This window comes from Uloborus diversus, chromosome 1 (genome assembly GCF_026930045.1).
Source record: "Uloborus diversus isolate 005 chromosome 1, Udiv.v.3.1, whole genome shotgun sequence".
Lineage (NCBI taxonomy): Eukaryota > Metazoa > Arthropoda > Arachnida > Araneae > Uloboridae > Uloborus > Uloborus diversus.
The window spans coordinates 157,247,411-157,319,499 of record NC_072731.1 but is presented as its reverse complement, the minus strand read 5'-3'; the positions used below and the strand labels follow the sequence as shown (position 1 = coordinate 157,319,499).

The following is a 72,089-nucleotide window of genomic DNA, read 5'->3' as shown; positions in this document are numbered from 1 at the left end:
ATAAGGATTTCTTTTGGGATGCCAAAATTTTATGAGGTTTAGCATATACCCTTGTCTCCACGATGGATCAAACAGAATAATCCATTGGATTCAAATCTGAGGAATACGGTGGCCCTTCTTGAGCTCCAATGAAGTCCGGAAAATGTGTCTTGGACCAATCTGGAGTGCTTTTAGCTCTTTGTGTAGGTGTGGAATCCTGTTGGAAGGTCCATATTTTGTTTCCAGAGAACTTTTGCGACCAAAGTAAGGCAAGATCTTTCAAAATGCGTTTGCGATATGTTTCTTGACTAGTTTTATCCCCTGATCAGCAAAAACAAGTGATATTTTCCTAATAGCACATACCCCACCCCAAATCATTGCAGATGGGGGTCGTTGACGCCGTTGAACAATGCAAGAAGGTCATTGAGACAAGAGTGTGTTCTAAACCTCTTAAAACTTGTTGCGGCCCATAGCCGGAAATTTTGTGACACGTTTAAAGCTCTGTATTAAGACTAAAGGTAGCCACTTTAAAAATTTATTATTATACTAGATGACATATTGTATATTCATATTTATTTTGAAGTTTCATCGTAATATTTTCATTAGCACTAAAGTTATAATGTATTTTGTGTGTCCGAGTTATTTCTTGTCACACTGAAATCGTGAATACATATTTTATTGTTACAAAGTTTCCATCTGTTTTTCAGAATTTAATTTGTGGCAATATTGTGTCACATTTACAACCATTTTTCATCGGTCGACGATGACAGACTGTTTTAGAAAGTTCCAGAACATAGTTTGTGATTTGCAACTTTGAACAACCCAACTGGTCAAATGTGGGTCATAGGTTTCGCACCTCTGCTTTTCTATTCATTCAGTTTTTTTAAAAAGGTAGCTACTTTTTATAAATATTTATAAATTTTTTATTTCATACATTTATAACATTTATAACTAGTTGACCCGTGCCGAACTCCGCACTATGCTTCAAATCGTTTCAAAGAAAGTCACTTTGAAAATTTGTAAGTATATTAGACAAAATAATGTATTCATATTTATTTTGAATTTTGGTCGTAATATTTTCATTAGCATTAAAGTTATGGTGTGTTATGGGTGTCTAAGTTATTTCTTGTCACCCTGTAAGTTCATTTATGTTGATGTTTTTCCTGAAAAACGTAACTTTACACTCCTGCCCTCTTTTTAAAATGAAAATAACGATTTGTAACCATGGCGCCAAAATTTGTCATCTTAATAAGCAGTTTATTCTCGTCGTCATGGCAGTCTGAAAAATCAGAGCAACATCAACTTTGTTAATCAATTCGTGATTGCTTAATGAACAGCCTAAAGGAAAAAAAAGAAAACAAGTTATTACGAAACATGATAATTTCTCTTAAAATATAAAAATGAAATATAAGAAGCAAAACGGACAGCAGCTATTTCATCAATGTTTTTTTTTTTTTTTTTTTTTTTTGCTAATTTGGCATATTTTCCGTCACAAAAATTATCCCAAATTGGTCAAAAAATAGCCCAAATTAAGAAATGAAACTGATACACATCATGCTCTGCTACAGTTATCATCAGGGAATGCCCATCCGCTCCAAGTTCAATGGCGCGTATACCCCCTACCCCGCCCCCCGTTTTTCTCATCCCTTTTGCCTTTTTTTATTTTTAGCCCTTTATTATTTTTTAAAAATATACATATTTTTTAATTATTTATGTATTTCAAATTCTTATTATCATTATTGCTTTGTTAGAAAAGTTCCGTGCGACACCAATAACATACACATACACACACATACACACAAAATAATTAAATAAATCAAATTAAAATAAAATAAAATAAAATAAATAGTTTGTACTAAAATAAATCAACAAATAAAATAAAATAAAATAATTAAAATATCCCTCTCCCAAAATCTTGATGGCGCAACTTGCGCCATAATCCTACCCCCCCCCCCCTGTGGGCACTCCTGTTGATCATTCGAATTTGTGAATGATGTTGTTCACGGATTCATTACTAATGAATCCGTGAACAACAGTGCATTTGATATTGATAGAAAATAAAAACTTCTGTTATGCTTATTATACTAATACAACTCATCTTTCATGCAACAGCAAACTCAAACACAGCGTCTCGTTTATTTCCTCTAAGTTTGAAATTCAATTGTTCGAATGTTGCACAGAAATTTTACATTTCGCAACCCGCATGAAATACTCTTATTCAAATGTTTACATTTTGGTGTTTTAAATTAAATTCAAACTACATCCGAGACTTTTCCCATCTGGAATCGATACCATGATTAAAATAATGAATTCTTAAAAGTGCTTGCGGACTGGATTCTTGGAAAGGAAATTGAAATTCCGTTTGCGAACTGCAACTGAAAATAAATGTTTCTATGAAAATGATCAATTAAAAACATGTTTCTCTTTATAGCTTTTTAATTTCTTCAAAAATAAAAGATTCGCTTTCTTTTGTTTAAGAACGTAAAACAAAAGTTCTTTAAGGTTTTTTTTTTTTTCCTTTTTTGAATAAAAGATTAAATTTGCTTTATTAAAAACGAAACCCTTTATGATAGTTTTCAGATGAATTACTCATGAAATTATTATTTTGTAGATTCTTTTGAATGTAATGTCTGCTAAACAATATGTATTCGTTTTCAGTGCGAAATTAAACTTATTGTAAAACCTTTACTTTATATTTTTCTTTTTTTTTTCTTTTCCTTTTTTTAAGATGCATTGATTTTATTTTTAACAAAAACATCTGCTTAAATACGTACTTATCCTAAAGCATGTTACATTTAAAAGGACTTTCCATTTCACTTTATTTGAAAATTCTGAGGCATTAGGGAAACGTCACTAGTAACAGATATGTTTCAGACATCGCTCTCATGTTAACTCAATTTTCTGCGAATTTTAACGTATTTAGAATGTTTAAACTATTTTTACTTCCTTTTACAAAAAAGGAAGTATTGTATTCGCGAAAAAATTTTCACTCAAAAATCGCCCTGAATTTCCATTTTGCTCACCCCCAAATGAATGTTGAGTTTTTTTTTCGATTCGACCACATGCGGAAAAGTGCCTAAGAATGTATAGACACGCGAAATATCCATTTTGACCATCACCGAGGTAATTACAACGACTTTTCTCGTGACGTCTGTATGTATGTGCGTATGTGTGTATGTGCGTATGTGCGTATGTGCGTATGTGCGTATGTATCTCGCATAACTCAAAAATGGTATGTCCTAGAAAGTTGAAATTTGGTACATAGACTCGTAGTGGGGTCTAGTTGTGCACCTCCCCTTTTGGTTGCTTTCGGATGTTCCTAAGGGGGTCTTTTGCACCTTTTTGGGGGGAAATCATTGTTAATATCAATGCAAACTTAAGTGGTGTTATAATTTGGTAAACACTTGGTGACGTATCGCCAAGCTTTTGGTCGCCAAGTTTTTTCGCCAACTTGGCGACGATTTTTTTTTCTTCTAAGAGCGAACATCCGGATCTGATTAGCTATTTGGTCTATAAAACCCTCCTTAGGGCCCTCTAGTTTCTGGGGCCCTCGAAAATATTAGACTATGTAGAGAATTATACCAAAATATGACTTCGTTTTTTTTTACTTCCTTTTACAAAAAAGGAAGTATTGTATTCGCGACAAAATTTTTACTCAAAAATCGACCTTAATTTCCATTTTACTCACTCTTGAATTAATATTGAGATTTTAGTTAAAACGAGTTTTCTCGTGACGTCTGTATGTACGTTAGTATGTATGTGCGTATTTATGTCGCATAACTCAAGAACGGTATGTCCTAGAAAGTTGAAATTTGGTACGGAGACTCCTAGTGGAGTCTAGTTGTGCACCTCCCTTTTTGGTAGCATTCGGGTGTTTCTAAAGGGATCTTTTGACCCTTTTGGGGGGGGGGGGGAATCATTGCTAATTTCGGTGTAAACTCATGCGGTGTTATAATTTGGTGGACATTTGGCGATATATCGCCTGTCTTCTTCGCCAAAAAACTTGGCGATTTTTTTTTTAATTTTTCTATTTGGCCACTGTTGGTGAAAGAGAGGGTAAACTATTGAATCACATTAAAATTGCCAGTAATGGGGAAATGACATTAAATTGGAGTAAAAGGAAGTCATGTGATTCACACATCAGCTCGTTTTCTTATGCCACCACATCTCATCTAACATTTGGCTGCTTCTGGATCCTCTGAATCAGTTAATTCTACTTTTATTTGCTCAATTTCGAAAAAAGGTTCGACCCCCAGTAACAGACACCGACAATTCTGATGATACCCAGTAACAGATAGGATGAGGAAAGAATGTGTAATGGACCAAGTTCCCCTTTTCTCTTCGAAATATACAAAAGTTATTTATTTTTAGATCTAAAACTTTATTAAATTCAAATGAACATGAAACACCGGCAGACCTCGTGGTAGCCGTTCATAACCTTCCACCACTGCATTGTAAATGGCTCATAAAATTCACTCTGATAACACTAAATGGTTGCACCGTATTCTTGGGTCGCAGCAACATCATTTTTACCCGGCTAAAGTTCTCATTGTTTAAATCCAAACTTACGAATGTCTGTTGCTGAACCCTCGTCTGTTACTGGTGCCGTTACCCTAAGCATAGAAACTATTATTCAATTGAAATGCAGTAGAACTCCAACTATCCGAATCAGCCCCATTTGGATAAACAAAAACCACGATAATTGGATTTTTCTGAAAAATCAATCTTTTTTTCTTCCTTTTACAAAAAAGGAAGTATTGTATTCGCGAAAAAGTTTTCACTCAAAAATCGGCCTTAATTTCCATTTTGCTCGCCCCCAAACGAATATTGATTTTTTTTTTCAACCCGGCCACACGTGGATACATGCCTAAGAACGTATAGACACCTAAAGAATCCATTTTAACGATCCCCGAGTTAATTACAACGAGTTTTCTCGTGACGTCAATATGTACGTGTGTATGTGTGTATGTATCTCGTATAACTCAACATCGGTATGTCCTAGAAAGTTGAAATTTGGAACATAGACTCCAAGTGGGTTCTAGTTGTGCACCTTCTCTTTTGGTTGCATTCGGATGTTCTAAAGGGGTCTTTTACACCTTTTTGGGGTAAAACCATTGTTAATTTCAATGTAAACTCAAGCGGTGCTATGATTTGGCAAACACTTGGCAATATATCGCTAAACTTTTGATCGCCAAGTTTTGTCGTCAACTTGGCGACGAATTTGGCGGGGTTTTTTTTGAGCAATCACGATTGCTTATTGTTCTCATTTGACCGTTTTTGATGTCCGTGCCTTTTTCAGCTTGGACCAAATTCCTCTACAGCACCACCGCTCACCGTCCTCTGCACGCGGGGCTCCGAGCACTGCCTCCTGGAATCAGTTTCTCCTCTTCGATAGCGTCCATGTCCTACACACACGCTCATACACGCACAGACACACGCACACGCGCTCGCTCATACACAAGCCTTTACACATACACACACGCCTATGTGCATACACACACGCCTACGTGAATACACACACGCCTACGTGAATACACACACACGCCTATGTGCATACACACAGGTCTACGCACGCACACAAACCTACACATGCACGCACGCGCGCCTGCACACACACAACTATACACACGTAACCGCCCAGGAGGAGGGGCAGGCTTGGGGGTACAGGAGCTGTTTTTAGAAACAAAAGCTCCCAATTAGCAGGGTCCTGTCACAACTCGTGATTGCGAAAAACAGAATTTGAATTCAAATTTTCAGAATTCAAGTTATTTTTTTTTTTTGGAGCAATCATATTTGCTTATTGTGTTCTTTGACGTCCGTACCTTTTTCAGCTTGGACCAGGGGCTTCTGCAGCACCACCAACCACCGTCCTCTGCAGGCGCAGCTCCGAGCACTGCCTTTTGGTATCCGTTTCTCCTGGTCGGTGGCGTCCATGTCCTACACACACGCGCGCTCATACACACACAAACACACGCTCATACACACACAAACACACGCTCATACACACACAAACACACGCTCATACACACACACAAGCTTATACACAAGCCTTTACACACATACATATACGCCTACGTGCATACACACAAGCCTACACACACACACACACAACTCGGCAATATACACACGTAACCGCCCAGGAGGCGGCTTAGGCTTGGGGGGACAGGAGCCGTTTCTAGAAACAATAGCCCCCAATGAGCAGGACCCTGTCGCAACTCGTGATTGCGAAAAACATAATTTGAATTCAAAATTTCAGAAATCAAGTTTTTTTTTTAATCTGGTTTCAATTTGGCCATATTTAGAGAGTTAACCATTGAATCACATTAAAACTGCCAATATTGGGAAACTTGACCTGTATAATACGTTTTGTTTGCTTCGGTTCGCAACAGGCTTGGAATGAAAGTATTTAAAGTGTTTTTTTGCTCACTCAGAGGCACTATTATCTTTAAATTGGAGTAAAAGGAAGTCATGTGATGCACACACATCAGCTGGTTTTAATCAAACAAAATAAGTATGTTGAGAGGAAAAAAGTATTTTTAAGGAAAAAGACATTTTTAATATCTATTAACGGTCAGAATAGGCAAAAAATAGGAACGGTCAGAGAAGCAAATACAAAGGTGACACCTTTCGTGCTACAAGTGCTGCACATTTAGAACAGTATGTACTTTACTGTAAATGAATCATTGCTTCCTCGATCAGAGTAAGCTGTTTGACTAAATTCGTGGAGGAGAGAAGGATAATATCACGTGTAGATAAAATCATTATTTTGTGAACTGTAATACGTTTTCGTCTTAACGTTTTCCTTAAATTCTAAAAGTGATTCGGATAGATGGAATTCGGATATTTAGAGTTCTACTGTAGCTTTAAAGGTTCAAACTTACAATCTGAGTCTTCGGCAAGGATTATTTTAAAAACTGAAAATACTCCTTAATATTTTTTAGATGAGTGAAATTATTTTTGTCGGAATTAAATATACGGAAACAGTGAAGTAACGAGTTCATAAAAAATAATCATAGTAACTTTCTAAGGATGGAATGGAAAATGCCAAGGAAAAGATACCGCCAAATTGGATGTATCAGTAAGTCTAATCGTTTTTCTACATTTTTCACGATTTTAAATTCTTAGATAAATACAAATCGTGAAAATGTAATTTGACTCAATTTTAAGGCGTATTTCCAGAGCTCAATGCGTGAAATACGCTTTGTAAGGGCTTTAAAAAAAAAGAAAGCAAGTATGAATGCTACAAGCAATTAAGTACCAGTGGTGTATATATGTTTTTATTTTGGAGGGGGCCCATATGCAACCAAGAACAGATCCCCCTCCCTCCTCTTTTTTTTTTTTTTTTTGTAATTTCAATTTTTTGAGGGGAGGAGCAACAGTGCCCTGGTCTTCTCTTTATTTTCGAGGTGGGGCAAGGACTTCATATTGTCATACAGTGACTCAACCAAAAAATAGTGTTAGGAAGGCACTCTTAAAAAATTCTCGCTTCTGGTGAGTAGGGGTGGGCGGTGGTCCGGGGGTTCTCCACCGGAAATTGTTTGAATTGTGGTCTTAAGAACAGAGTTTTAGATGGTTTTTGGTCATGCTACGGGGAAAGAAAAATGGGGGGGGGGGACCTTCTGCGGAAATTTTTGGAAATTGAAATCTTAAAAACGCCATTTTAGGCTATGTTTGTTGACGTTAGTGCAATGAAAGGAATGGGACTTTTAAAGTTACTAACGATTGATTTAAAAAAAGAAAAGAAATAGGGTGATATCCAGCACCCCTACGCCCAACTTTTCGAAATTGAAGTTCTAAAACGCAGTATCAAATTAACTTCATTGATGTTACGGGCAGGGCGGTTCTAGGACTCTCCCCAAAAGCTATTTGGAAAGAAAATCCTAAAAAACGAAGTTTTAAAGAGATATTCAGTGATACTAGGTGGAGGGATCTAAACGCTCTCCATCTTAAATTTTTCGAAACTGTAGATTTTTCATTTTCAGATTACATACGGGAGCAGTCAGACCCTCATCCGAAATGTTTTCGTAGTTGAAGTCTTAAAAGCGCGACTTTGGACCATGTTGGTAACGTTAGGGTTCGGCCATTTTTCAAAACTGAAGCTCCATAAAAGCAATTTTAAACAATTCTCGATGCTTTCAGAAGGCAAGGCGTTTGGTTTTGTCCCCTGAAAAAATTTCGACTGAAGCCCTGAAAACGAGGTTTGAGAAAATCTTTAATGGTTTAAGTGGGTGCAGGGGCTTGCAAAGAGTGGCATTTTAAAGACTTTCTAATTTTTAGACTGACTAGGAAAAATAAATAATTTTAAGAAATGGAGGGGGAGGGTGAAAGAAATAGGAGGTGATGGACGAAATAACCTGATCAATAGTAAGTAACTTTTAAATTTTTTTATTTTAAGGTTATTTTCAAAAGCAATTCAGATTTTTTCCCAACATTAGGCAATCTTTGGAAAGGAAGAGTTCGAGAACTCTCCTCTGAAAGGTAAAACGTAATTTCAGGTCATCTTTGGAGACGTTTAGAGGTGAGGAGAGGTTTTAGGGATCTTCCTCCAAAACTTTCCAAAACTGAAATCTTAAAAACACAATTTCAGACTATTTTTGGTAGTAACTTTAGTGAAGGGGTGTTGGTTTGGGGACCTTCCTTCAGAAATGTTTTGAAATTGATGTCTGGAAAACGCCTAAATAAATGCGTCTTTAAGACATCAATTTCCATCATTACTCCAACCGAACAACTAAAACTTATTTTAAATTTCTTGCTGGGGACGAAAGTTAAGGAGAGGAACATTTTGAAGACCCTTTTTTCAGATAGGCTAGGAAGGAAAAAAAGGGTGGGGGGGGGGGGGGTGAAAGAAAGATAGAGGAACTTAATTTGCTTAGCTACAAGCTGCATCTGTTAAAAAATATGTTTAAAGATTTCTTTTTGAAAGATTTGAGATTCCCCCCCCCCAACACTATTTGCTTTTCATTTTGTTGTAATAACTTCGCTTTCCCAAAAGACGTTCTTTTCTTGAGTAACGAGTTGAGAGCACCTGACACCTTCTAAACACCATTGCCTAGTACCATCTAACGCAGGGATCCCAAACTTCAATGATTCGTGGCACTCTTTGAAGAATTGGAATTTTCTCACAGCATCCTAGTCTTGTTTTATATATATTGTTGTTACTTTAATCACTTCGCAGTACCTCACACTTCTTCCTGCGGCACCCAGTTCGAGAATCTCTGATCTAACGTATTACAATTATTATTATCACTATCATATTTATTTGTTCTCTCTTTTTTTGTAGCTAAAAGTTTTTAAATTATTTGTGAGCAACTGAAACCAAAAATAACTATATTTAATAAATAAAGTTTCCAGATGTTGGAGGGGGCCCGGACCCCCTCAACTCCTCCCTTATATACGTCCTTGTTAAGTACATATGATCAATAGCAGACATTACATTACCACTAAGAGAATACCTAGCAAAACTGGCTAACCCTAACGCTTTTCATAGAAGTTAAGTCCGAGAATAATATTTTGGATTATTCTGCCATTTTCAACAACCAGTTTCCCTCTTTTTGCAGAACGTGAAAAAATGTGTGTCTAATAGTATCTTTGGTTCCTATATGTGCTGCTTTGAAATATAAACTGTATGAGTTACAGGGGTTCCCAAACTTTTCGACTCGCGGCACATTTTGAAGATTTAGAATTTTCTCACGGTACCCTAATCCATCCCTATTATGTAAACAACTAATAAGTCGTTATTTTCTAGGGGGTTTCCCCCACCTGAGCACAGTTCGTGCACATATGTGCAGCATATGCAGTACAGGATCATATCCTCCTGCCTCCTCCCAAATACTCCGGTGTTATGTCATTAGGACAAGTGCTAATAAGGCGAACACTGTTCCCAGGGTCAGACTGGCTGTGCGGGCATTTGAGCAAATTCCCGGTGCGCCACACCAAAAGACGTCGGTCGACTGTCGTCTTTTTTCTTATGGAAAATTTTATTGTATTAATTTTTGTCAGTTGAAAAATGAAGGATTTTTTACTTGAAATAAAAAATATTGGAAAGGAAAAAAAGCTATATTCAGACTTTCCGTAATTAATTTCCTTCTCCTCACACCCCATATAGGGGTCTTTGTCACTTCCTATCCTAATAACCATTGTAGGAAAAGGCGGGACGGAGTACTAGAGAAGAGATGACACTGGGGCAGAGGATCTCACTTCCCTTCACAATCACTCACATTACAACGTAGATCTTATAAGATTTGAACATTGAGCCACATCTGTTTTTTTGTTCATCAGCAGGACTGAAAATTACCCCGCTTTAGCTGATAACGATGTTGTAAGATGTACGGTACCCACCTCACATGGAACATCTTACCGTTTTTGTTTTCAAAAGTGCTTCAAGGCCCTGCCCTGTCTATATCAGAAGATTTCCAAGAGAGTTTTATGGAACTTATTGCTAAGGGCCCTTCGCAGTTGGGGAGCGCTGGATTGTAATTGGACGCCGTGCTTTGAGATTTCCAGTATTCGCACAAAATAATGTTTCATGGTCTCTTTGATACAAATGACCATGTCCGTGTGCGTGTATTTGCTTTTGTAAAATTTTTCCCAAATGTGTTTTTAAGAAGTGTATTTAAAGTTATTATACAATTGTTTGGAAGTACTTTGAAATGTAAGTAAAATGAAAGGTATATATAAATATATTAACTCACGTATTGTAATTATTTATTTTGTACTATCTTGTTAACAGAATGCTATGTTAAGATTTACATGAACAACACCACCAGCTCAGTCAATTCCAGTCGAGGACTGCAGTTTCGTGCTCATTAGCACTCATCAGCCCGACATAGAAGTGACTGAACTGGAGGTGGAAAACCTCTTAAGGAAGCCAAGAGTGCCAAACAAACTGGTAGCTAATACAGAATTAGCACTGACCAGACGAGTGACCGGTCTTTTCTGGATGCCCGAGCCGAATTTTACTCCCAGTCAAACCCTGACTGATCTTGTCGTAGCATTCCACTTTTCTAGGTTATTAAATCTCGGGGGAAATGACGGCACATAACGACGTTTTTCTCTTTGAATTCGTCAATTACATAATTTAAGCTTCAAAAACCAGTATGCAGCTTTTTTCATTCTAGTTTAAACTTCAGGGAACAATGAAGAAAACAAATTTACCATAAATTAAGATCAGTTGGCTTTGACATCACTCTTCTACCACAACTTTTGCTACACTGTTATCTGGTAGTTAAAAATGGCTTTTTGATAACGCTTTATCATCAGTTAAGCTTTTTGACGACAATGAAAGAGGATCTAATGAATTTTTGTTATACTATATCAAAAAATGGTGGATGTCCTTGTTGGTCAATCGGACATTATTCGGCGCACTCACCTTACATATGTATTGATATCACGGACATTTCGCGGCTCCACCCACCTCTTCCTACGGCACTTCAGGGTGCCGCAGCACCCAGTTTGAGAACCCCTGAGTTAAACATTATCAATGAGAAAACTCAACAACTTTCGTGTAGAGTAAAATAACAGTTTTAGCTGTCATATGTTACAAAATTTAGAGTTTAAACGATTTAATACTCAAAAAAAAAAAAAAAAAATATATATATATATATATATATATATATATATATATTTATATATATATATATATATATATATATATATATATATATATATATATATATATATATATATATATATATATATATATATATTAAAAAAAACAAATGTTAAATATATTTTCTGTGTACATAATATGATGAACGGTCATGCGTGGAAACAGTATTTTCCCAAAATTTTTAGATTATATTCTTGTTGACAAGGTGCGCAGGAAGAGTGACAACTTTGCGAAACAATATAGCGATTACTAGTGTCTTTCCTTCAAGAGAATCTGAAAACGAAGAAAGAAGCATCGTCAGATTTTTACCTTAAATTTATTTTCAACTTGTTATTTTCGTACATTTTGACAAAGATATCTTTTGAGTAAAGATAACTGTTCGTTTTTGCTTCAACATCATTTATTGATTTTTTAATGAGATTTTCTTTATCAGAATCATTTGCATCAGAAACTCTTTCTTGGAGTTACATCACACTCATCAATGTTTTCATCACTCAAATCTTTAATGTTGTTATAAAACATAGCTTCAGTTTGAACTCTAATGCTTCTAAAATTGTCGATAGTCTTAAGAAATAAGAAAATTGATAAGGATTATGTTTAATAGTTTAAATTCTTGAACATATTTTATTCGTAAAAAATATATTATAAAACTAGCAGAATATTTATTTTTTAGAGAATACCTTAAATGCAAATAGACAAAATCTAAAAATACAGTTGATAAGTTGTTATCCAACATCCATTTTATTTTTTTTTCAACACAATTATAAAAATATTATTTTTTGACATATTATTTCTGTACCTCAGAGCCAGAGGGACGTAAGTAGGGGAGGCCGGGGCAAGATGACGAATGTCTTAATTTTTCCGTTTTCCACGAGGAAGCAGCATCAACTGAATACTACTGGCTCTCCTTTCGGCTATTCGTTCTTCAATAGTAAAGAGACGCTGAAATAAGCCATTGTTTTTGTAATTCTGAAGCTCTAAATGTTTACCGCTGCCACGTTGTAACTTTTCTGCATGTGTAAACAAGCTCTGCTACAAATACAGGCATGATTGACCGTTTATTTTTAGTATTTATGAATAACTTAGTTTATATACTGTGCATTACCATGAATGAACGTCATTTAATCGCCTTACTTTATGGCAATGAAGACAAATCCTTTCAAACATGCAGTCCGGTGCATGATGACGAGCCGAAACACGGGGAAAGATGACAAGACTTCCTCTTTACAAGTTCTGCTTGTAAAGAGGAATATTGTGACCCTCCAAAAGAAGAATGGGCCCAGTCCTGCAATGCCAAGAGTGGTGGCATGAGGAATGTTCCAATTATGAAAATGGCATTTTTATTTGTAACTATTGTTAGCTGCACAACTAAACAATTCAACATTACGTTTCAATGCATTACGCTTAATTTGATACTGGGTAAGACGTAAAAACAGTTTTTATTTCTTAAAACATATAACATATTCAAAAGATAAAATATGTTCAACCTTTTTCAGTGTTGTCATCTTGCCCCAGTACTGGAGCAAGATGACGATTTGTTAAGGTTATGAAAAAATAAAAAAATTCTTCATTAATTTCATTTGAAAAAATTAATGGTAATATATTTAGTAACTACAAAGGACTACTCTAAAAGCTCATGTAAAGTCAATTTTATAATTCTCAAAAAGAAATTAATAAACAACAAAAATTGTTAGCATAGTCATCTTGCCCCGGTCTCCCCTACAAATATTGTGATTTTCCGTTTATTAGTGCATTGTATGTAGAAGCATATTCCGCAACGAACCATGTGAACGTATTTCTTAGGAAAAAAAAAAACTTTTTACCTATGTTAAAAGAGCGCCCATCCCATCCTTGCATGCAGCAGAAAAAAAAAAACCCTCTATCCTGTAAAATTATCATAATGTGACTTAAGTCCTTCTGGCTCTGAAGTACAGATTTGTTTATATCATGAGACATGAGTCGTAAGTTCTGTATTTGCAGAACTAATGAAACATAATTATAATATATATATATTTTTTTCAAATGAAAAGCAATTATTGAATCTTTAAAATCCTGACTAACTCAAAAACTAAACCACATTGTAAATAAATAAAACATCACTGTGGGATTTCATACAATAAAAAAGGGTTTCGAAATTATTTACAATGGTGTTATTGTATTTCTTATTATTATCCGCAATAAAATGTTGCTGCACTAGTGAGCAAAATGAAACCATATATTTTAATAAATGGGAGGTTATGTTATTGGCTAAAATTTTTGAGCAATAACAAATTCATTTAAAATCATCATCTGAACTCGACGAATTATTAACTCGCAGTTGCATATTTGCTCTCACAAGTCGTGCTTACCGAGATCTATGAAGATTGGAAAAGCGGTGCGTGTAATTCAGCGAAACAGAACACGGATGAGAATTCCAAGACTTTTAATTTCTAAGAAGCGTTTCTCTTTAATAAATTGAAAACTGGGGAGCTCTTTTATGAAACAACAGCTTTTTCGATTGAGCAGTGAGTTTTCTAAGAATTATTCCCTTTCTCAGAATAGATTTTACGCAGACAAAATTCGTTAACAGAACTTGCATCTTATGTGAAATAATTCCGAAGAAATTGATACAATGGTTTTGCTTTCAAGCGAAAAGCATTTATTTCAAAAGATGAAAACATATTTTCAATTTTGAATCTACTTTCAAGAAAATGTACATTAAATTCAAAAGGTGACCAACATCACTGTAGGATAAATTTGTAATGAAAAATTTAAATAAGCATGAAAAGATACATTTTTCTATCAACCTAGACTTCAATACATTGAAGAAAACAAAGTGAAACACTTCTTATTTAATTTACTGTTTACACTGGCTCTCCACAAGGAGCAACACTACTGGTTTTGTGTTCCTTGTGATAACAGGTATCTTTGTAACCTCTTACACTTTTGCAGGTAGAAGGAGTTCTATACAGGAAATATTTTTTTTAAATACCTATTTATGAATACTATTCAGTACTTTATGTAGTAGCATAGTTGTGCTAATTTCGGTTAAGGTTTTTATTAAAAAAAATCACAATAACAGAAATTACGATCTACTTTGGCCCAGCATAAAAACGTAAAAAAATCCGTCAGAGATATTTCTAAAAGAAAAGAAATGCTAAAAGTAAAGCTCTAAACGTGAAAACACGAGAAAAACCCAAGCACTCTCAATAACGGATTAAAAGAACGATTAGAGACTCAATTCCCCAGGGCTACATTGCATGGCTTTTATTATAGAAGATGAAGAGGAACTAAAAGTTGTAGGAGGTTTAGAAAAGTTGACCCATATTGCATCTACTTCTTTCAAATTTTGTTAAAATTGCTAGAAGGTTTACGGAATTTGGTTATTGCAAAATGGAATGAGCTCAGGTTACCAGGCATTGCTGTTCATGCGAAAGAAGAAGGAGCTAGTGCTCATAGCATGGAATGTGCCAAAAAGTTTTGGAAGTAACTAAAATTATTAGGATCTTTTGTTTAACTCTTAATAAAATTATTTAACTTCTAAAACTAATGAAAAGATGACTGTTCTCCGTCGGTAATTGCAGAGGCGATAACTTTAACATTTTTTTTAAATGCTAAATTATGCTTAAAACAAATGTGTGTGACTTAAACTTCTTGCAAAATGTTTTTTTTTTTTTCAAATACAATAGTTTTTCGTATGAATACAAGCATTTCTTTGGCTCTAGTTAGTTCTAGAATTATTTTAAATCTTGTCCATCACTTGGGGCCATAACCACTTTGGGCCAAATTAATCCAAACGTAAGGATTATTGGCCCAAATAAAAAACAGTTAAAAAGCGGTAATAATACTTTGAAACAAAGGGATCAGCATTCAAAAAATATATTAAGAAAACTCTAGATGTGTAAAAAAGGTTCCCACAGCTTTAAAATATGAATAATTATAAAATGTTGAAAAAGTTCTAAAATTTGGGCAAAAGTAGCAGACCAGTTTACAGTACCAAATAAAATCTACGAGTAGCCAAAATTGGCCAAGCTGTGCGATAACTGCACCACTCTTCTGGATGTTTTTTATACTTTTTCTTGTAACCATACTGCACATAGTTACAATACTTTCCCTGCGCTTCCATAAGCAAGATTGAGCATAATATTTTATGAATTTAATATTGTTGAAAATTCAAATTCTTATTCTTATTGTAAAGCAGTTTTACATAACTCGGTACTAATCATGTTTATGAATTATGCTAATATGCACCTTTAATAAATAGTAATGAAGAAAAGTCATAAATTAGGAGAGAACAACATTGCAAAGCGAGACCCTATTTTCAATGAAAAAAATGTTGTTTCAATAATGTTGTTGCGCAATGGTATAACGGTTTACTTATTAAAACAGTTATACTGCAGCACAAAAAGTCATGGATAGATGTTCATTAAAATATTCAATTTTAGGGGTCAAACTGTTCTATTCTATTATTTCAGAAAAATAAATGAAATTAAATGTTTCTCCTTCATATCTATCAACTATCAAAGGGATCTCTGGCCCTGAAACTATGAAGGACTACGTGCCAGGCGCCTTGCCTTCAGAAGACAACACAATAGATGGTGGTGCCATCTATGGACAGTTCGAGAATTTAGAAACAGGCCAGGAGCCGAATAACTTTCTGGTCTGGCACCCCCGGAGGTATCGTTTCACTTGGAGGACATTGTGACCACGAGCATATTTAACGCCGCCCAGTCACCGTTCATGACGACGGTGGATCTTCGACCAGCGAAGATCGAACCCGAGACCCTCCGACCCTAAGTCCAATGCCTTATCGATCAGGCCACCACGGCCTCCTTTATATCTATTTCTCTTTTATCCTGTGTACTTAAGGTGTAGAATGCTCTGCACCCCAAACAATGTTTTGAACAAGTGGTTGAGTGCCTTGACAACCTTGAAATTGACCCTCTCGTTTCTCCGTGAATGTTTGTTTTCACAAGGTTTGACTATATAGAGAGCTCGGAAAAGCTTTTAGGGTCCTTCAATATCATAATGGGGTCGTTTCCGAAATTTTAAAAATATTTTTTCCTGAAACAGCATGTTTAAAAACATAGGATCTGACCTTTTTTTAAATAATTTGACTATGTATAATATTCTGAAAAAATTATTTTATTCGGTACAATTTCATTGCTTACCCTCCTGCCGATGATATCACAAATGATTAAATGTCATTCACAGAGCACAATATTTAATTCGCTTCTTTACTCACATGTACTGGCAGCGATATGGTTGATAGACAGCGTAGAGCGCAATACTTAATTCGCTTCTTGGTTATCATAACATGGAAACGCGACAGACAGATGCGCCAAAGTACGTCATTTGTGACGTCATAAAGACCACGCTTTATTTTCAAAATCGGACATTTAAAAAAAATAATTAAAAATTAAGCGTCGGGAAAATGAAAGCTTTTTCTCGCTCCATGTTATTATTTTTTGCTTATTCTCTCAATTTCAGTGACTAAAAGTACTACTTTTGATTGAAGGAAACAACCCCATTGGGTCCTGCAAATATTACACACAAAGATCCATCTCGGTCCACACATCGTGAACATATGCTCTATGCAAGAGAAAGTGGACCCCAAGCCGTTGAAGCGTTATTACTAAACTTGCCACATATCTACTGAATCTGTGAATATTTACTGGAACGAAACTGGGCATCATACGGACAATTGGGAAAACATGCAAAGAGTAATCCTTGTTTCAGAAGCCTACAACTGCTTTCGAAGTATACAAAATAGAGTTAAAATGTTTTGGGTAAAAAGGCAGCACTGATTAAAAACAGTGGAGCTGATAGGGAGAAACCAATTTCATCGCCCCAATAGGGGAAACTGGGGCTGGTTATGACAGGGTAAGTTGTATACCATTACCCTATTGCCCTAGTCCAACACAAAGTTTGATGTCATACCTCTGTTCAATCGCTTGTTACATTTTGCGCTTGCACCGAGTCACTCCACAGGAGTCCACTCAAAACACGATCTAGCATGAACGAACGCTTGTGGGCAACTGGCTCTTGGAGCATATTCAAGGTCAGACTATCCACTATCGAGCATGCGCGATGTGAACGCGTTGCAACGTACAGTCACGTCAGTAAAAAAAAATGTTCCTGATACTTTTTATACAAACCCTGTAAGTAAATGGTTTTTAGGTGATACTAAGCTATCTGTTTTCATTGAGTAAAGTCACAACTGTAAGATATTTTCGTATTAATAAGCAGTCCACTAGCAAAGAGGACTCCTATTTATCGAGTCTTTTTGACTGATAGATACATCAATATGTTGAATCTCACGCTTATAGAACGTGACAATCACTGAAACTCATAGCAACAAAGAGGGCGCTACAGGGAACTTCTGTTTTCAATTATGTTGCCATTGATTGGTGAATGCAGGGTTCCATTCAGCTCCTCTTGAAGGTCAAAATGGGCGATGTCCAATCAAAAGTAAACAAACTTTGAAACATTGACATTGATTGGTAGATACATAGAAGATCATAGTTGCATCGATTTAACACAGAAAAGTCATAAATTGTGAAGGCCTGAAAGCGTCAACGCCATCTAGTGGGGCCATGGTTGGATGCGAGTTTCATCAGGTAATTTGACCTACAAAATTTTCATCAAGCGGATTGAGAACCAATCTTTTTCGAAATAACATCGATGATAAATTTTACACTACTGAAACTTTGATAAATGTTATCAAAAAATGTGCAGGATAAGAATGAAATTACCAACGAAATAATATATTTTATTATAGTTCATATTTTAATAGTACAACTTAAATATAAATTCGTGTGAAGGCACTTGTTACAAATTTTTCATAGTTTAAAATATTTCAAACCATAATAAATAACATATTAACATTCTGTATGGCAAAACATAACATTTCTTGTATTTGAAAAACATTTTTTATATACAATATAAATAACACATTGGATATTAAACAGGAAGAAATGAGACAAACAAGATTTTTTAACATAATTAAAAATAATGAATATAAAAATATAAAACTGGTCTAAAATCAATTTTTCATAATTTAATTGTTTTTATTCTTATTATTTTTTTTACCATATTTATTTTTCAACATCATCAACATAACTCACAAAAACATTTATCACATTGGCATTTTTTATGCACACAATAGATATCGGTGATTCTCCGTTCAGATTTTTATGTTTAGTATTAAATACTAAACTTTTTAGTATTAAGCTTCATTGTAGTTAGGCTTGCCAGATGTCACGGTTCTCAGACAAAATCTGAGTGTCCCGGTCGGTTTACTTCATGTCCCGGAAAAGATAAAATTTTCTTTTAGATGACCAAGTAAGTCTAAAACTAATTAACTCTTAAAGGATTATCTGGGATAATTACTTTGTTATTTGTAACATTAACTTGAAAAATTAATATCGTGTTAGCTTGTGAGGATTTTTACAAGATTAAAACCAAAAAAGACTTTCTAAAAAAAGTTCTTGTCAATGAAACATATATGTAAATATTGTTCTATTTTTTATTCCTCATACAAAGTATTTCTTCTTACTACAGTAACTTATCAACATTAACATGCAAGAAGTAAAATTTTAAAATTTATCTGCTTGCGTCATTTTTTACTACCCTTATTTTAGGTTCATAATTAGTAATCATTTCTTTAAGACCTGATTACTGAATAGGTCAACTAGTTCGTAGGGGCGCAAAAAATGGTTTTGAAGAATTAAGCCAATGGCAAAAATTGTAAAGTTTGACTACAGAGGGCCCCTCAAAACGTGTTTGGCCTCAGGCCTCCCGACATGACATCATAATTGGGTCCTGTGAAGCATTTTACCCTTTTGAATATTTGCGACGCGGGGGGGGGGGGGCATTCCGGCGTCCCAGTTGAATATTTCAGAGATCTGGCAAGCCTAACTATAGTAAACATAGATTCGGAAAATCAACAGAGTGAAATAACATTTAAAATAATGAAAGATTAAACTTTTAATATAATTAAAGATCCGAAAATGAATGACTTTTTAACACTATTTTAGATAACAGTAATTTTATATTTTCAAGTCTATTATTAAACTTGAACAATAATTTTAAAAAAGGAAAAACTTGTGTGTATGTTTCATAGAACCACCATAAAAACATTTCCAATAACCTTATCTTGTGTGTAATTCATAGGGCACAAATAATTAGCAAGCTCTTAATCTGCAGAGATTAAATTAATCATTGCTGGACATTTAAATTTCATAATCAATATTTTAATCTCATGCTATAGAAAAAAAATTAATGAAATATTTTCGAGCACTCTAAGTAGGATTAGCAATTACAATTTAGAAACAAGTTCTACCTTTACCAATTTGAATAAATTATTTCAAAATATGTCACATGAAGTAATGTCATGATAATACTATTGTATTTTTAAAAAATTTAACTGGTGTATGATACTCATTCACATTTGCAAACTATTGCAATGTCACCAAAAAAGGGAAGTTTTTTATTACGATATCCAAAATTTTAATTGAATATTTTATGGGAAGGAAAAAAAAGATTATGTAATGTTCAAAGAAAAACAACTAATGTGATGCAAAGAACTCATTTGATTAATTAAAACTCGGTATATCTGTTATCAAAAAATGTGTAGTTTCTTCGTTTTTTCAACCCTTTACTACTGAATTGTGGTTTAAAAAAGAAGGTAAATCAAAACTCCCTGAAACGCACAAAGAGGTGACTTTTTTTTTCATATAAAGTTTCATTTTGAGCAACAAGTTTTCCCATTTCAAACCCAATGTTAAAAAAAAAATTACTCAGTTTACTTTATTTAGTCTAATGTTTTGAAGCTAATATGATATTTGGTAAACAAAAAGCATAAACTAAAAAAATGCCGCAAAATTGCAAATGTACTCGATTTTTCTACACAGAAGAAAAGAAAGATATAAAAATCAGCTTACAAAATATATTTTAAAATGTTACAGTTTTAACAAAACAGCAAGTATGTTCAAATTTCAACAAGAAAAAAAAAACATATTTTTGTCATAGGAAAATTGATTTTAAAAAACATTAGCAACATACTGAAGTTTACCTTTTTCCCACTTATAGCAGTAGCCAAAAAAATTTTATTTTACAAACATCGTTTACAGATTTATTGTCTTAAAATTACTAAATCTTTCAGTCTACTGATCATCAAAAATTTCTTTTAAGGCACAAATTTATGAATAAAACCTAGGCTCTACAAATTGGTCAAAAAACGGGAACTACAATATATTTTTTTAATTATTTGAAGTTCAATCAAGAAGGCAAGTAGTTTTTGGATTATACTCTATTTCTCCAAATTCCAATTAATTCTCTTTGACTTAAAAAATGAAGAGTGACTTTTATATAATTACCCTGCAGTTACTGTAGATACAGTTTTTACTGAAAAAAAAAATGAAAAACAGAAATTGAAACGGATAGTGTTTAAAAAGTAAGAACCTTTAGAGATGATACAGTAGCATAATATGTCAGTTATTTACTTTTCGAGCTAGTAGGTCTATTGGGTTCTTCTTGAAGCAAATCTGTAGCCATTTGAGCCCAGTCCAGAAACAGATATTATGTGAATTCATATTCGGTGAGTTAATGGCCAATGCAATGCATCAGAATAAGGATTTGAGTAGCGATGGGCAGGATTTGGCTCAGATTTCAAACTGAAATCCACATTAATAGGGAAGATTATCATGCCTGTTCATGTGAATCATTTACAAGTCAAGCTCTTGACAAGATAAATATTTATAATAAACTTTACTTACTTTTTTAGAGAAAATAAATGGGGTATTTCATTTCTCATGCTCTAGTACACTGATACATAAGATTAATATAAATTTGGCACTTAGATTTTTGAAGAATATTGATGCAACACAATGGGAAATGTTAATTTAGAAGTAGAAATAAATTTACAAAAGAATAAAACATATAGTAGAGGTTTCTGATTTAGATTTGGTAAGGTATCTAGATAATAAAGCTTTTATATTATGAAAATCACAAACCCAAAAGAAACTTTCTATATTCTAAAAAAGTTACGTGATATCAGAGTTTTGAGCAAAATGCCTACAAAGTTCAAACCTTAGGTAGGTTTTCGTTAACTTTTTCTGAATCATGCTGCCTTTCAGGCACCAGTGAGGGCTCTTGCCCCAAAACAGATGAGAGTTTCTCTATTTGTACTAGTTAACTCCAGACTTTTATCTTTTCACCTGAACCCCTTTGGTTCTAAGTGCTTCGTAAGTGCAGAGCAATTTTGCTACTTATACAAATACAGAGAGACAAGCTAATCATAATAATAAAATAAATAAATAATAAAAGGGTAGTACCACAAAGATAATTTCAAGTTCTGCACAGCTTAATAAAGCCTTTCTTTCTTAGGAAATACTCTACTTACACACACACACACACACACACACAAGAAAAAGAGGTGCAGAAAATAAATCACTGAAATGGCAATTCATTCAAGATAGTTCACAGGGACTGATTGTCACACAGGCTGACTAGGCCTAGGGCCCCATGTTCCTAAGGGGCCCCACACTTTTTATAGAATTATGCATAGCATTGCAACGATATGAAAAATACATATATTTTTTAAAAAATAAAAAATTATGACTTATTAATTGGAAAAAAAACTTCTTTAAGATTTTTAATCATTCTGCCAGTAACGAAATTACTTGGTCACAATTATGAGGGGGCCTAAAGGGGATTCATAGATGCACATAAGTGATTTATACATAGTTGTGTGATTAGACAAAGAGGCCTCCAAATGTGCATTAGAGCTTTAAAAATGTAAATTAAACACTGCATAGTCTTCAGGGGGCCTCCAAATTAATGTGGGCCTAGGGCCTTACTTTTAGTTAGTCGGGTTCGGATAGTTCATGTTATGCTTTCATTATTTTATTGAATTGAATCTTTTTATAATCGCAATAACACATGAACTGAATTTTACTTACTAATAAAAATACAGTCAACTCCCAATAACTCGAAGTCCCAATGAACCGGCTAAAATGTTCGAGTTGTGAGAAGTGTCCAAACAGTCTCAAGAGTTTTGGACCTAGTGAAAACTTCTGGATAAAGGAATATTCGAGTTATAAGTTTCAAGTTATTGAGATCCGACTGTATATATTTTCTGTAAAACAAACATTGTACAAAGTTTTCTTAGTAATTTGAAATTTTACAAACATAAAAAATCCTCTAAACTTTACTCTTTTTTGTAATTGATTTTTCAAGTTTTTAGATTCTTAATAATTTTGAAAGTGAGGGGGAAAAAAAGAAAGCTTTGAATATCGAGAATAATAATGATGAAAAGATTTAACTTTGATGACAAATTGGAAAAGACTAAGTATTAAGTATATTATGAGTCCTGAAATCAAGAACTATGCAGCAGATAAAAAATTCCCAAATATTTCAAAGTCTCATTTTGGTCCCTAACCTATTTTCTACAGGTAAAATTATGTATTTGGATTTTTTTACTTTAATACTTAACATTACATTTTATGAATTCTTACAGTGCCTCTTTGATAAATATAAATACACTAGCTGTAACCGAACGGCGATGCTCCTGCTAAGAATTTAAAGAAAGTCCATTGAATTAAAAAAATTACCCAGCAGAAAAACAACACAATTAAAAAAACTCGGTACATCTAGGACAAAAAGAAAATCCTGCACCCCGTATGAAAAATTTAACTATAGAAAAGCTATCGTCTGAGAAAAGGGAAAAAAAACTCTATAGAATTAAAAACAAACCCCCCCCCCCTTGTCTGATGTCAAATAATCAGTAATCATATTTTTTAACTAAAATGCGTGAACACCCTTTGAAAACCTAAATGCAATCCTTTGAAATCTAAAATATTTTGCGAAATAAACAAATAATCCGCAACTACATTGTTTATCGCCAAATTAGCCAAGAGACTTTCAAATTAAAAAGAAAATCAATTAACATTTGCACAAGGAATTTAACAAAAATTACAACAGCGCAATAACCAAATCAAGAATTCACTGGTTCTACCATTCAAACTCAACGGTACACCAAAGATAATGTCACTTCAAGCATATTTAATCCGTATACCAAAAATGACGTCACTGCAGAAACAAAAATCAAGTTTAGCCTTGAAAATTAACTCAATTAGGATCGCAATTAGAATCGCTTATATCTCTTGTTCTCATTAATTGAGAGAAATGAAAGAAACATCATGTTGTTTGGAAAGGAAAGCTCCTTCCAACGACACAAAATGTTAGGGGGTGAGGGGAATTTTTACCCCCTAATTAGGAAAAAAAACGTGAAATTTCAGCTTAATTAGTTAATTATGAAAAACTAATTAGAAATTTAGAATTTGGGCTTCGAGATCAGACCCCCGGGGTACTTTCGAATTTTGTGCCAAGTTTCAGGGCTGTAGGTGCTATGGGATCTTCTGGCTGTCGGGAAGAAACAAAGAAAGAAACACCATCACCTTTATATATACAAAATTTATCAAACTGCATTTTAGAGCACATAACTCTATTTTCGAGAAAAATTAGGATATGTCTTCATTTTATTCCTGAATACGATAAACTATTATAAATAAACAAAAGAATCACAGATACATTAAATTAAGTGCACTATTTAGAACACTGTTTTATCACACTCAAAAGAAAGATTAAATACATAATCAAAAGCGTACAAATATATTTAACTAGACAAATATATTTATATATTTTAACAATTACAATAGGAACTCAATTAAAACAAGCATCACAAAAAAATTATGATAAGCTTAGTAAATCTGTATTCATTTCAGCATAATTTATAAAATAGTTTCCACTACAGATACATTTGCAAAAAAATAGTAATTTTAACTCTTTAGTTGTTTAACATTAGTAATCAATTGTATAAACACAAATTATGCATTTCAATATCATATTGAATGGAAAATAAATATTTTTTATAGATAATAATGTTAAAATTTAAATAGTTATAAGCTTCATACATTTTTACTTTAGTAAGTACTGTAAAAGCACTTATTTTTGCAATTTTCAAGAGCCCATCCCAATACTGAAAATTTAAGCCTTGCGAAAAATTTCAACTTTGTAATTTAATCAACTTTTGAACCTGTTCATATAAAAATCGGGAAATCGACAGGTCCTAAAATCACTGATATCTTCGTTTTTGCAAACATTATAGCTTGAAAGAATAAGTGCTTTTACAGAAGTTAGTGAATATTCTTTTTTTTTAACATTTAAAGTTTTCTAATAAAAAAAAACTAATTTTTCAAAAATTTTTTAAAAAAGCCAAATATTACTTATTTTAATGCATAACAAGCACTAGAGCAAACAAAATACAAATTTGTGTTTTGATTGCAAACATATACTTTTATGCTTGGATATGGATTGCATTCTAGTACCTAGTAACACTGAGTATTATTTTTTTTTATCACAGTATGAATTTTAAAATACATTATAACGCAACTGCAGTATCTAAATAAAATATCATGAAAAACAAAGAAAATGCAATGAAATATCAAAACTACCATACATAAATAAATGACACATTAACACCTTTGACATACAAGTAAAAGAAAACTATGAAATTCCAAAACAATATGATACTCAACTGCTTCTAGGTAACACAAATAAAACACAATTGGACATATTTGATTTACAAAGAGTTAACGTACTGTTAATGCATTCTCAACTTTAGACATCGTAAAATTAACAGAATTTTTTGTATATGTGTATAATATATGCTGCTGTGTGCTAAATTTTTTAGAGGAAAAATCCATTTAACCAAAGCTTTAATTAGCAAATTTAATTTTGTTACTGTTTCATTACATACATTAAAACCAAAATGCATTCATTCACATTTCAAATGAAAAGAAACGGATTATTGATTTCATATGCATATTTTTCTATCCCTTTTCTGTCTCAGAAACATTAAAATCAAAATTTATTTGTGTGTGTGGTTTTTTTTGGGGGGGGGGGAGAGAAGAAGGGGAGAGAGAGGATATATATTAGGTGTATTTGTATGCCAAGATTTAAATATATTCAATGCATTAAAATCTTCAATGCAGAAATTAAAATGCAAACTTTGAAAATGATGAATCATTGTTTTCATATTTGCATTAACAGCATTTCCATACACAATATTTTAAAGAAACTTCATTTTAAAAATAACTTCTGCATCAAAGCAAAAATTTAAAGCTCTTCATCACTTTTAATTTCAGCAAGGCGCTTTCTCCTAAAAGAAATAGAAACATTTAAATAAATTAACAGCAATATTTGCAAATTATTTGATTAATTTTCAATAACTAAAAATTCGACTCATGACATCAAACATTTGCATTTTTAAAGTAATCAAAATTTGAAGTATTCAGAGGTAAAGTGACTTATTCCACTTCAGCTCAAAGTTCCTCATTTATGAAAGTAACACTTCATTGCTAAAATCTACTATGTTCAGAGCTAAACCAGATCAAATAGAAAGGGACTTAAGTCACTTTAGCTTTGAATGCCTCACTTCATTAATTGTTAATTGTTGGTCACTAGATAAAGCATTTAAGATATTAGAAAAAAAGCTACATGGTTACATGTGCACTCAAAATTATCTTACAACAAAATAATTTCTTGTACGAAAGAACTGTACATAAATTATTTTTTAATTTATTAAAGCTACTTTTGAATCTAAAATTCAGTTATTGCATTACAGTAATCATCATCAGGTGGCCTCGTACAAAAGAAAAAAATAATTCTTTTCCCACTAAGTCAAAAGCTAAAAATTTTATGCAGTTAAAAACTAAACTAAAAAGATCCAATTCAAAAAATAAAAAATATGAACGAACAAGTCCAAAAATATAAATAAATAAACGGAAATTTGCAATAGTTGACTTTAAACAGTTGCACATTTTAGAAAAATAAATATTTTATAAGTTGAACTCAATGAAAATTCAACTGAAAATTGCAATTAATAAAATCATGTAATTATTTTTTTATTATTATTTAATAGCCTATTGCTATTATTATTATTACTATTGTCATTATTCTTTATTTAACTATTTTTGTCTGTTGTAATACAAAAAAAAGTAACTGACATATGATACTTACCTTGCTTCAATACGCTCACACTTCGGGCAATTAACATTCTTAAAACATTTTTTATGCAAGCATGTACCACATTCTGGAAAACAAAAGTTTATTAAGAAAAGAAACATAAAAAATACAATAATGACAAAATAACACAAAATTAAAATTTATATGCTGCATTATATATACAGCTTTAATATTTAAGAATCATTCTTGCACATATATGCAATGATGCATGTTATTTTCTTCAAAAGGAACTATTATTACAACTAGCACAACAAAGTTCTTATAAAAAGTTTTCTTACTAACAACTATTAAATATTTTATTTGGTATAAAACACTTGGCAATATAGTTGGCCATATGCTTGAGATATTTTGCAGAGCCCATATAACTCAGTGTTAAAACAGGTGCAAAGCAGGGAAAACTACTTACAGGTTAAAACCTCAATAGTAAGGTAATTTTATGTAAAAATCAATGAGTTTAATGTCAAATTTGGTAAGATTACAATTTATTAAGCACATAAAAATAACATTTATTTAAAGTTAGCAACAAAATAACAAATTCAAAGCTTATAAAAAATAATACAATAAAGATTGCATTGGGGCAACCTAACCTGGCAGCATAGTGAAGCAGATCGTAATCATAGCCATTGCGACACTGCCAAGTTAGGTTTGCCCCAACTATAGTTTGTTAGGATATTAAAGAATTCACTTTACTTATTTTAAACATCTTACTTTGACAAGCCACAACTCTATCCAGTTGAAATGGGAAAATAATATCTTTATCTTTTCTACAGATCTCACAAATGAAACCTTTTGCTTGACATAGGATGCATTGCCTTACATGACTCAGGCACTGATTGATCAATTGGCTCAAATACTTTAATAATTCACCACTTTTCACCTAAGCATCAAAAATAGAAAGTTCTATTTTTTGGAAATAATTTAACATCTTTATATTACTAAAAAACAAACAATTCATGTGGAGGGGTTGGGAAGAAACATTTTTTTCCCCTTGAATTCATGTGAAAAACATTCACATGTTTCATTCCAAAGAATGTACACACACACACACACACATACACACAAACAGAACATTACACATAGCAAAAAACAGAAAAAATAGAAAATTGCATCACGAATTCAAAACTCTACTGAAATTCATCAGTTATCACACAGAATGTGAGATCCACATAACTTTTGAAAATAGTTCTAAAAGGTTTTGAGGTTTTATCTGAAATTTAATGCAACTCAATTTGTTCATTTCTTCCTTATTTTTTCATTAAATTCAAGTATTTTACTAAAGAACATGGTAACTGTGTTATTAAAATAGTAATGACATATAAGAAAATCTCAGCACTCATATCTGTATAATTTACATCAGTGTTTCTCAACTTTTTATATTTGTAACATAAAATAACAATACAAACAAAAGTACATTGTGATTGTGAGTACATTGAATTTGAAGCTACACTAAGACCTTAACTAAAAATCTACAGTAAGTTATGGAAATTTTAGCTTTTAAAACAAATATGGACTTCGGGTTTTCAATAAAAATAATTTTTTCTCTCAGTTTAATATGAGTTTCAACTCGTGGAATAACAAGCTCAGATGGTAGTTTGGTTCATTGAGATCTGATGCCATACACTGATGATGTACACACTGTAGTAAATTTCATTTAAATCCAAACAAATTTGATTTTTAAAATCTATATGATTTTAATGTCTTGAAAAATCCTTACGGTCATCCAAAGAGAGCTTTTTGTGAGTCATAGATATCCATCTTAAAAGACTAAATCTTTAAAATAGAATTTAAAAAACAAAGAACTTTTTTTTGCAGTAAGTTAACATTCCTAAGCCAGTAATAAGGCAGAACTACACGCAATATATCAGACAGCCGGGTTATTAAATCCAGAGACAGCAGTTGCATTCTTATTACAACTCATCAGCCTGGATTAGTGAATTAATTGAGCCAAAGGAAGATGTCACCACAACACCACACCATGTTGTGGACACTCTCTGAAGAGGCAAGTTTATTTTATCTACCAGTCTGTTGGCACTCTCAGCTTCAATGAGATGGCATCTGCCTCCAGCTCGGTCATTCACTATTCCAGACTGAAGAGTTCTAATAAGAACAAAATTGCAGTCTCTGGATGTTATAACTGGGATGTCTGGCATATTGCATGTGAATATCTTTTTACATACATGTTAGCAAAAGACAAAGTGATGACTCAAGAAATCTATAACTATCCTTTTTATTTTATTTTTTCGGCATGCCTGTTAATTAAAAAAAAAAAATCTAAATTTAAAAAAAATATATTAAAGGATAATAAAAAATGAAAAGAAAACTGTATTTCAGTTTTTTAGCATAGTTAGCACCTTCAATTTATAAAACATTCAAGAGTAGTTAACAGTCAAGAGTTTGAATAAATACAACTACAATTCTGCCAATTTAGAAATGTAACTAAAAATTGAAAAATTAATTTTAACTTCACATATGACAAACTTTTAATTAAAAAAGTGTGATAGTAAAAGAAAATAAATAATCTTACCTGAACAAGTTCACCTAATGAGTACTGATGAGGTTCAAAGATCATATGATGCTGTTGTTGCTCCAATACTGCTTGAACACTAAGGACGAAATCTATAATCATTTTCATAGTAAACAGAGTAAATATAATTTAGGTTTTAGAACCTATTGGTTTGACCAAAGAAAACAAATATTAGTACAGTATAACTTTGATTTAATAATACCCGATTTAACGATTTCCTCAATTTAAAGATACATTTCACTGGATTGAATGTCTACGCCCCTTGATTTAACAATATCCTTAATTTGACGATAACTTTTTCAAGTTCCTTGACAATTGTTAAATTGGGTTTATACTGTATATTGGAGCAAAATGGTAAAAAATCTAAAAAAGATACTGTATTCTCATGTTAAATGCTTAAGAATGGTTCATACTTTTAGAAATAAACATAAAGGGATTTTAGAATAATTTTGAAGGACTACTTTTATCAAGTCAAAATTGCTATTTCCTAATCATTTTTCCCCAGCAAGATCAAATAATGTATCACATCAACTTAAGTATTTTTTAAAATTTAAAATAACCGACAAACTGGCTCTTGTTGCTGGGAATGTGGTAGAGTGAAAAATTATACATAATGTACAAATACATGCATAAAATGTATATATATTAGGGTGGTCCTTATTTTTGAAGTTGTAGATATTTTACACGACGCCCCCTCAATTTGTTCCATTATACAAATAAATGATCCATGCAAAGTTTTAAGTCAATCCATGAATATTAACACGTGCACCTAGGGCCCCCTTTTTTGAGTTTTGAAGAAAAAATTGCGGATTTTCTCATTTTTATGTAAAAATATTCCTAGGTTTCATATTTAAAGTAATTTTGAACCTCAATAGATGTTGCTACTTCCAGACCAACCATTCTCTCACTTTCATTCTGTAAAATTTTACATATTACATAGGGTACATGTACACCAATGGCCTTGGGACAGGCATAACGCTATTCGCACTCGTTTTAAACCAAGCGGCAGAGGAACATTTCTTTCCACCAAGATGGACACAAGGGATTCTAAAGGCCATTAATGAATGGTCTAGGCCATTAATGAATGATTTTTGACAACAACAAATTGCCTCCTCCAGGCTTTATGGGTGTTGATTTAGAAAATTTTCTGTGTATGTAATAGGTGTGGCAAATAGGGTCACTAGGTTTCCATGCTATAAATATAAGTAATGACAATTATATTTTAATTCGCTGTTATTTAGTTATATACTTAAATGTTTATGCATTCTTATAATATAAATTTTGAAAAATCCTTGATTACCCTACCATAAAAATAAACTATTTTCCATATCAAAAATATAACTTTAAAAAAATTCCAGATCGGAAAAATGTAAAAATCTATACTTTAAACTGTCTTCTATTTCAGTACATAGCCCTTTATTATCATCAAATTCCTCTTGTAATTCACAAGATTTAGAAACCGAAATGGGTATCTACTAACATGTTGAACTTTTTTTCTATATCTGGTCTACCACAACGCAAAAAAAGCTTGAAAACTATTGAGACCTGCTCGCATTTCATCAATGTTAGACAAATCCCATATTAGGGACAAAGATGCTGCTCATTTATTAACAGCTTATGTAGATGCAGTAAATTTAAATCCAAATAACCTTATGATCAATTGTACATCCCTTAAAAGAGCAAGAGAAAATCTTTGAGAGGTAAAATCAGACTTCATGAATTTAAATTTAGATTTTTTTAGTTATTCCCTGAGATACAAAGCTACATCCAGACGTAACTGAAAAAAAAAACGCCGACAGCCTTACCATGATAGCTTCAGGTTCCAATGTTGAACAGCTACTCAGAATTTCTGAGATATTTCTTCAGTTGTATATGATATCTTAGATGATTGCTCTTTATTGCTAACTGCTCAAGCTGTAGTGTTTTATACAGCGGCTTACATTACCGGCTGCATAAAGTGTTTGTTTTATTTTTTTAGAGCAAAAGTTGAATGGTGATATATTGCATTTGTATTGCTATCATCATGCACTTGAAATCGTACTGCAGAGTGTCTTTAAAGAAGTTCTTGCCTTTCTTAGTTCTAGACTGGTTATTCCATTATTTAAGCGCTTCAGAATTCAAAAATTAAACATACCACTTAAATTCTAAAAGAAGATTTTGATGACATATTATTGTTCATAGAAAGCGGAATTAAGAAATATTACAGAGAATTCTCATAAGGTGTAATAATATTTCTTGGTGATGTCGTCCCTCCTACAGGGATATGTTTCGGCAACCTGGAGCTTATCTGTGAGCCAGATGAGTGGCAAAGGGAATTTATTGTTTGAATATTTATATATTTAGGAAACAATTTAAACTGACCTTACATGAAGAGATTGCCCGTAAATGCTGTTTTACAGTTAAATGTTGTATGAAGATATAGTTTTTCGCAGCAACCCATTATCGGCCTTTTAAATTAATATAAAGTCTAGTGTCTTGCAGCGTACAAAATGATGACAAACATGCAGCAGAAGCAGTGATTGAAAAATTCATAAATCACTTATGGTACTTAAGGGATGAACTAGTAGCTTTGTCCGTATTGGATGAAGGAATTAACTTTGAAGATAGGAAAAGACTACTTCATAAAAATGCTTGCTGAATAGGAAGACGTGTCTGATGACTGTATAAAAAATTTCAAATAACAGTAGATGATTTGGAATACTTTCTTAGTAACAATCTTCCTCTTTATAGAATCAATTACAAGTCAATAAAACTGTTTGATAAGTTATAAACACCAAAAGATGTTTTCCTATTTGATCCTGATTCATGGCAAAATGAAGGAAGCTATTTAAAGGGAAGAGATTTCGTTAAAATGCTGAAAGTTGTGAATGATACAACTGAAAGAGGAGCACAATTAATCGAAGAATTTCACAATCAATTTACCAAATATGAGTCACAAAAGCAATTTAGTATTTTACAGACAATCCAAGACTATCGGGAAAAAAATGCACACAATTGAGATACATTGAGAAAAGTGTACGATTAAGGCAAAGTTTCTAAAGCAATATTTCATTCTTATTCAATATAAAATCTTTAGACGATATGAAGTAATTAAAAATTTTAATTTTAGTGCTACCTCGCTGCAAAAATATTTTGCAAACATAGGAGAAACGATGTACGAGGTCTGAAGTAAAAACTCAAAGATTTGTGGGAAAATTATCAAAAGTGTTAAAGTTCAACGTCCTAGGGGCACGTGTTATTATTGACCGATCGAGTTCAAATTTTGCACCGATTACTTTTTTATTATAGTGTCACAAAACTAGGGGGCGTCACTTGTTGAATTACGAAAAAAAAAATTTCTCATATAAATAAGGACCACCCTAATATATATATATATATATATAAATAACTTGAAGAAAAAGTTTATAATGTTCGAGTTTTATGCAATACATAGAGGAAAGAACAGTTTTATAAGCTTAGGAAAATTTCGAGGGCATTAAAGCGACGCTAAGATTTATGCCAACAAGTGTTCAAGAATGGATTTTTTGGCTAAAAAGAAATTCAAAAAAGGAGCTTAGCATAATAGTTTACCTGCAGCTTTCAAATGCTGACTTGAATTCTAGTCAATTAGTTAGTTTCAAATGAGGAATTAGCAGCAAGCACTAACCACAACATTGACCCATTCAAGTTGATGGTTCCTCACAAAGAAAAGGAGGAACATTTAAAATTCAAAACTAATAAATATAACGGCATAAAACAGAAGATCTGTCAGCATGAAAGATGAAAACAGAAGAATTAAGAATTTTACCAGCAATTCACTGAAAATATTCAGTCTTTCTCTGATGTTTTTGCTATGTGAGTGCTGATACTCACTAGCTGATGTCGACATTTACCAGTTTACAGATTTTCACACTAACTAATCTATTGCTAAGTGAGAATTTCATTAAAAATAAAACCTCTTCAGAAATTCAGTCTTTTACTGTAGTTATGATGCATCTTATGGCCTATGTATAATTTACTTGTTAAAATAATTTAGTTACAGCTAGAGCCCTAAAAATGTTTCCATTTGTATTCTAAATTTGGGATACTTGCTAAATCAACACATTGATTTCGTTTTTTTTCCTTCTTTTTTAAATATTTTATGTATATTATAAAACCACTGACCAAAACTTTGCCTATTTAATTAAGAAGAAAAATCAGAGGTTAAAAAGGAACAAAAACCATTCAATATTTTAATTACTGCATGTAAATTGATAAAAATGTTTTTGCTGCAATTGTAATATATTCAATTCATTGGCACAAGTATCTTATCACTTTGCTATGCATTAGAACCAAAAATTTATACTAAAGTACACTTATTACATGAATGCAACATTTTTTTGTACTTATGTACGTTTTCAGTGATTACTCAGGAAAAAAATAGAGGAATAATTTTAATGAATTAAATTTTCCTTTGGAGTTGCAGGTAAACTGTAACTTTTCAATAACAAAAATTAAAAAATGTGTATAAATTATTAGAAAATACTGAACTTACAACTCAGCTTTCCGGCATGTTTTAATGAAGTCCTTTAAATAAAATAATTGTGTCCTATACACTCGACATCTCTCTAGTTGCTTAACTTTCTGATACAAATTACAGTTGAGGTCTTGAATATTAAACAAGGGATCAGAATACATCTGATCTAAAAGTTTCCAAGCAAATTTTGAAACATAATATTTTGTGAAGTCCCATTTCCAAAGTATACGTCCAGGTATGTAAGCTAGATTATTACTATGGCAACACTGACAGAAATACTTTCCAAAATAATCACAATAGCGAATTCTGTCCATTAAATCTGAAATGAAAAAATAAACAATGAACATATCTTGAATTTACTAATAAGAATAATAAACTGAAATGAAAAATAATGCAACTGACTTTTTTCAATCTTCAGTCCACAGCCAGCACATCGATATTTTTGCCTTTCTATTATTGTTCTTCTTCTGGAATAATAATGCAAAAATATTATTCTCTTTTTCCTATTTAAGAATGTTCAAATCTTTTTCCTTATTTCAAAATAACACAATCCCCACACCAACATCATATAAAGGGTGAAATTGACCTAATCTACCAAAGGAAAGGGGGAGATAGAAGAAACAAAGTGGAACATAGAACCACCCATTATCTTGTCCAATCCATAACTAACTTAGTTAAAGGGTGTAGAAGGAAAATGAGCCAAAAAAAAAAGTCTTAGAAAAAGACCAATTTCTAAAGTCTGAGGAACATCTACAAACAAAATAAGTACATAATTGGAAAGAGCACACAAAATTCTATACAAGAAACACTTTTTTCACCAAAATAGTTAAAATTTTCAGTGAGCTACAAGCTTTGAAACATTCAAAGTCCTCAAAGTTAAATTGGCACCAAAATCGGCAAACGGCATTTTCAAAAACAATTGTTTGAGCTACAAGCAGACAATTTATTAAAAACTATTCCCCCCCCCCCAACAGCTTTCAAATGATATCACAGTAAATTGCATTGAGGTTCAAGTTTGGCAGAAACTAAGCCTTTTGTCTAAAACATTAAAATCAGCATTTGTCAAAAAAGGGAACTAGCAAACGTGTCACAGCCCTATTACAAGATCTGTCTGAATTTTTCTTTCTTTTTTTTGAACAAAACATATTTTTTATAAATAATTATGAAAAGATGAATATGTTTTTGTCATGTTGTTTGCCAAAATATGGCCAGATGTAGGGGGAGCTCTTGACCCCATCTTGGATTCTAGGTGTATTTTTTCAGTTTTTGTTTCATATTGCAAAAACTATTTACTTGCGGGTAAAACTATTCATTTTAATAAGTGCAGGGTATTTAATTTCAAAGTCTGTGAATGTTGATCCAGAGTCTGAGCTAAATTGAAAAGCGATGTGAAGAAATTTTGCCGAGAGCAAAAAAAAAAAAAACGATGGTAGTAGTAATTTTTTCTAAATATTCACGGATTACAAAATTAAATATCTATTTTTTGTCTGTCATTTGCTTGAAACGTGGGAGATTCATGACATTCCTATTATGTATTTGCTGAATTCTGCTTTAGCTATTGGTCTGTTTTAAGACTTCTGTTGGGGACTGGTACAACAGACCTCCAGTCGCAGTGCTTGTGTTCAAATTGAGCCCCTTGTTCTGTCATTTCATTTCAACGTGCTTTACTCAGAAAACGCAGACATACTACACACAAATAGAATAAAGTACAAGTAATAATATGAAAATAATGGATACATTACAGCTGCTTGGATATTCTCTTGGGCTACCATTCCTACATGGGCTAGGGTTACTAATTGGACAAGATAATGGGTGGTTCTATGTTCCACTTGGGCTCTTGTATCATCCCTTTTTGTTTGGCAGACTAGGTCGAATCCACCCTGTATATTATTCCTCAAAGTTCTTTTTTGTATGTGTGTGTGTGTGTTTCTTAAAGTAAGTTATTATTTTAACTTCTGCTTTAGGCAAAAATAAACAAATATTTCACATTTTACGTGTTTTTCAAAAGCCACAGTTGAAAAAACTATGGATTTGTTAAGATAAAATGCAAATTTCCCATTGCAACTTTAAAAGGGAGTTTTGGATAGCACACTTTGTAAAGGTCAACTCAGAGCCGGCTCTAGAAGTTCTGCCGCCCTAGGCGATAATTGACACGTGTCGCACCCTCATTGAATAATAATAATAATAGTAATAATAATAATAATATAAAAAATTAATATTTCAATAGAATAAAAATGATAGGGCTCAACAGATGCATCATCACCGATGGTTCAAAAAGTTAACCATTGGCATCGGAGGCCGATGCTAAAATGGAGAAAATCAGACTTGAAAAACATCTAAATGCTGATGTGTGGCTAATGTTTTTTAGAAAAGAAAGGGGAAAACCTAACTTTTATTTATCAAATTTTTACTGCACAGTTAAAAGTAAGTACAGCACAAGGCCCGAAATCAGGCAGCAATGGGACCAACACCAATTTTGGATTTCAGAGCATGCTGAATTTTGGGTCACTACCGAAATTTTCACAACATGCATGGTAGACACTAATCAATCACTTTGTTGAGAGGTTTAAGAATTTTATGTTCTTGAATTGAAATAATTACTGCATATGTTAACCTGTTAATCGAGCAATTTTGTACAAAAACCAAAGTTCGGGGGGGGGGGGGGGGTCACCTATGCCGAGGGATAAAATTTATAAAAAAAATTCTTCCCGAAAAAATTGAAAATCTCGTTATTTTCCCCATTTTTAACTTAACTTTGTTAACTTAACACTAAAGAAATAAATGCCATTATGTTCTGACACATAATCTTCCCCTTAATTGAAGGCTTTAACTGCAGCAAAATCTCTTTTGTAAGTGCGAGAAATGCCGAATTCAGGTTTTTATGATAATTTATGGTAATTATGGTCCTTCAAAAGTCCATATTTTTCTTTTTCACTTTTAGGCCTAAAAAGATTGTTTTTTTCACTGAAATCTGTATTCATAATTTTATAGTTTGTATTCTTACTTTATTTATTTATTTATTTATTTATTTTTTGGAGGGGAAGTGGGGATTAAAAATGAGAAAAAAGTACATTTTATTCAATTTTATATTCAACTTTCCCCTTGATTATAGTGTGATAAACTAATTAAAAATATGATTTCTCTGCAGCTATTAAGGGGAGCGGCTAAAGTAAACAAAATAACGAAATTTAAATACTATGGAATTCTGTCTAATACTATTGAGTATATTAAAATATTCAAAAAAAATACATAAATGCTTTCATTCTTTCAACACAATTATATCTGTTAGATAACTAAAGAACATTTTAACCAGATTCTTCCTAATAGGCGCTTTAAATCTTCACGAGTCAAATAAGATTGAGAAGCAATCTTTAGGGTTTGTGAAGAGCACTGAGCAGGGGGTGGTGCCCCCTAGTTGTTGCAAATTACTTATCTAAACACATATTGTTTGTTGCAATTCTTTAACACCACGCAAAGTTTTTTTTTTTTTCAATTAATTTTTGTTTAAAAAAACCTTGCCAGTTAAAAATCCTTTTTGACATGTTTTTAATAATATTTGAGTTGCTTTTTTTTTTTTTTTTTTGCTAAGAAACAAAAAAAAAAAAAAAAAAAAGAAAAAGAAAAAACCTTTACAGGTCTGAAATTTTTTTCTTTAATTTTTAATGGTGAATGAGTAGAAAATAAAAAGGGAAAAAAAAAGGTTTACCGGTTCATGACTAAGTTTTAAAAGTTTTTGCCGGTATGTGGGTCACAAAAGGTTGAGAAATGCTGTTTTAAAGAACGGTGTTCAGTAATCTTTTTAAAATCAATTTTGCTAATTTTCTGACACCACATCAATTTTATTTATTTTTCTTTTATGGAATAAAATTTATTTATTTGAATTTGTACCAAAGAGTAATAAAATACGACTTTTGCAAAGGAAAAACAGATATCTTACCACTTGTCTGCCAATAAATACCTACCTTACAAAATAAACTATAATTGCGTTAATAAATCTAAACCTAAATAAAACATTTTTTGGTGAATTTTTTACTGGCATATTTTCTTACTAATAGCTAATTTTAGCTGATTTTCTTTAAAATAATACTTATGATAGTATGAAACATTTTCAACTTACGGGAGTAACTCTAGCTAAGATATCACTCTCAACAATTTCAAATGAACGAATCCAACGAACAGGTTAAAAAAAAAGAACACTCCTCTGATGAGCGCTCATCTCTGCTAAAAATAGTTCTGCACTTGGTGCAATGCAAAAGCTGTTGTGTTATAGTGTGTATATAGAACTGGTCTTTGTGCTGTAATGTGTTACAGAGATATTCATAAGTGAATATTTTCTTTAAACCTTGGATTTAATTCTATTATCCAGTTTGTCTTAAAAGCATGATTTCAAACCATCTTTGGTAGTGTTAGGGGGGAGAAATAAGGTTTAGAGACTCTTCTGTGGCAGTTTTGCGAAATTAAAAGACCAAAAAAGCAATGTTACGTGACATTTGATAATGTTAGGGGGAGAAGTTAAGAGTCCATTCAACCGAGATTTAAAAAATAATTGAAGTCCTTCAGTTGCGTTGGTGGTGGAAAAAATGCAGGGAGTGCTCTTCCCCGAAAAATCATCCGAAATTGTCTTAAATATACGATTGTAGGTCCCAGCCATTGGTAGCGAAAGAAGAAGAGTGGGTTCATGGGCTGGTCTGCAGCAATTTTCGGAAATTGAAGTTCTACAAACACAGTTTTAGAGAATCTTCGAAGATGTTAGTAAGACTCAACCTCCACAGGAAGTGTTTCAAAATAGAAGTCTTAAATACTCAACTGTAAGAAATTGTGGCAAAGCTAAATAATTACATTTTGCGGTAATTTCTCAAAATGGAAGCTTTACAAGTTTAGACAGTTTTCGGAGATATTAGAGGAAGGGCAGGGAAGGGGGGGGAAGGGGACGCTTCGGCAGCAATTTTCCATAAATGAACTTTTAAATATTTTTGAAATAACTTTAATGATGTTGGGAGGAGAGTTTGGAAATGCTCCCAGGAATCATTTTGAAATGGAAGGCCTATAATCGCGATTGTAGGCCATCTTTTGGTAGCGTTAGGTGAAAGGATAGAGTTCAAAGACTCTCCCACGTCAGTTTTTCGATATTGATGTTCTAAAAACGCAATTTAAGACTATTTTCGGAAGTGTTACGTAGAGAGGCCTTTAGGCTTTCCTCTGGATATTTTTCGAAAATACAGGATTGAAAACTTGATTACAGCCCATCGTTTATAACTTTAGAGATTTTTAAAACCTAAAGTTTCGAAAATGCAATTACAGGCCACGTTTGGTGCCAATAAGGAAAGAAATAATTTCAAGTACAGCTTCTCTTCGCTCTCCTTGGCTTTTCTTTTCTAAAAACATTTAAAAATTATATTTTTTGATAGAAATATTTCAGATTTGTCTCTTTATATTTTTAATTATTGAAAAGCAATAAATCTCTAGATAAAGCTTTGTTTTACTTCCAATTTTACCTTTGAATATCAAACTACTAGTGTACTTGTGTGACTTTTCATTATTCTTTAAAACCCTCTTTCTTTCTCTTTTATCTTTTCTTCTATTAGAAACATATTCCTACAGCCCATGTGTTTTTTCCTACTTTCTTGTGATTGTCGATATAATATTTTCATAAAAAAAGCAAGAGAGATACATATGCCAGAAGCTCCTATTTAGCCATCTTGATCATTTATCCGTTCATTCTTTTTTTTAAATATGACTTGCCATTGGTTTCTACTTCATAATGAATGCTTTAAAAATGTTTGAAACCTACATTTCGGCCGTCTTTAGTAAAGTGTTTCCATCGGTCATCGGCCATTCGGCCATTTGAAACAAAAAATATTCAGCCATCGGCGAACTTTGAACAATTGGTCAACAATCGGCATTGGCCCATCGATCGAGGCCTAAAAATAACAGTAAAATTCTTTAAATTAAAGTGATTTTCTAGTTGAATTCGAAGAGATTTGCATACCCAAATACTAGTATACACTTTAAATTATCTTTAACAATAAAGCAGTGAATCTTGTGGCACTGAAACAGATATTCGTACTCGAAAAAAAATGTTTCGACTTCGAAATTTGCTGCCCCTAAAATCTGCTACCCTAGGCGGTTACCTAGGTCGCCTACCCCAGGAGCCAGGCCTGGGTTAACTTCCATCTGAACAGTTGAGGGACCGAGTCTCTGTTCTGGCAGTCAGCCATTATAGAACTTTTAAAGAAGAAATTTCGCACACAATAACTAAGTCGTCAAAATTGATGCAGGGAGAACTCTTTATGAGTATATCAATTTTTACACATAGTGTTTTACGTGGTATTTTTATAGCAGGGCTATAGTTTTGAGCGTGAATGCTTCACACAGATCAGTTAGTTAGAATGAAATTTAAAATAATAATAAGAATAACCAAAAACAAACAAGATTATGGGGGTTCTGTTCTTAAAAGAAATGAAATTGAAATTTTCTACAAAAGGAAGGGCAGGGGGAGAGAGATGGGAGGAATTAGAGAAAAGTCTTTTTTTTAAACTGCAATATAAAGAAAATACTTTACAAGCTATTTAAAATGTGATTGCTAAAAGAATATGATTTGGTTATAGCTGCCATTTATTCAATTCTATCATCAGGAAAGATGTCAGAAAATATTATTTAAAACACATTGGGAAAAATGAGCTTACTTTAAAGTAGGATGGATGATGAATATAATTTGTGGTCTGGGAGGTGCCCAATCCAAATTGCCTCTTAAACGAGTCTGCAAAAATGTAGCAAAAATTTAAAACTTGTTGAATAATAAATATATTTATATACTGAATCAAATTTTAGAGGATGAAAAATAAAAACAATACAGTTGTTTAATGCAGGGGTCTCCAACCTTTTTTACTCGAGGAACACATTGTGAACTTTTGAAGGCGATGCGGGCCAGCAATCCAGCAATATTGGTTCCAATGGTTTAGACATTGTTCGCCCCCCCCCCCCTATACTCTCACAATTTTTTTTTTAAATAAGCACTCAGTAGCATGGGCGCAGTCAGCATTTACATTAAGGAGGGGCAAACCAGGGCTCAACACGATTGCGGTTATTAGCAGCCTCTTCATGCCAAAAGATAGATATCAAAAGTTATAAGTCCTTAAAAGTTTTAGACTGTCTTTGAAACAGAAGAGGGTAGGATCAAGTGATATCTCCAGGAAAATTTTCCGAATTGAAGTCTTAGAAACGCAGTTTTTAGTCAATCTTTGAAGGTGTTAGAGATGGTCGGAGGACCGGTTTCAGAGTCCACCTAAAGAAAAATGTTCAAAATCCACCTCAAAATTAGCATTTTTAGGCAATTTTAGTTAAATGAAGGGAAAGAGAGTATGGCGATTTACTCCCCAATTGTTTTTCAAAAATGAAATCCACCATAGGTTATCTTTGGTGATGTCAAAGATGGTTCCCCTTGCAAATTAGTTTTAAAAAATCAATTTTAAACTATCTTTGGCAATTTGTGATCTTAAGGAAGTGAAAATCCAGATGCTCTCTCCGAAAAGTTTTTAGGAATAAAGTTCTAGAAACATATTTCTGGAAATCTTTAATGATGTTAAAGAAGAGTCAATATTTAGGAGCTGTCTCGGAATTTTTTTGATATTGAAGTTCCAAAAACACAATTTTAAGCAATATACTTGTATGTTGGGGCGTTTGGAAAGGGGTTGGTGACTATTCCCGAAAATCGTTTGGAATTCGTCCAGAAATTTTTTGAAATTACAATTCCAGAAATGCAATTTTGAACTATCTCTGGTGACTTTAGGGAGAAAAGTGAAATTTGGAGAGTCACCTCAAAGGGTTGACAGTTGCCTCTCACTGCCAACCTTGCCTTTAGCTATGCTCATGTTAAACTTGAAAGAAAATATATTGTCCAATTAAAAAAAATAGAAAAATCCAGTTTATGAGCTTCCTGAAGGCAAGGTTAAAATCTGTTCGCGGGCCGTAGGTTGGAGACCCCTGGTTTAATGTAAAGATGAATATTCAAACAATCATTATTCTATAGTCAACAAAATATTTCATGCAGACTAAAAAATATTTAACCTGAAGTTCAGCAAAAATACGAACAACATGTTAAAGGTCAAAATTTACGGTCGCCACATGGCGATTCAGTTTTCAAAATTGGCGACCCCAAAAACTTTCTACAGTCTCCAACTTTTTTTGAGAATTTTTTTTATTTTAAATCCCAAGAAAAGAATTCTACACCACACTACAGATGCATCAGTACAATATCCTCATAAGCTAATCCAATATTAATTTTTCAGGTCAATATTACAAATGGCAAAGTCATTATCCCAGATAATCCTTCCCAGTTAATTATTTTCAAATATTTGATCATCTGCAATTAAAATTAATCTTTTTCCGGGACATGAAGTGAACTGGCCGGGACACCAGGATTTTGTCTGAAAACCGGGACTGTCCCAGGCAAACCGGGACACCTGGAAAGCCTATATTAACATCACTGTTGCAAGGCAACAAAATTTGTAACAATGGGTTTATATTTAAACATTCAATGGGGTAATTTTTTAAAATTTGCTGTTTTCTATTCTAACCAAAATAATACTTTTATATCAGAATTTTAATTTTTCAGCGTGAAGTTGGACCTTAAGATTAAAAGCAAATCATTTAAGGAAATCCCAAAGCCTCTAAGTGGTATAATTGCTGAGATGTAAGCAAAAGCAGGCCTCAGATTTTTCCGTGACAATCAGACCAAGTATAATAAAAGTGCTTAATAAGGGACTTGGAAGTTACCAAGCAAGCTAAAAATAAAGCCAAGCCAATATAGATGGGCGATTCCACAGGTAACTGACTGACATTTTTAGAGCAAAACAGTAAGTATTTTGTAACTTTCTACCCGAAACATACGGTGAGCAAACGATCTTTTCACCTGGATTATTGTATTTTTTAGGCTGAATTCAATGCTTGAATTGAATTTTTGAAATATATTTTGGTTGATATTTAAAAATTTGTTAAGACACTGTAAATGACTGACATTTCAAAAAATATTATGTCAGTCAATTACCATGCTTTTGAATTTTTTTTTTTAAATTGTCCAAAATGTATTTCAAAAATACAATTATACTATTAAATTCAGCTTAAAAAAATACAACAATCCAGAAGAAAAGGACGTTTGCAGTGTGCATATTTTGCATTGAATCTTGCAAAATACACTTTATTTTCATAGCTGTCAACATATCAAACATATTATATATATTTAAAAATCTCACAATGTATGCATATTTGTACACTTTTTTAACCAACAAACAACAAACTGTTAAAACTAAAAACATTATATTTTCAAATTTTTACTTGTAATTAATCAGCACGAAAAAAAACGAAAGAAAAAAAAACCTGGACTCACAAAAGAGAAACATATGATTAAAACAAGCAGTTAGTTTCAAAAAGGCAGGCCTGTACATTTAAAAATTTAAGAATACAAGTGTGTAATTTTAAAATATTGTCTAATATTTTTCTGTAAGATGCATCATTTAATATTAATCTTTAAAAATAATTGGAAGAACTAATAACTTGCTGTATTATCTTACATTTTCTTTTGTAAATTAATGCAGTCAGCTGCTTTTGCTGAAACTACTTTCACTGGAGCTTAAGCTTTCTTAAGTTGCTGATTTAGCAACATTCAAAAATTTTATTTCATTAACTAATTCAAAACAATAGTTTTTTTTTTTTTTTTTTTTTGTAAGTTCTTGATGATTAAAATGTTATCCAGGTTATTATCAGACAGAACTGCACAGCACTGTCCTCGCCTTTCTGACACTACTGAATATTCTTTCGCACTCTGCATTGCTGTGAGGTATGGTTAGAGTGGAAAGCATAGAAAAGGAGAGCCTTTCATACTTCAATGAACCATTGACATCAATTAATTTCTTCAAACCAGCCTATTTTTTATCCATCCTCTCCCTTTTTAGCACAACATCGGACATATCATCTATTTGTACAGAGCGAAATTCACTTTGGAGCTTATCTTAGGCTCTTCATCTGCAGTTTCTCTATTCTTCTAAAGCAACATAACAGGAAACTCTTTTTAAAAAAAGCAATACGAGAGATCTAAAACCTTACAATTATGCCGTAAGATCTTAAAAACTTACAATACCTTCAAAAATCTTACAATGTAAAGCTAAATCTTACAAGTTGGCAGCTATGTAATTTTGCTCTAAAATTGTCAATCAATGACACGTGGAATTGCCCAGATGGTAGTTGATAGGGATGTTAGAGAAGACAAAAAAAATGGCCAGAAAAGTGATCAAAAGTACTTTTAGAAATAATTTTGGCGACAGAAAGCGTAAGAAGGATTTTAACTGGTGTGTGGAGAAGAAAGTGGAATGTCCAAACATTCTGTAAGTAACCCAAACAAATTACACAAAACATTACTAATGGATACAGCGGCGTGCAAAGAAATTATGGGGCCCGTCACAAATGACTCTTATGAGCCCCCCTCCATATTGTTTACCCCAACGTCTCAACATATATTTCACCAACCTCAGGCCCCCCTTCAGGCTCAGGCCAACAGGTGCCCCTCCTCGCCCCTAGATACACTGGAAAATTGCAAATGAACACAAAAATTAAAGAAAAATGATGAATAAAGCAGAAAGTAAAAAGTTTCGAATGAATATATTGTACTGCACTGACAAAAACAAATTTGAGATTAGTTGAGAGTTAAAAATTAGAAGATTAATGTAATTTTTTTAAAAAATGCTTTATTACCACTAGTATTAATGCAATGTTCCAAACAGCTCACCGTTCAAAAGAATGGTTGTTCATTTTTTAAGTGAACAAACGGATCCATTCCTTTTAAAGGTTCATTCTTTTTGACCCATTCGTTCATTAACGACACATCCCTACCTGATACAAAACTGATCATTCTGATACAAAACTGTTTTTACTGATGCAAAACTGCTCGTTCTGATACAAAATTGGCATTTCTGCTGATACAAAGCGGATACAGAAATGAATTTTTGATTTTATATCCGTTTCTTTCACACAACAGCACGTCATAAACATACTCCCTGCTGGAGCATAGGACATTTTTTTGCTTATAGGTTGGAACACCTTGGTTGTCATTTGCTTGAATCACAGTTGATTCATAACATTCATATTAGGTGCTCGTTTAATTTTGCTTCAGCTACTGGTCTGTTTTAAGACTTCGGTTTGGGGACTAGTACAATAAACCTCTGGTCGCAGTGCTTGGTTCGGTTGAATCCCTCTTTCTTTCATTTCATTCAAAGCGTAAGAAAAAGTAAGTTTCAATGAGAGTTTCATTATCACTTTCTGCAACAGAAAGGCTATTCATTGGTTGCCTACTCACCCATCAAACATTGCTGATTCCAAGAAAAGTCTTTTTCTGCTTTGCACAAGATGGATATATCATTTGAATAATAATCCAATGTTTCTTAAATTAACAAAAAAAAAAACAAAAAAAACCAGCTGTTAAAATAACTCCTTAATTCGTGGTTTATTATTCAGTAAATAGGGGGTTTTGCCTCGATTTTAGTTGAGAAAAATATTCACTAAAACGCAAAATTCGTTAAATAGAGGTTCCTTAAATCAGGATCCAACTGTATATTAAAACAAATGCACCATAATTTTTAATAGAAACTACAGCATTGAAAGGATGGTTCAAACACTGATATTTCTACACTAAATGTGTAAAAACTCAGTGCTACTCGACTACAATGCTACTCTAAGAGAATGTGATAACATGCAGGCTAAATTTCCATTTAAGGCTTAGGTCCTTTTAAATAAGGCAAAAGAAGATTTGAAGAAAATTATTTAGAAAATTGCCAGCTCTACTTAAACCCTTCAGATGATATGCTGATGGAGATATGCTGTTATTTTCCTTTTCTTTTTATCAAATTGCAGGGCTCAAAAATTATATTGCCTGACATGCCCAGAGCATGTAAAAATTAAAATTATGTGTGAATCTTTTACCCTTACATGACCGGCTGGGCAATTAATTATCATAATTTTTGAATTGAGTATTGGTAATTTTTATGACGACTTATTATGTACCATTTCTTTAAACTTCTACTTCTGTTTTATATTGAAATAATTTTTGATTCAGGTATAAAGCTGTAAAATTTTCTGTCTGATTAATGCTATACAACAAATTCAGATATTTTTGTTACTATACAATAGAAAAACCGAGCATGCAAATTTTTTATTTGGGCATGTATTCTTTAGACAAACATGCCCGGCAGGGCATGCAAAATTTTTAAGATTTTTCTAGCCCTGTCAAATTGCAAACATTTAATGAGTTTATGCAAATTTACCAGGTCATGAAAGCTTACTTTTTCTAAAAAGTATTCTTCTTCAATAGCATCAGGAGATACAGGCCATGAATCAGGAAGTGGCAGCAACTAAAAATATTCAAATTAAACATAAAAAAAAAAAAACATTTAAATCATAAATAGAATTTAATAAACAAACACTCACAAGGTAGTATGATTGTTATCTGAAATTAAATCGATTACATAATTCCAAAAAACTGAATTAAAGAAAAAAGTTCGACAGATATCAAACAGGAATTTAGAAAAAGCAGGGCAATTCCACGTAAAAGTGGACATGATGATAGAAATTTAAAAATTGTTTTATTGCTACAAGTAATACATCAAAATGAAGCTAATAACACGAGGTTTATGATATTATAAAGAAAATTTTCATAAAAAATAACATTTTTATTTTATTTATTTATTTATTTATTTATTTATTTATTTTTTTTTTTGAGCCTAAAGTTAACATAATATAACAAACTTGTATTTAAAAAAAAACATACTATTTTCATTTGCCCAGGATTACTATTTAAACCAAAGAATTCTGTATGTGTGTATGTATGTTACTATTTGTAACATTTGTCTATCCCTTGGAACACTTAATTTTTCATAACAAAATATTTAATAGGATTTTTAGTATAAATAAAGTTATAAGGTCTTGCTGCCAAACCCGTCATAAAAAAGATGCTTAAGTTACAATAGTAAATACATTCTACCATGTAAAAATATGAAACTTTCCAAAGTTCTAATGTTTGCAGGTCTGAATAGTACAATGTTTAAATTTGATCAAATATTTATTTTCTGGGAAAATTTGGTGTGACGGGTGTGACAAACATTTGTGACGGGTTTGACAAAATCATTGGGACAGGTGTGACATCATTTAAAATAGTTTTTAAAAACTTTCTAAATGAAATAGAAAATTAAACCATTTTATTTCTTTTCAAATTAGCATTGTAGTTGAAAATAAAAATCTGAAAATCTTATTACATGACAGATTTGAATTATTTGTATTTCAATAATTTTTTGGTTATTAAGGGAGTTACTTATTTAATTCTTGAAACATTTCAAAGGAGTAAAATAACTTTAAAAGGAATTAAGTAAACAGTTGCACATTTCTATAACTACTGTGTTTTGTAAAAATGCTTCAGTCAAATTTTTTTCATGAGATAAAAAGTAATATCAGAGACACTGGAATTATACAACAAGTAAACTTTGCCCAAAATTATGGCACAAGGATGCAATATAAAGTCTCAGTAACCAATTATCACATTTACAAGTTGTGCATGGTTAAAAATAAGAAAATTTGCTCCCTTATGGAAGTAAATTACTGCATCAAGACAAATATGCTCCATGGGACATTTTAAAATGCTTGTATAATTGATCTAAAAACGGAATTTTCTTAACTATGAAAAGAGAAAAAATGTTCTGATTGCGTAGAGCTCCATCAAAAGTGAAGTATAACAACCAAACTAGTGCTTTTCTCCAGGGGGACAGAGAAGTTCCAACTGACATGAGATTAGAAAATTTTCACCATTTTGTATAGTATGCGACAGTAGTTGTATTTGTGGGGGGCTAAATGCAGTCAACATTGTCGAATTGAACTCAGTCAAATCAAAATGCTTTTCATTTACTTAATTGTTCAGTGAAGATGACAAGAATAGAACTGTATATTGAAGCAACCACTGTAGTCTGAGTGAATATCATCTGCAAGTTAGAATTAATTAATTCAGAATTAGTTCAGAGAAGCGACAGCTTTTGGGAAAGCAGCTCTGATAATCTTTAAGCTGAACAGACTGCAAAGTTTACATTGTAAATTAAAACATAGCTATCACTGCAACTCAAATGCTATATCTTACTCCCAGTCAGATTATATTAACACCTGATGTAGCTTTTATTCTTCTTTTCACTAACCACTTAAGGCAATGTACTACTACAAAGCACTACATTATTAGTATTTTTAGTGTTTTACATATCACATTTTAAAAGAAAAAATAAGTAAAGATATGCAAACTAATGGATGATCCTGTTGATTTTTCCCCGCAAAAGGTGATAGTTAAAAAAAGAAATTATTTGTAATTTCCAAAAAAAGCTACACTTGACCTAATTTTGTTAGCGGTCATTAAAGAAGTGCTAAACTAAATGTACACCCAGTACTAGCTTTTTTGCTTATGAAATGTAATTTATATTCACTACTGTCAAGTTTGTCATCTGTACTGATCACTATTCTTTTAGAAATTGCTCAACCAAGTAGCGGAATTGCACAGTGTCACATTCCGTTACACCTGTCACAGTACAAAAAAATTCCTGTTAAGTAAAAAAAAATTAAATTCATCATAAATATCATGTATTAAGTTTCATTTGAATGTCTTTTGATAGAAAAAAATTGCTATATTCATGAAACTTTAAAATATTCACAGGAATTCCTAGAAATATGAGTGCAGGTGAAAACTCATGTCTTGCAAACAACACACCCGTCACAAGAGTTTAAAAATTTCTTTAAAAAAATTGAAAAGTCCTTCAGTTTTGCTTCAATTCAATTATTCAAGCAAATGCATAGTTAAACATGATTAAAATACTTTGTTGGTAATTGTTAACTGATTTAGCACTCAAATGTTGGTTTAACCAGTTAAAAAAGTGGTCTGAATGTCACACCCATCACAATGGAATTTCCCAGCTGGCATTTGGAAATTACTTTTTGTGCTTAAGGAAATATAGCTCTACTTCTATATAAATGAAGTTGAAAGACGTTGAGCTTTAAATAAGAAAATTATACGAATAGTTAACAATAAATCTACATTTAAACATGATTAGAAATAAGTAATAATTAGAAATAAACAAAAATCAGATTTTACCCAATAACAACTTTAAGACAAAATTTTGCTACTTCCTACAGCTACATTAAAAGTTCTAATTCTAGGGACCCTCTTAATATAGCTGTCATTAAATTTATATAAAACTCCTCTCTGCACCTGGAAAGTACAGTAAAATACCAATGGTGCTCAGCTTTTTATTGTAGCGGAAAATTTAAGAAAATAAAGAACTTTGACTATTGGAAACAATTATTGGGATTTCAGAGAAACAAACTGAAAAGGTTTTAGTTATTTATTGGTTGAGCTAAATATAAATAATTTTTAAAATTAATTAAAAATATTCTTGTGCTGCCATATTGAAAAAGTTAAAAACCTAATATATTTTAGAACACCATTACATATCAATTAATTTTTCATTTATGAATGCAAATGGGAAGTCCCTATTTTTGAGGAACTGTAATGTTTTAAAAGTTTCTAAGCTCAATGGGACTTTGAACTAGAATTCTATGCAGTTTCCCTTTATTTGTTGGGTAGAAACACGAGAGTGTTACTGAAAAACCAACTGTCTAAATCAGGGGTTCCCAAATTTTTTCCGAGTCACAGCACCCTTTGAAGAATTAGAATTTTTTATTGCACTGCACCATTGTCTATATCTATGGTATGTATAGATTTATACACTACACACTTTGTGGCACCCACTTTGAGAACCCCTAGTCTAAATTAAAGGTAACTAAAAAACAATACACATTTTTAAATACCTAACTAAAAACTTAGTCAAAAAAAAAATCAATAAATGTAGGGGTAAAAGTAAAACTAAGTTTAAATTTTAATTGCTTTTTTTTAAAAAAAGGAGTCTTTTGTGTTTTATCAAGCCTACTAATAATATGTGTATCCATAGCAAATACAGCTGAACCTCAGAAATCCAAACTTGTTCTGATTCCAGGTGTGGAAAATCAAAAACTCATTTCTGTATCAGCTTTGTATCAGAAAATATGCCAATTTTGTATCAGAGCGAACAGTATTGTATCAGTAAAAACAGTTTTGTATCAGGTGAATTCATGGTTTTGTAACAAAATCTTTAATTTTGTACAGGGTCGCTACACAGTTTGAAGCAAATACAAAACATTTGTAGCAAAAAAGTAAATAAATAATTTTTAAAGCCCAATTTGGCAGCAATATTATCACTTTTAGTAAATGTACGAACATTCATAATACATACCTAACTAGAATCTTAATTTGTTTCATAGCAGTTGTTGTAAACATTTCATGCATTTAGTAATAGTATTACATGACACAGACAATAACTATAGTATTTAAATTTAAAAATGCCTTTTGTACATTTATTACTTTCAAAGCTAAAGAGAAAAAAAAATTTAAAAACACATTTTTAAGCAGTTTCTAATGATTAAAATAAAAAAAATTAAAAAAAAAAAGAGAGGGGTGGGGGATGCCGCTTAATGCGATCACTTTGGGACAAATATAATTTGATAACAATAAGGATTTTCAGAGGTACTTTTTTCTTTACTGGAGTAGACTACATATGTTACTACACAGTTAAAATTTTACTAGATAGGTGGCACTAAATGCAGAGTAAATAATTCACCATTCCACTTTGACCTGCTATTTCATGCAAAACATGAACTTAATTTTATTCAAAACATGAAATAATCATTAAAATAAGAAAAGAAACAAGTCAATTTAAAGTAACGTAGGCTAAAATAACTCCGGTTTTTCAAAATTGTTGAAAAACTTACAGGATGTGAAAGGATTGAAACTTAAAGCACATTAGCAATTTTCAGCCATTCTAAAGAATTCTTTACCCCTCCTTTTGCTTATATGCTTTTTTTTAGCTGAGAAAAAAAGTGAATGCAACTGATTTTTCTTCTTGTAGTAAATGTTATTGGTTGATAAAATCGTGAATTTAGCCGTTTTATATCAGCTCATATCAGAATTTGAAAATTGGCGCAGTTTGGCCCAGATTTGTCACCCCTCTGATTCTGTAAAGTTTGGATTTACTGGGTAGCCTATTTAAACTCTTGTTGCGAGCTACATAGAGGTCTGAAACACATTAAGTTAATAACAAAGCAACTTTACCCTGATAAAGCATGGGTGCTTAAAATGCATTCCACGTTATAGTAGTAGGACTATTGTGGTAAGTATGTACAGTACAATATAAAGAAGTATGAAGTGTTATCAACCCAATTCAGTTAATTAAACCAAAGAAGGATTACTGAACTATGTTCTATATAATAAGGTAGAGCTGTATTATACTTTTTATTCAATCAACACTTGCGAAAAGTTACTATCATTAAAAAAATGAGCTTTGGTTTTGAATCTTAGTTATTGATATTTTTCTTTTTCCAAATCTAATATCAGCCCTTTACTTTGCAAGCTGTTCAGATTATATGGATATTCTGATCTCTGGGGTTTGGATTTTAGAGGCTCCACTGCACTTTTCCAAGTTGTAACAATGAAGTTGTGAAATTACCTTTCTTTAATGAAAAATCAACAATTTAACAAAAAAACATTTACAACACAATCATCCATTTAATATAACAAGCATTTTAATTATCTGATATTCATCTATTGGAAAATAACAGTACCCTTTGTGGTGCCTCTTGCTCAGAAACCAACCATTGTAATTCTGATGCTTTTGGCAAATGTTTTTCAGAAAATCTTCTTATTAAAGACAAAGCAACAGATTCAGCTGATAGATTATTTGACTCTGAGTCTAAAAATCTGAAATAAATAAAATATTCACGGTAGAAAAATATTTAAGAACATCCTTAAGTCAATCTTAGAAGTAACAAATGAATAACAAACACAGGGCATACTTTTTATTTTCAACATCTTTGGCAGGAAATGGTATTCTGTGAATGTCTGCATCTATAACACAAATGAAATTTGAATAATTAACTAAGAGTTAAGAAGAAAGAAAAGTGTTAAATATATTTAAAAAAAAAACGTTTTGCAAAGATGTATCAAACTGTTGAGCTAAGGTCACCCATAAAATTAGGGTTGGAACATATTTGTCAAAAGTGGAAAAAACGACAAAAACCGTTTGAGTAAAAATACCTATTTCACTTTTTGCCAGAGTGGCAAAATTAGTTAGTCTTCATTCAAAGGGATGTAACTATATTTTTACTTCTTTTTTTATAAGTTATAATACGAATAGAATTATATGTATCATTGAAACAGGCATCTAAATGGAAAATTTGTATTCTTTTATGCTTTGTTTGATAAACACTATGAATATAGAATAATGAGATAGTAAATAACAAGAAGAAAAAAAATCAGCATCAAGCCAGGAGTTCATTTGAATTCAAATTATTATGTTTTTTGCGATCACAAATTGCAATAGGATACTCTTTGAGTTTCTTGTTTCTACAAATGAAATGGAAATGGAGAAGAAATTTGCACCTGTCATATTCTTACTGGTAGTTTTCTAGATTAAGTAATACAAGGCTAATCCATTAAAAAAGAAATGGTCATTAGGGTGCGGTAGAAGAGACCCTGCGAATTTGCCGGGCGCCTCACATTTAGTGTGCAGAAATCCACTGCGCATCGCTATACACTGGCTTTTGTTGTCACACATCAACTTACATTTCAGCATGAAAGGATCTCCACTTTGAATGGCTGCTTTGAAAATACAAACGCAGTTCACAGGTTATGACATGTAAAATCATTTTAATTTTGAAAAACAGATTTAAGTAAAAAATATTCAAACTGAAATTGAGAAAAACATTTCATTGAAACGTATTTATGAAAAAATTTGTTTCTTTAAAACAAGATTTTTTGCACGCTATCTTAGTGAGTTTTAAAACGGGACCGAATTTTATGTTCATTGTAACGGACATTTGGTTGTATCGGTATTCATTGTAACAAGATTTAACTGTATAGCTTATTTAATTAGCATACAAGGAAGTCTTGTTACAATTATATCAGTTTTTTTTCCCAATAGAGGACATCACAAAAACAATTTGGACTAGAAATTAAAATGAAACTAAATGTAGTAATATTTCCCATGGATATAAATTAGAGTTTCCAACCCCGAAATCCTGTGGGATCCTGCAGAATATTTAGCGGGATTTTGCTCTCAATCCCGCTTTTTTTTTTTTTCTATTCAAGTTCCAGCTTTTGCTGCTCATTAAATGATTATTTTCACAAGCATCATCTGAAGTTTGATGATCACAATATCAATCTCCTTCCTCGTATATCTGCAAGAAGAGCAAGTAAAACTCTGTCGCATATGAGCAACAATGAATTTACCATTTTCGAAGACAATAAAAATAGAATAAATTTTTCTGATAATGAACTGGTATTCTCACTCGAGGTTTCAATTTTCATACATTCAGCAATTGAGAAAATGCGTAAAACTTATGAGCATTTTCAAAAACCATCACTAAAATTTAAAATCCAGTAAATTAAGATTAAAGTAATAGAAAAAGTGTACTCCAAATTCTAAAACTCGCTGAGTAGCCTGAATGCAATGTTGGAGCACTTCTGTAAGCTTTAGTAATGCACTCAAAACCTAAAAGTTACAAAAAGTGCACTCCAAGGAAGAAAGCAATGAAAAATCTGACATTATTTATATATTCGGCACAATTTTAAAAGGTGTGACAGAAACTTGTATGAAACACAGGATGACTCTCATGGCAGTGCAGTAAAGCTGCTCATGTTTTTGAATTCCTCTTTAAAATGAGAGGTAAAATGGTGGAAATTATCCAAAATTTTTTACTGAGACTGCAACTTGGTGAAATCAAGCAGTATTTACACCTTGCAGTAATGAATCAAACACTGAAACAGTAGAGAACGTTAAAATAAAGCAACACAGGTATAATCAATGCAAGTTAAATTGGATACAGCAAAAGGCATATCCAACAGACATCGTTTTTGTCTAAAATTTGCAGTTCTTGAGCAAAAACCCAGCATAGGAAAAGAAAAATCTATTTCAGAAGGTGGTGATGTTAATGCAGATCTTTTTCTAACTGTACACAATTATTTAATTTTAGTAAAACCAACTGCAGTGGGGCCACAGCAGGCGTTTTCGTCAAGCGCATTATTTTCAGAGTAAAAATCCTTTCCCATCCTATTTGAGATGCACACTTTTGCTTGACCAAACGATAATTGCTAATTAGAATCTGACTTTGTAGTGCTTTACAATTGCTGTATGGAATTCAAGCAGACTACTAATTCAAGCAATAAAAGCAGTTTACCTAGAAAGTACGACTTTTTCTCATTGTTGTAAAAATGTATTTTTTGAAGAATAAAGTCAATCCTGCGGGATCTCGGGATCCTGCATGATTGGCTTTTTACGATCCCGCAGGACTGAATTCGGAGCGGGATTGGAAACTCTAGTATAAATGACACGTTTCTTAATCCATCTCAAGATGCAAAAGATTCAAATAAGCAGCAGTCAAAATGACAATTTTTCTGCCCGACTAACATTCTTTTAGCACAAATATTGAGAACAGCCTAGATAAAAAATTTTCAAGTAGAGGGTGTAAAGTCCGTTGTATCATACCACCCCAAATACATCGCAAAACATTCTTTTGATTTTGTCGAGTCAAGAACAAAAATCAGTAAAAAAATTAAATAAATAATAAACATTATAATTAATGAAATAAATTATGAAGGACAAGTACTTCGTTAAAATAGCAAAAAACACAGGAATTTCTATATTTACATTTCTCAAAATAAACTGCAAAATTCATAGGATTATAATCAACTGAAAAAAATCAAGAGCAATAGGGGGAGGGCATACCCCGTGAGCCCTTCCCTTGTGTTCACTAATATTGAAAACAGCGCAGACAAAAAATAAAGTAATTACTGAAAATGCTATTGACACTTATACTTATTTTTCATACCATTTTTAAAGTTAGAATATTTATTTCAGCTGTATAAACCGTTTCATAAAAATAAGTAAATAAATAAAAGTTTATACCAGAATATAAAGATGCCATAGATAGAGATAAACCATTTTCTTTTATTGAACTCAAGTTGGATTCAGTATGTTCAGCTATAATATAAAAATATGATTTACAAAAACCATTGATTTAATTAAACTGAGAACATTTTGTATTCATATATATATATATGTGTGTATATATATATATATATATATACATATATATATATGTGTGTGTGTGTAAAATTAAGCAAACAAAATTTCAAATATTAAACAAATTATATAAAATTAATGATGATAAAAAGGAAAATTGCAAACAGCTATTAAATAGGAAAAGATAAAGTATGAATCCAGAGCTCATCAGCCGTGGAGGATTCATTTAATTATGGTCAAAAGACCAAAAATTTTTTTTAACTATGAACTAAAAGAGAATGTTTAAGCTCCAGTACATGCAATATAGAGTAACATAGGGCAAAAGCACCACTTGCTAAACTAAAAACAATAAACTGTAAGGCTGTTCAAACAATAGGTTTGAGCTCTAGTTTATTGTTTTTAGTTTAGCAAGTGGTGCTTTTGCCCAATGTTACTCTATATTGCATGTACTGGAGCTTAAACATTCTCTTTTAATTCATAGTTAAAAAAATTTTTTGGTCTTTTGACCATAATTAATGAATTCTCCACGGCTGATGAGCTCTGGATACATACTTTATCTTTTCCTATTTAATAGCTGTTTGCAATTTTCATTTTTATCATCATTAATTTTATATAATTTGTTTAATATTTGAAATTTTGTTTGCTTAATTTTATATTTACTTGGCTTTTTAGTTTTGCTGCGTTGCGCATCTATGGGCTTTTGGTGTGGTCTTTTTAATATTTTTCACTTTTATTATTATATATATATATATATATATAATTAAGTTGAATTTGTAAATTTTCAGTGCAGGAGTGCCAATGAGAAATAATAATTGAATCTGAATTTGTGACAAATTTTATGTGAAAGGGGACCAAACCACTCTACATATTGTCACCTTAGAGCAACAATAAGATATCTTAGTGTTTTTTCGCGGGTTAGATATTTTACTGTTACTCTGAGGCGATGATATATATGTATATAAAAATATAAAAGAACAAACAGAAAGAGCAAAAAAGGAATGCATTAGAAACTAAACAGCATTAAACATAATTTATTTCTACACTGTCTGTCAATATGACATCCTCATGCACAGTTTAATTTTGCAAAAATAAATAAATACCTGAAAGCTCTAAATCATCTACTTCTTCTTCACTACCAATGCTATCGGCTGAAAATTAAAAAAAACTTTTATAGTTTATTTTTTTCTAAAAATTTCATTATGAATGAATGAGTTGTGCAAGAAAAAAAAATTATAATTTTATAATGTGCTAGAAGAAATTATTCAATGAAAAATGGTTAAAAAGATACACATAAATATAACAAAATAACATATATCATTAGATACAATGCTACAAAACAACGTGCTATCAATGGCAATTGCAATGCTGAGGGCACAAAAGATTTTAAGGGAAGGTAAGCAGATTGTAAGATAAACATTGTTATGATTCACACAAAACAAAAAATGTTGATAAAATATGAACATCATGCATATCTCTACTAACTACTGTGTATGAGGGTATGAATTCAAAAAAAAATTAATTAAACTAGTGAAACTTACAATATAAATATCAGTTGTTAAAGTCGTAGGTATTTCAAGAAATCATTTTAAAGTATTTTCAGGCAGTAGCATCACTACGGGGAGAGGGGATGTTATATCGCGGATTTCACTCATCAGCATGGTAACACTCAAAAATGAATTTGCGGGTTTATGGAAAATATAAAAATTCTAGTTCTGAAGAATTTCCCAACTATTTTAATTTATCAAGCGCAGTAGCATCACTACAGATGAAAAGGGAGCGTTTATGCAAGATGACATCTGTCTACGGGTAATGACACCAAAAAGGGGCTTATGAGTTCAAGAAAAATATAAATACTTCAATGCTGAAACTTTTTTCCAATATTCAAAACTCTATTTAATTCCTGAAGCACTAACATCACTAATTGCACTTGCGCGCGGTGCAGTATCAAATACAATGGAGGAGCAAAGGCAGCAGCTGTCCGTTCCTAAAGCATGAAAGGGTATACCATCCAAAAGGCTGCCACTACTGCTTCCCCCCAAGCTTACATGAACCCTAAACAATCAGAAATATTTCCAGTAACAAAACTATATTGATAAGATACATTCCCAAGCATTTCCACCAAAAACTTTTGTCTTAACAAGCATGGATACAAGGGCAATAGACCTTCCCCTGAAAGGCAAGCATATATGAATAATGAACTAAAACTTTATAATTTTTCCCTTTTACAGCATTTTTTTGGGAGAAAGCTAAAATCAGAAATGAGCTGCTCAGTGCCGAATCTAGCGAGTATAGAGCCCTTGCAACTTCTGAGCGCGGAACATTCAAGTGTGGAAAAACAACACAGATCCAAATGAGGGATCATTACCTCCTTGACGAGAAAAAAGATAGCTTGTGTTTTCTGGCTTTTAATTTTGGAAAATTTTTCAATGTAAATCACAGATCTTCGAGCCCCTTCCAAATGTCAAGAAAGATAATTTAAAGTAGATCACTATTCTGCTGCAGGCAGGTCAAGAGCACTAACTGCAAATTCTTAATTTTGCATTTTTTCGTATTTTTGTCATCTGTTGTACGTTAGCTTTATTGTACAGGCTTGCTTATTTGGTTTCCAGTGTTGTGTGGCCTACGAGTTTTGTAGGAAAACACCATTGAGGCCCACTAACTACTATAAATTACTTGTACATCCAAAATTTACTCTGGGTGGTGGGGGCAGCTGCTCATTACGGTTCTTACCCTAGTTAGGTTCTAATTGAAAGTGTGTTAAAATCAAGAGCTCTCGAGATGTTAATCCCATTCTCCTCCCATGCTGCACATGCACCGACATAGATATACTGTGCAAGAACAATTTTCAAAATAATTTTAAAGAAAGAAATCCACTTTTTATTGCATTGACATACATAGCTGGCACAGCTGCTGTAAGAAAACTCAAAAACAAGTCATCAAGTTTAAAGCTCCATGAGATTTTTATCGCTGTTTTTCTTCTACCAGGGAGTTGGTATCTGGATTGAAACTAGATAGATTTAGTCTCAAATAACTTGCGTCATTTAATGCATTCCTACATTTTTTTTTTAAAAAACTGTAATGAAAAGTCTCATTCAAATAGGTAAGTTGATGAAAAGTCCTCAAGTGTCTCAATTCACTGGTTAGTCATGCCAGTTCAACAAAGGAGGAGTCATTTTAATTTGAAGCTTGAAGCAAATTACTAGTGGATTATTTGGCAATTTATTTTAAATGTGTTTCTGATTCATTAGCTTTTCATCTTCAATTTTAGGGGAAAGTTCCTAAGAAATATAAAATCACTTTCTTAAAGTTCCTTTTTCGCTATGAGCCAGGGAGAGATTTTGAGTGGTGGTACATCTAATAAGCGAATTTTCGCAAAGAACGGAAATTAAGACCCCAACATTTATCTTGGTTCGAATCCTCGACCAATGTCCACGGCCCAATAATACGCTGTTCACGGCCTACTTGTGGGCCGTGGCCCATGGTTGGGAACCGCTCATGTATGGTATAAAGGAATTTGGGTTCTTGACGTTCTGCTGAACATAGTCGAAATAGAAGGGCTTCAAAGGACATGTCTTAGCAATAAATAAACACACAATATAAAAATAAACAAATATTAAAGAAGTATGTGCAAAAATTTTAAAATATTTTAGTTGCATGTAAATTTTAAAACTGTTAAGAATGTAAAATAAAGCAACGCGAAAAAAGTAAATATAAGCACTTAATAAGAGTTTAAAACTCAGCAAGCAGATGTTTCTAGTCCAACAAAACAAGCCTCTTCATCAGGGCATGAAAAAATAATGGTTCACGAAAACCTAACTGACAGTCAAGTGGTTGAGTTCACTTGACCGCTGGGCCTTGAAACAGCCGCCTGCTGAGTTTTCAACCCCTTTTAAATGAGAAAAATAAATACCTTTGTGCTGAACAGTAAAGTAAAACAAAACAACGTTAGAAGAAGCACAAATTTGTAAATAACAGCAGACACGTGTTTCGGCGTTACAGGGAACGCCTTTTTCAATGCAAAAAATAATGAGCTTTTTTGCATTGATAAAGGCGTTCCCTGTAACGCCGAAACACGTGTCTGCTGTTATTTACAAATTTGTGCTTCTTCTAACGTTGTTTTGTCTTACTTTACCCTTTTAAATGGTTTTATTTGTACTTTTATTCATGTTGTCTTATTTTACTCATATGTTAGTAGAAAGTTCTAGACTGATTTTTTACATAGGTTAATGATAGTTAAATATTTTTTATTTTTAATAAATTATGTTACAAAATGCCAAAAGTTAAAGTTGTTAGCAATTTTCAGCATAATAAAATGAAGCAATTTGATTTTGTTAGTCTTTTCACATAGAAACTGCTAACTGAATTTTTATCTTTGTCAGAAAAAATTAAATGCATGAAATAACAATAAAAATTAAAAAATAAAAATATTTAAAACCCATACCTTCAAATTCTGATGAATGAGAAGACACAGGAGGAGAAGCACTTTGACTAGTTGCAGCTACAAAAAATGTACATAAATAAATCACAGCAATGAATAACTGTACTAACTTTAATAAGCTTCACTTAAGTTATAAAATTTGACATCAAAATATTAACTTGATACAGTTGATAATGTGCAAAAGTTATAAGAATATGTATTATAAAAACGTTAAAGCTTTTTTTGATATTATAATGATGCAACATTTTAAAACACAACTCTAAAACAGAATAATTACTTACTATCAGTTTTGCCATCACTCAAGAGGGCCACATTTTTCTGTGTTTTCTGAAATTAGACAAAGATTGAAGTAGTTTTTAAAAATAATGCAAATATTGGGTGGGGAGAATATTTGATGCAACAAAAAAGAATTTAAATTAAAAGTCATTAAAATATAACTGTTAAAAACAGAAAGTAAAATTTCTTTAAGAACTATATGAATACTACATATATGAAAATATACAACAATCTAACTTTGGAATTTGTAGACATTCAAATTAAACAGAGAAAAACTTGAATTAAGAATCATCATATTTTTGTATTTTCTACAAAATACATTCTTTTATATAGTTTTTTTTCCATCCCCTTCAGGGACAATTTATAAAATTTAAGGTATGTCTAACAAACTGCCAACATTAACATTATTTCTAACTGTTCTATATATTTATTTAAAATTTTCATTTTAAACTAGCTGTGTTGCCCGACTTTGCTCGGTATACCTCGCAAATAAAAGTTATATCAAGTGATGCATGTTCATCAGGCTTGACCAAAAAAAAAAAAATCTGCAAAATTTCCCGACAGATTGCGGAAAAATGACCAAAAAGAAAGGATTTTAAATTCTCCGATTGCAGGAAAAGCCTCAAAACAAAAGTTAGAATTTTATTTGTTCATATTCAAGGGAAAAAAATGGCAAAAGATGTTTCTTCTCAATGATTTTTTTCACGCTACAAATTTAAATTACAGCATTGTTCAACAATGGATTTCTAATTAAAGGCTTACCTTCATTTTAGCACGAAATTAGTTAAAAACAGTTATAATTCTGGTTCTAACTACCTTGGAACATTGGAACAAATTTTATCTGATACAGAAAAATCAGGGTTTTCTTTGGATATTTTATTCTAATTTTTGCGAGCATTTTTTCGCCTTCGTATTAATAGAAAAACGCATTTACCGAGTCCTAAAAATTAAATTTGAATGGTTCGGTATTTTTTTTGGCATTTGAAAACCCTCCGAAGTTCTTTCTTGGGTGCCAAAATACCTGCCTGCCCTATTTAGTTGAGATCCGACGTAAACTGGATTTGTGTAAGACACATATATACATATATATCCATTCGTTATTTGTTTTATTTATATAGATGGGTAAAAGGAGCTAAGTGAAAATGAAGAAGACAAATCTATCGCACAGACCCAAGTGACACGTGAAACAGCTTTACAACATATAAATATACTAAGCTACAACAGCACAGTTCAACAACAATCCAAGTTTTTATAAATAATCTTAATCATGCCCATATCTAGTCACTTTTCCTACTAAATTAATTAAACAATTTATTTGTAAGTAATTTTAAAGCTGTATATTTGCTAAGAAATGTATTCCAAGTTTAAATTAGCAGTTTAATTGAGTTTTTAATAAACATTCAAAACATAATAAATGTAATGAAAGATTTCAGTTATTTTTTTTCACTTTACAGAAATTTTTAATCAAATGAAACTTGTGTGTTTTTCAAAGTATTTGAATAAAATAAGTAATAAAAAACATGCATAATCGCTAATAATATTTCAAATTTCAAAACTCATTACCTGTTTTCGAACCTCCTTTCGGCGAATCCTGATTCTCTGTGAGAATTTTCTTTGAGTATGCTTCTGCTGAGATTCAAGTTCATCTTCACTAGATTCTACAGCTTCTCTTAATTTTAAAGTACAAACCCATTTCATATGTTCAATAGCAGATATTAATGCTTCAGATATACAGAAATGGGCATTCTCCTATATAATGAAAATTTACAAGAGAATTTTTAAAAAATTCAAATTCATGCAAACAGAAAAATTAAATTTTTTTAAATTAATTTTTAAAAAACTGAAAGGTGAGACATGATTTGCCTTATTTTCAGAAAAATGACCAACAAAAAATATTATTCAGTAAAAATACCTATTTAGGCAATAAAGCGGTAATATAAATTAAAAATAATAACTACATGATCTACAGGATATCTGCTATATTTTGAGTTTTGAAATCCATGACTTTCCCTGACTTCTGCTCGTAATTTTCCATGACTCACAGGATGCAATATTTCCAGGGAAAAAACATTACTTTTTCATAAGAATATCTTAATTAGTGTTTCGTGAGTATAAAATTGCAACTATCTGATCTATGCTTTGGACATGTTTCTAAAAATTCAAATTAAAGTGAAATGTAACAAGTTCAGCTACTATTATAACTAAACTACAATTTATGCAATAAGGACTAGTGATATACACATGAAATAATTACTTAATTTTTTTTAACTTAAGTTTTTACTTAATTATTATGCTACCAAGGACATACATTTATAAATCTAAAATTTTTGAAAATATTTTTTGGATTCCAATAAATCATACAAAATTTTTTCTTTTGGTAAAAAGTTACATGTAAACAAATTTATTATTTTTCTCCGAAAAATCTGTTGTGATACACAATAATTTTTCAATCACTGATAATGCTGAAAAAAAGTTTTAGTTACAAAATGATTTTCCAAAATAGAAGAAGCTTTAAACATGCAGCAATAATAATGTGAAACTACTGGTGAATAGTGAAACATTTAAACTTCACTTTTATTTATTTTTCCACTTGAATTTATAAAATAAATATTTTATTTTTTAACAAATAATGAATCTAAAAATTATTATTTATTTAAAGCTAAATGTTTTCTAAAAAATTAGTGACTAATAATAATTTAGTAATTACTAAAATTGAGTTTACAAAAAATAAAATGAACAAATAATCAGAAAAAATATTAAATTAAAGTGTTTAATAATTAATCTACCAGATATCTCCTAAGTGTCACTATTTAATTTTTCAGACCAATTTATTTCCTAAAATCTCCATTAACTTAAGACACTGGTGAAAATCAATGATAATTTTTACAAGTCTCTTGAATCAAGGTGGATGCAAAAGACTTAAAATTTCTGAGTCAAATGAGAGCGGCAAAATTAGAAGTCCTCAAGTCTTCAACTACACAATAAGACGTACAAGGAGGGTAAAAAATAATGCTAAATATATAATTATAAATGTCCAAATGGTAGAATCACACAGTAAAGAAAAACAAGCAATTATTATAGCAGCGGAAGCAATTAGATTTCGAAATGTGTGAAAAATCAGGATTGATGCATTAAAGCATAAGAAACGGCTAAGATGCGTACATTTTGCACTAAATCTGAACAATTTGATAGAAATGCAGATGCTTGAACTCAAAATTCATAACCAGTTGTCAGTTTCCATGGTTTTTGAGCATTTTTTGCTGAAAATCATGACCATTATCGAAAATAGTCAAAATCCACCACTTTCCAGGTGTGCGGATATCCTGAAGGTTAAATTCGTAACATTGTCAACAGCCTGTCAACACAATCTGTACAAACTAGTAGTAAAATAACGTTTTAGATAACAGATGAACAGGGCTGTGTAAAATATTTTTTCATGTGTATTTTTGGATATTTTCTAAGGGTATTGTGAAGTGATAAATATGCCACTGAATTTAAAATTTCTGGTGATTTTTATGCACTATATATTATAGTACAGGTTGACTATTCCATATCAAAAAATGCACACAAATATCGATTTTTTGCAAAAAAAACATTCAAGTTTAAATGAGGATGAAAGTTGATGACTTATGAGATGAACAAAGTTAAAGAAAATTTGAATTAGAAATCACAAAAATCAATTTAATCATAATTAAATTTATATAACAATCAAATTAAAAGCAAAAAAAAAAATGAAATGCAAATAAAGAAACAAAATAACATATGTATACCCTGTCAAGTTCAGCAGAAATATTAAAATCATTTGAAGACAAAAAACTAGTAATACTTTGTCCTTGTTGTGGTCTAGGGAAGAAGCATTCAGTCGGCACTGTTATCTGGTGTCCTAAAATTTCAATATATATATATATATACTAAATATAAATGGTTAATGCACATAATATGATGTACTATATACAAACATTTTCTGCTTGCTACCTCTAATACTATTATAAACTGCAATTTTCCAATCACGCTAAAGAACTAGAACAGAACATTTTTTTCAATTGGGCTATTAAAGCTAACAAATGAAAAGACGCCAAATAAATGATGCAATTTTAAAGCAGCACACAATTACAAGTTCTAGTTGCTGGGTTTTATTCCCCCCCCCCACACATAATATTTAGATATCTCAAAACAATCCCCTCTAGTGCAAAATTAGTTGTTAAAATAGTCATTGTTTAACAGTTTCAATCCAACGTGAATTTGTGCATAATCATCTGATTATATCTTTTTTATAAAATATTATCTATGAAATTCTGACTAACTTTACCTACTTTTCGAATTCAATTTGATTCAGCTAAAATATTTTCCCCACAGAGGAACCTCATGTACTCAATTTTACCCCTACTCCACAAAACACAGCAGCCATAAAAATAAGTAATGCCACAGATGAGTTAGAAACTTTAATGTGAAACATATATGTTCTAAAAACTTACTTAATAAAAAAGTGCACCCAAAAAAAAGGTGACAAAGATTTATAGAGAAAGTGTAAAATTTAAATTTAAGTACAAAATACAAGTACCTTCAAAAATACTTTTTCGTTTAATTCCTTTAGTTTCAGAGAAAGAACTTGGCAAGGAAAACATTTCGGGACTTTCAAACGAGTCAGATGGAACTGTTTCCCAAGCATCAGATCTTGATCTGGAACGCAGCTCTTTGAAATCACATAAGTTATCCCCAGAGTAGCTAGCCTCATTCTGTTCAATGTCTTCAAGTTCTTTAACATCGATAATAGATATTTGGCTGTAAGCAGAATCAAGACTTGCATTTCTTTCGCGTACTGTTGAAGTACTGCTACGTCGAGAATCAATATCATTCATCACAGTAGAAAAGGAAGGTGATTCCGATCTATTAATTTGGTTTGCATCCATACGGCTATTCAATAAATCTGTTGAACAATCTAAATAGTCAATTGACGTAGTTCTAGAAGGTTTAGTATATGTTCCATCACTGTATTTTGAAGCTTCAGAGCATACTTTTAAAAGGTTTGGAAAACTATTGCTGTGAAAACTTTTAAAATCATTAGAACATACTTTTGCTTTAGACATTGATTTAGTTTCAACATATGAATCAAAAACAGGCTCTTCGAAAGCTTTATTTTCTATTGTGGATGAAGTAGTTCTTTGGTTATTTACTGAAGAAAAGTGTGTCTTAAAGTTACTATCTCTAGCATGATTTGCTTGTGAAAATGAGGAATACTTTTTTCTAGCATGCTTAGGTGATTTAATATATTTGCTATAGTTCACTAATGACTTCTTTTTTGCACAAAGATCGCTTATATTAATGTTTTTATCAGCTTCGGACTTATGATGTATGATTTCTGACATTTTTTACAGACCATAGAATGCATAAAAATACTTGATTCTGATGTTGCAAGTTTCTAAAAAAACAAAACAAAAAAAGATGCTGAAAGTACATATAAAAAAGAAATGCAGTAATTATTTGCAGTAACTAATTACATTGAGCTTTCAGTCACAAAACAATTAAAACAGAACACTGAAAATAGGGTAACATTTACACAACATTAATGACTTCGAGGTGAATATTTCAAAGGAATTGTAACAGAAGTTACTTTTCTACATAACAAAAAGAAATATTCAATTTCATGAACTTTTGAAGAAACTAAGATCGTTACCTTTATATCAAACAGAACAGCAAAAAACGTAAACAAACCAATATGAGGAAACTTCAGTCAAAAATTTGGAGGACGAAATACATATTTCAGGGATAGCGACAGCATTTCATTTCTCCACCTTGAATGTCCAGGTAGCAGTTTTGGCAAAGATTAATATTAACCAATATGACAACAAGACAAATCCGATAGTTCTTATTTACTTTGACAAACTGCCTGATATCAGATGACTCAATATTTCATTTATTTTGCTACACTATTATATTACATTACATTAGATGCCCTGGCATTTAAAAGGAAAACGAGACGACTAGAGTTTTGAATCAAACGCCTCTTCTTTTCATGACAGCAATTTTTTCTTCTTTTTTACTGCGGTGCGATCGATTAGTAGAGGACAAGGAGGCTTATTAGGTTTTAAAAGGCCTTCTACTCCCTGGCAGAGGAGTACTCATACTGTGTGCTGCAACCCCCTGGGGTGCAGTAGGAGGAGACAAGGGATGCCGCGAAGTGTTCATAGTATCAATGTATGCTGTGAATCGAAAACGTTTGGGAACCCCCGGATTAACACTTATCTACTAGTATAGTGCCTTCTAGGCACTATACTACTCGAGTCTCTGGGACTCTAATGGAACTACGTTCCATAAGTCTACGCAACGCAGGAAGTTCTCCAAGTCTGAAGGAGCCGGAAAGTTCTTAAACTCTATTTTTATCCTCAATTACATAAAATTTCTCGTAAATCAAATTAGTGAATGCTTATTTTTGGGTCATTGAGTTCCAAAATTTTACACTTCCTTTCTAACGTAAGTAGAGAGAAGGGGCCCTACTCGGCCCAGAGGTCCAAAAAAAACCTATCATAACCCCCCCCCCCCCCAAACACGTCATCGCTCTCCTATGACAATAATTTGCATTTCTTCGGTCACATCATTGCTTGCTACAGAAAGCCGGGAAAGTCTGAATCATAGTCCCACGAGGGATCGAAAAAATTCAGGAAGGAGGTTTTGTGTGTAGAACCTGGATTGGGAGACTCTGATGTCGCGTCACGTATGTTTAAGAAAATCTTACAACAAACCAGGGCCGTCGACTACCCAGGCAGGCCCATAGGCGCCTCGTATGGGGGGGGGGGGGGGTAAAACTGCCCTCTCACTTCCAAAAGTGGTGAGGGCTTGCCCCTCTCATTTCAGAGTAAAAAATAATGATCGATTGAAAAAATATTTTTTATAGGGTTGATTGATTCATTTCACGAAGTTAAAAACTAAAAAGTTCAAATAAATGAACTTTTCTCGTCTTCTTTCATAAGAATGAAACTTTAGAATGGAGGAGGGGAGAGTCTACAATGGTCATCCGTCCCGATTTTTTTTTTATGCCATAGTCATAATATTAAAAGCTAGTAATAAACCCCGATGGCCACTTGTCCTAACCCTTAAACCCCTACACTTCTTTTGACCGCCGACTTTTTTAGTTCATCATCCACCTACAGGGCCCTTGTCAGTCTGGTGGATTAGCTTACGGAACCCGAATAGGAGTTACCATTAAGGAATTCCGATTGAGTTTAAACTGACCAAGGAGTTCGGATTTCTTCCCTACTAGCAAAATTTCTTGCATCAACCTTGACAGATCTTGATATTATACTGACGGCGTCAATATTGACGTGTTTCATACTGCATAAAGCTTGCATAAAGATTAAAAAGCAATATTACAATAACAACACGTATGCAACATTGCATTCATCCTAAAATATCAATATTGATATTACCTTAAAACAACAACATTGCATACATGTTGACGCCGTCAAGATGATATTGATTTTATGCTGTCGCCGTCAAGGTAATTAGTACACAATAGAACAGGTGGACCTTCGTTGATACTTGCGCATGCGCACAGCTCTTTCTACCCAGCGTCCCTCGCATTGCTAGTACATTGATTCAGTCGGTTCAGAGGAGTTGCACGTGGCGTTGCATTTTTTAGGCTTCGTTAAGTTGGTTGTTTAGTTATTAGTGTGGAATAGTATTGTTTTAGGAATAACTTATGACTAACTGATATTTGCATTTGTTTATTAATATAGTACTAAACAAGTCATATCGCAGACGATGTGCGATCAATGTTAGAAATGGCCGAAAATAACAAAGGACATGAAGCCCAGAATTTCGTATTATCACTTCAATCTCACGAGTAAGATTAATTATATTCAATGGTTATTTATGTTATTCTTTGAGATAAATTCATATGTTTTGTTCATGGAATATTTTCAATGCTGACATCCATTTGAAAATGAACTTTATTGTATTTATTTATTTATTTATTATTTTGCTACCTTTACTCTTAAATGTGCTATAAAAACTTCCGCAATTATTCCTAAATAGGCATTTTATGTCTTTATAATACAATTAGAAGCATGAATTTAAAAAATAAGTCAAGTATTACGCAAAACGAAGAAACTTTCATTTTTTAAATTAAATTGCGAGTACTTTATATCTTTATATGAATTTCCGATCAGATGTCAGCTTTAAGAAAATATTCTTAGACTAGAAAACTATCTTGAAGAATAACAGAAATAATTAAAGAATGAAATTTAATTCTCGAGTTTGAAGTGAAAATAATACAAATAAATAAATGGCTAAAACACCTTGCAAACGTGCTGATTTCATACTGTCATGTCAATGTATCCTGACATTTTCCTGTCATATCAATACGTATGCAATATTACAAAAGCAAGATCATCTTGCCTAGACCTTGATTTCATGCTGTCATGACAACATCTTGATATTATCCTGTCATATCAATACGTATGCAAGATTACAAAAGCAAGATCATCTTGCCTAGACCTTGATTTCATGCTGTCATGACAACATCTTGATATTTTCCTGTCATATCAATACGTATGCAATGTTACAAAAGCAGCCTACCTTGATATTTTCCTGATATTATGCTGCATACACCTTGTCCGTCAATATTGTGGCAGCCTGCTGACAGCATAAAGGGAGTAACATAACAACATTGAGGCAGTATTAATGCAAGATGATTTTTCTTGCATGTCAACCTTTATGCAATACTGAGGCAAGATATTTTGCTTACTGGGTTACTGTTAACTGTTTTAAGGAAATTTGAAAACAAAATAACTTTTATCAGAGTTAGCGGTTTTCATTTTCTTTTTTTTTTTTTCATGCCTTGGGATCAGTGATCGTAGTTTGACTCTGTTCAAAGGCCAAATTTTGCCTGATTGGTAAAACGTTGACTCGTTTTTAGAGATCCAAACCAGTTTTCCGAACTCGAAGCCGTTCACACCCAAATGATACTATCGCGTCGAAACCCTCCCCTATCCTTTTGCGCTGCGCTGCTAGACTGATTCAAATATAATTGTCTTAATTAGCGGATTTCCAATTTTCCACGGAGACATGGTTGGTCAGTGAGACTAAATTCATCTGAAAGCAGTAGTAGTAAGAAACGTAAGCTTTTAATATAAACCGTTGATAGTGGGAAGTCTCTCAGATACAAAATGTTTCGATCCAGAGAAGCCAACTTTCAAGAAACAGAATATGTAGAACTTAATTAAGTATGTTGAGCTAATTCATAAGCGAAGACAATAAATGAGCATGAGTAAGAATGGATAGATAATTATTTGAATAGCATATCTAAGTAAAGTTAATTGTTTGTAATAAACTCGGTAAAATGAACAACATGCAACATCTACTGTTAAAAAAGCTTATAAAAGGAGAACATATTTAATTCACAATAGTGAACGAATAAACTGGACTGAATTGCCAAGAGAGGAAAATTATAGTGCTGACGGATGCAGTCTTATAACATGAATACTTGGTATTCTTCAACTCATAAAGAGGCGGTTTTAAAAGGGGGGGGGGAGTTTTTATTTTAGATTTCATTGTAGGCAGGGACGTGCACAGAAATTTTAGGGCCCGTCAAAAATGACTTTTACGGGCCCCCTCCGTATTGTTTTCCTCTACGTCCATATTTCACTCCCCGTTTGAAAAATCTTGGGCCCTCTAGACCCTTTCAGGTTCGCGCCTTGGCCAACAAGTGTCCCTAAATCTCCCCTTGTACACGTGGAGCCCCAATCAAAAAAAAAAAAAAAAAAACTTGAAATCCAACTAAACTATTTTATATTTCCAATTTTTCATGCTCAATTACCATAGCAGTAATAAGGTAGTTTGTTTTCTTGAAATTGAGGCACTTTTAACATTACTTTATACAAGATAAATTTTGTTGTTATATATGAAATAAAGGCGTTTGGCACGCAGTCCTCTATGTATGTGAAGCTGTTTAGCTTCTAAATAAATAAATAAATGTAAGAAATAAAACTACGTTAAGATGTTATCGATACTATCATGAAGATCTTCTAAACTCGCAACTATGCAAATTTTTGACTGACGTAGATGATCTTGACTGCTACCATATATAAGGAAACTGTACCCAGTATCGTTCGCATTCAATTTTGATAAACTTCCGTAAGTATCTCAAAGTTTGAATTTGCTTTAGTAATTCTGTTGTATTTATGTGTTGAATTTTGGGAAGTAATTCCGCATATCTGATAAAATTTTGCTTTTCTATTTATAGGCCATGTTGCTGAGCAACGGTTTATTCTGCATATTTTTAGGCAAGTGAAATTTTAAAAATCAATTGATTTTGTATATGTGATATATCTTTATTTTGCGTAATATTTGATAAATAACGAAACTGATTTTTTTATCAATGATGCAATCGAATTATTCTTAATGATCCATGGATATAAATGTAAGAGTATATTCTAAAGTTCAATGTTCAGTTCAAGGTTTGGGCACTTTGTTCTTAAATTCTAAGTAAATTAACACCACTGGAAATGGCATTTTGCGAAGAGTGAGCAGTTTTATTTGCCATTTTTCTATATTAATTTCCGTGATAAAGAACTATATTTTAATTATTTGAAAGTGACTTTCTCCTGTATTACAAACTTTCGCAAAATTTTAGTTCTTAGTTTAGGACTTATTACACAGTCAATCGAAACATCAATGAGCCTATATTTTCGATATATATAGATAATAACGTGAATCTTCCATCTTCCAATAAAAAACGGATTGTAATAGTAAATTGAAATATTTTTTTATACATTCAAATCTGGGACGCTTAAGGTTTTAATTTGGTATTGGACTTTAATTTTAAATGCCCATACTCCATAACTCAGACTTCAAGACTAATAAAATGGATTAACAGAAAAAAAACTTGTAAACTTAGTCTTTTAACAGCATTGAAGGCTTCAGCGATATTCTAAATCCTGATTCTGTGTTAGCAACGTTCATTAAATTGTTTTACGATAGATTTATTGCCTACAAAGATTATGAAGCGTATTACTCTAGTGGGTAAATAATTCTACTAATGAACCAACATTGTGCGGCTCTGAGGAGTTGAGCTCAGACTCAGACAGTGTTTGCCTCTGTTTCGGTAAATACGGACGGGCAACTGGCTCTAAGTTAAGTTGAGAAACTTTCGTAGTAGTTTTCAAAAAGTATTCAAACTAAAATCCGAGCCAATAACGTCTATTTTTCACTAAACCCTAAAATATAGTCCAGGTCACAGCTCAACTAACCAGAGCTGCACAATAGCTATTTAGTTCTATAGCTCAGTAGAGTTTAAATTCAATGTCTTAAACGAAACTCCGTTCTACACCAATTTCATCTGACAGTTTTGGCGATTTGTTTTTCTGACTTTCAGAATCAAAGTTGCATCGAATTCGACGATAAACTAAATTTTTCCGATTTCTAAGAATTTACGGTTTTTGTCGGTCACTATAAATGTCTATTCAACAATAGATCCAAATACTTGAAATGTTCCCCGAAAGCTTAACTTTTTCAGCTTAACTAAAATTTAATACTATTTGATAAAACTGTTTAGAAATCGGATTTTAAGTGTTTTGCGTAGTAGTATAAATTACTTTTGCGAACAAAACTTTGCAACTTACGTAAGTAATCTGAAAGACTAATTTAAATTAAAAACCAGGTACATTGATATTTAATGAAATTACCATAAACTTAATCAACGGATTGTTTAAATCTCAAGCCTTAACTATTCTTTTCGGCAACATAGGGATTTTGCCTACCTTAACACTGTATCCTTCCGGTTAAATTACACGATGCATTTAGACCAATGAAATGTTACTGGGGAGTAAATTCCTTTTGCTATTTAGATAAAGTACAAGTATTGCAGATTATTCGGTCAAGAGACAGTGAAGTTTTTTTACTGCTGTAAAAATAAATTCACTCCAGAAATAAAATTTTCATGAAATATGTAGCATATTTCATCGGGCAAATAAGGTTTTAGTACTTACGGCTTCAAGAAAACGGTAACTTAAAATTTCTTACACAAAATTAGATTAGAAAGGATTCGACGGAAGTACAATGATACTAAAACCATAAGTTCAAGCGCAAAGTTCAATTTACAAATTTTAATATTTAAACCTATGGGGGGGGGTAAATATTGTTTCGAACACTGTTTTCAGTATGGAATCGCCCAGCTTTAAGAAGTTTTTAAATTGCGAAAGCTATTCAGATTCTTGTAGAGGAATCTTTTAGAAATGAAAGTGAATTTCAACAATGCAGCGACAGTTCCGATATTTACAAAGTGAATTAGGCTTTGGTTGCTCAAAATTTTTCATAGTTAAAAAATACTAGCTGAACAATGCGGGAAATATTCGGGCTCTATTGAGAATTTTTTTTTTTGAATAACCTGAAAAAAGACTTGTTTATTTCTGATATCTATGAAAAGATCTTCAAAATTGTCTTACTTTTGAAGTCTTAAGCATTTGAGAAGTTATTCCATACCCACAAGCCACCTACGAAAAAGAGATTGTAGTTTAAGGAGT

At 32.2% G+C, this 72,089-nt stretch overlaps 1 protein-coding gene across 1 annotated transcript; it reads right to left on the bottom strand.

Moving 5' to 3' along the window:
• Window positions 1-25,577: 25,577 nt before the first annotated feature.
• On the bottom strand, window positions 25,578-64,430 carry LOC129216501 (run domain Beclin-1-interacting and cysteine-rich domain-containing protein-like). The gene is made up of 17 exons (XM_054850719.1): window positions 64,133-64,430; window positions 63,342-63,454; window positions 61,135-61,320; window positions 59,577-59,622; window positions 59,299-59,355; window positions 55,958-56,005; window positions 54,741-54,815; window positions 51,631-51,682; window positions 51,400-51,535; window positions 46,005-46,073; window positions 40,362-40,435; window positions 34,078-34,142; window positions 33,694-33,994; window positions 29,181-29,259; window positions 27,365-27,533; window positions 26,651-26,723; window positions 25,578-25,790 (listed from the first exon to the last, which is right to left on the bottom strand). The coding sequence occupies exons 1-17, from the start codon at window positions 64,428-64,430 to the stop codon at window positions 25,748-25,750; spliced, it is 1,884 nt and encodes a 627-aa protein (XP_054706694.1). The 3' UTR covers window positions 25,578-25,747.
• Window positions 64,431-72,089: the final 7,659 nt, after the last annotated feature.

Coding starts and splice junctions, on each gene's coding strand:
- LOC129216501 (XM_054850719.1), bottom strand. CDS start 64,430: ATGAATGATATTGATTCTCGACGTAGCAGTACTTCAACAGTACGCGAA. Junction 54,816..55,957: donor AGATGATTTAGAGCTTTCAG/GTATTTATTTAT, acceptor TTTATATTATAG/CTGAACATACTGAATCCAAC. Junction 29,260..33,693: donor ACATGCCGGAAAGCTGAGTT/GTAAGTTCAGTA, acceptor TTTCGTCCTTAG/TGTTCAAGCAGTATTGGAGC.